The sequence below is a fragment of the Dasypus novemcinctus genome, chromosome 1, assembly GCF_030445035.2.
Source record: "Dasypus novemcinctus isolate mDasNov1 chromosome 1, mDasNov1.1.hap2, whole genome shotgun sequence".
In the NCBI taxonomy this organism is placed as follows: Eukaryota; Metazoa; Chordata; class Mammalia; order Cingulata; family Dasypodidae; genus Dasypus; species Dasypus novemcinctus.
In genome coordinates, this window is record NC_080673.1 from 153,699,267 (window position 1) to 153,771,355 (window position 72,089).

Consider the following 72,089-nt stretch of genomic DNA (forward strand, 5'->3'; position numbering starts at 1 on the left):
AGAGATGTTCTAGCTATAAACCACAGTTACTAAATATTCACGAGCATATTTTGTAAGGAACAGGTCAATTCATGAATCCTGGCTTATTTTTTCTTGGTTTAGAACTTCCTACCTTCTTTTCTGTCTGGGGAAAAAAAAATCCAAGATAAAATGCTTCTCTGCAACTTCTCCCACCCTGATTAAAGGCTGTTTGCTGTACTCTGACCATAATTTGAATTTTATATCATACTGCATTTTGTCAAAATTTGTAGGAAGCAACTGAAGTATTGCTTAGAGGAAAATTTATAGCATTAAAACCTTAAATTAGGAAGAAATAGCATGTTAAATAAGTGACCTAAGCTTCTATCTTAAGAAACTAGAGAAAGGACAAATTAAACCTAAAGTAAGCAGAAAGACAGAAATAATAAAGTAGAAGTCAATGAAATAGAAATGACAAAGAGAGAAAATCAATGAAATGAAAAGCAGATTTTTTGAAACAATCACTAAAATTGATAAACCTCTAATGAATGTGATGAAGAAAAAAAGAGGGAACACATCACAAATTATCAGTATCATGAAATAGAGGACAATATTACAGATCCTAAAGACATTAAAGAAAAATAAGAGAATTTTATCTACAAATTTATTCTAAAAAATTCAACTTAAATGAAACAAATTCCTTGAAAAACAAACTACTCAAGGAAAAAATAGGGCTACTCAGTTTTATATACATACATATATATATCAAATATGAGTATGTATGAATATAAGGCTATTTGATTTCATATATATGAAAGTGAACTCATAATTTATAATCTTCCAACAAAGAAATCTCCAGGCCCAGATGGCTTCACTGCTGAAATATATCAAACATTTAAGGAAGAAATAAAACCAATTCTAAACAAATTCTTCCAGAAAATAGAAAAGAAAGAAATACTTTCCAACTCTTTCTATGAGGCAGTTTTACCCTGATACCAAAGCAAGGCAAAGCCATGACCAGGAAAGAATATTCAGGCTAATATCACTCAGAAACTTAAATTCAAAAATCCTTAACAAAATGTTAGCAAACTGAATCCAACTACATATGGGAGGAGGAGGGGGAGAATATGTATATAATTTAATCCATGACCAAGTGAATTTTATCCCAGGAATGCAAGATTAGTTTAATATTTGAAATTCAGTCAGTGCAATTCACTGTATTAACAGACCAAAAAAAGGAAAATTACATGTTACTCTCAATAGATGCAGAAAAAAGCTTTCCACAAAATCAAATATCCATCTTAGATAAAAATGCAGCAAACTAGGGACAGAAGAAAACTTCCTTGACCTGGTGAAGGGTTTCTGTGAAAAACATACAGTTAAAAATTCTACTTAATGATGAAAGACTGAGTACTTTCCCCGTTATATGAGGAACAAAGCAATGATGCCCATTCTCACCACTTCTATTCAGCTGTGTACTGACTATCTTAGCCAGGCCAATAAGGCAGGTAAAAGAAATAAAAGACATTCAGATAGGAAAGGAAGAAGTGAAACAGTCTTTGTTTGCAGACATCATCATCTGTGTAAAAACTTCTAAGGGTTTTAAAACTTCTAAGGTCACCAACTGTACAGTCAAGTGCATTTCTATATATTAGCATCTATTGAAAAATTTAAATACCATTTAAAATAGCAAAAAAAAAGGATGAAATATTTAGAAATAAACTTAACAAAATACATGTAAGACCTGTACACTGAAAACTGAGAGCATTACCAAGATGAAATAAGACCAAGGTAAATAGAGTAACCATAAACTCTTCATGAGAAGTTTCCCCCACTGGGACTTGCTGAGGAGGAAGAGCCTACAATGGTAAAGAGATGACTATAGTCCACTTCTTCTCTGTTTCCCCCAATTAGAGCTTTTTTATTCCTGGCTTGCTCACTGTGTTGCCTCTGACCCCTCCAGAGTTAAGGGGGTTATCATTTGAGAAAGCAGAAGCCAAGAGAAATTTAACTTGACTAGTAGTGCTGTAAGTCAGTGTTGAGAACTCTGAAGAGTCTGACCTTTTAAACTATTTAAACTAATAAGTCAGCCTGTCACAATTCCAAGACTGCTGGCAGAAGACAAGAGACTCCTGGTTCAGAAACAAAGGGCTTTACTCATAGTACAGCAAACAGCCTGAGCTTTTGCTCCTGTTCCCCTGTCCCCCAAGTCCTACGGGGAATTGTAAAATAGCATAGATAGATGTTACACACACAGTGGGGTTGATATCACAACTGGGGGTCCCCTAGGTTAGGAACCCCCTTTTATGCTGGGCTTCAAGCAAACCTGACCAAACTTTGTCCCAGAGGGAGACATTATCTATATCATACTGGGCATCAAAGAAATTTGCCTTCTTCTCTGGAGGGAAACTCTATATCTTCCATGAAAGGAGGCATAGTGTCTGTTGTTAATTGCTGAGTCCCAAGGCCTAGAACAGTGCCTAGCTCAGTAACATTGATCAATAGAGATATGAAAGTTTGGATAGATAGATGCCAAGTCAGCCATAGAAGTGTCTGGAATCAAAGCAAGGACTGGGATTGCAGGAAGCAGGGCCACCAAGTCTGACTAACCCAGCCCTAGCTCTCCATTCTCAAATGCTCCATCAGCCCTTTCTTTCCTCTGGTTGCAGAAAAGCATTAACTTTATCCGAAGTCTCCAGGAATTCATACTCTATGTTCTACCCTTTGGCTTTTTATTACTCCCAAATAAGGACTGTGCTCTCCACCTACCACAATTTTCTGCTCTGCACTGCTCTGCTCTGTGAGGTAATATTCCCCTCAGGTAATTAACTCGTTGAAATTAACTCTACCAGCTGCCTCCTTAGGCTTAGGCATCTTGGAGATCAAGTGAACAAAGAGGAGGCTGTTCTCTAATAAATATTTGCTGAAAGAATTAATTTTAAAATCATTTTCTGTGGCCAGATCATTGCATCGTGGTCTCACGTATTTTCTTCCAGCCTTTCTAGGCAGAGAGAAAGGATGTCTAAGAATCTCAGGCTCATGAAAGGAGTATCCATTCTGGAAGTGTCTTTAGTTACTCTACATATTACTGGCAACCTTGTGGAGTAGCAAGCCGAATGAAATGAGAAATGCACTGGAGTACTCAGGACAGAGAAGAAAAAGGTTTTCTTCATTTCAAACAGTTACTTAATTCCTAATCAAGTCTAAAAGTTTGACTCACCAGCCTATCTGCTGCTCAAATACCATATAGAATATTGGAACTGACTCTGTTCAGAGCAGTCAGCGTGAAATGTAATGAAATTCAAAATAGACAGGATACACATGCTCCAGAGGGAAGTCATTAATACCCATGAATAATGATAAAGCAAAATACCATCTGCCAGAATAATGTGGCAAATCTTTTTAAAATTCCAATTAGCCTATAAACTAAAAACAGGGAACAAATACGCTTGCCTTGCCATGTTGAGATCATGTGTCCTTGATATCTCCATCGCATTATATGTAAACTAAAATATGGGTGATGGAAACGTTATCCATGCATGAATATATTTTGGAGAATGCATTTATTATTCTTTAGGACATGGGTGCTATTTTGTGTAACTGCATAGAACAGAATGTTACAGTCTTCTAATTAAGACCACACGTGTATTTTCACATATAGTCTAATTGTGGGGTGAAAAAATTGTGTGTTATAAACATAGTGTATTAATTTTGCTGTAACAATGTGGTTGGATTTAATCCTTCTATGTATTTGGAGTTAGAAATAATGAAGCATTTCTATTACCCTGTTATTCCAGGTAAAATTGCTTAGTTTATGATGGATTCAGATAGTCTAAGTCATTTTTCTGAGCTGTATTTTATGAAGCACATAGCTATTAAAATCATAATACCCATTATTAGAACTGTTTTATTAAAGCCTGAAAAGAAATTGTTCTTATAACAAATGCATGAAATAGTTCTATAGGCCAAATAGTCCATCATGTCTTTTGAAATATCTTAAGAAGCAAACGACCTATTTCTGAATACTGGTATTTTCCAATATCTCTTGCTTTTCCCGTGATTTAATGTCATGTAAATAGCACCGGAATGGGTATATTTGGAGTTTTTAATCCTAGTGCTATCATGCTACCCAGTTGCATGATCTTGGAAAGTCATTTGAGTCTTTCGGTGCCTTGGTTTCCTCATGTCTAAAATGTCTTCCCTGTAAAAATCAGAAGCAGTAAATATTGAAAGGATCTTTGAAAAAGTACATATCCAGAACACTTGAATCATGAAAGTCATTTTTATTATCATGAGATGAAAAAAATTAGGCAGAGTTGTCAAAATTTTATGAAGAGGTAGAATTATATATTTTAAAACATGAATGAAAAGATCTCACCAGACAAGCTTAGAACATTAATGCTACAATGAGTAGCTGTTGTTTAGTCAGCAGAATTATTGTTCTGATATTCATCTCCTTAATGGGGCTGGAACAGAGGAGAGACTCATAATAGACCTTGTAGCTGACCTCCTTCCAGATTTAAATCCAAGGAGGTCTGCGTTGAGTTTCCAGGTCATTTGAATTTGTGTAACAAATTTGTAGAATAGCGTGCTGTATTCTGATTATTAATAACATCGATCAATTTCATTATCCATGAGTTCAAAATGAGATGGGTTGTATGCATACATATATATATTTTTTAATTCCTTCCTCATTTGATTCATGCTTCACAACCCCTCCATACCCACACATGTCAGATTATATCTCCATCTGGTCCTATTTTTAAGACTCTGATTCACGAGCAATGTGGGGCAGAGAAAATCCTACAAAACTGCAGATAATCTGAAAAGCAGGTAATTCACATGCAGACATTCAAGAATTTACTTTGACACTTGTATCTGAAATCTTGGCACCAAAATTGATTTATTTATACTCTCTGGCCTAGCAATTTTATTTCTAGGGATTCATCCTAACAAAACACTATTACACATGCATAAGGTCGGATGTGCAAGGATGCTCATGAAGTCATTTTAATAGCAAAGAATTGGGAACAAACCACAGGTAGGAATGTGACCGCATCAGTTATGATACATTGATATAATGGGATGCTATGCAGTTGTTTAAAATTAGGGAGATCTATCTATATATACTTCTCACAGAGATCTCTAGAGCACAGCATTAAAAGAGCATATTGTAAAACATTCCATAAAGTATAATCCCATTTAGGTAAAATACAAAGAAAAAAAATATACATATATATACAGATGCATAGAAAGGAGACTTAAAGACATCCTGGGAGAGAGATGACGATTGGCCCTCGTGGGTCACGGACCTCCCCCAATTAGCCTAGAGTTATGTGTACACAGGATACCAGTAATTCCTAGAAATAAAAATGAGGTGCTGCTCCAGAGAAAGGGAGAATGGGCACTGGGAAGTCCCCCAAACCTTGATGCCTGATCCTTGGGTGCCTGGAGTTGGGTGATCAGTGGCTCCAAGGGTCTCCTATGAACTCATGTGCATGTACGTGGTGCACAAAGGTGTGCAAGAAAGGCCTGGATCATCCCTTTCATCTTTTTTGAGATCCCCACACACTGAATTAAAAGTTGAAGGAGTGCCCAAACAAATTCATAAGTCATGGTATATTTTAAGTGTGCGCACAAAAAAGAGAAAATATTGTAACAGACACACACACAAAAGATGAAGAAAAGAGAAAAGGTTGCGAAGCATTCCCTAAAACACATCCCAAGTAGGTAAAACACAAAACAAATAGAAACAAGAATAGAGATGTGCATGCATGTACACATGCAGTGGCATAGAAAGGGCACTGAAAGGGAACTGAAAGAATACACACCAAATGATACATTCTGCCTCTGAAAAATGGGACAGGGACAATGAGAGGAACAAAGACATGGTGAAAACAGACATTAACATTTTATTTTACCCATTTCTATATTGTTTGAACATTGTACAAAGTAAAAACAGTCACGCGTTCCTTATGTAGGAGAGAAAAACACCATGCAATAAAGACAAACAAAGATAGGATCAAAGGTAAGTCAACTGCCAGTCATCTTTAAGTCAAAGGCTATGTCTGAGAACTGACTAGCTCAAAGAATGCCTTAAATCTTAAATTTCCTATTGGTTTCATCAGAACCATAAAACAGGGTCCTTTTGAAATATTGCTAAGAAAGTAAGTCAAATAGAATTGCTTTAATTTATATGATTAAACTCATAACAAAAATACAGGAACCTTAACATAACTTTAAATTATATATATATATATCATTTATTGAAATATAAAGATCTTCATTTACACACTTAAAAATGAAAACACGAACAGGGGCATTTGTTATATATTTTGTACCATGGACCGTCCCGCTCAAGTTAGTTCTCACACATTCACCACACCATTGTTTGGGGAACACGTAAGTATTTTTCTCTTTATTATTTCTAAAATATAATTTTTGGACATTCAAAAGTGCAACAGTTAATGTGCCTGTGGGGAATATCACAGTTTAAAAAATATAAACAAAGGCAGTGATACAGCTTGTCATAAATGTTTTGGCAGTATTCTCCAAGTCTATATAGAAATACATATATACATATTGATGTATAACATCATTTCATCTTATGTCCCTCTTCACAAAAATAGGACCATTTTGTACAGATTGGCAGACCACATTTTAAGGACATCCTTGATCATTTAAAAACTCACAAATTGTGTTTCTCAGGCCAGCTTTGATTGTCATCATAAAATAAAAGTGGGAAGGACTGGCAGATTTTCTTGGGGGACTTTTCAGGAGGCCAAAAAGAAAGAAATCTGTGATATACTGAAAACACTGTTAAAAAAAATAAAATGCAGTCACACATATATGCAGGTGGAACATTTGTGAGGACTGCAAACTGCTAGTATGAGAATGTTCATCCAGCCTCATGATGTCATGCAAGACTCAAAGTAACATCAAAACGCAAAGCACCAACAAAAGAAAGCTATGTAGGTGAAAGTGAGTGATAAACAGAATGCTTGAGCTATGATTCTAGAAACACGAATATATTTCAAGTCTAATTGGCTTTACAGAATCTTGTCAGGTTTTCTTTTTTAATTGGCCAATCTGGCTTAGTCTTCACACTTGCAATGAAAAAGGTAGATTAGAAAGTTGGGGCTTGCATTGAGATGACACCAGTAGGTAGTCAAGTATCTTGTTATTGCTTCTACAGCTTCCAAAGCATCACCTGCTGGCAGCACATACAGTGATTGCAGTAATCACAGCCCATGTTTCATTCATATGATGTCAGCAATTAGGTGGTATTGCTAAGAATGCCAATGAACCCACACCAAATAGTTTAACAATTTGGATGAATTTGATGATTCATCCTCCTATCTAACTCCAAAAAACCAGTAAAACTTTTACATTTTTTTCACCAAAATATTGAGGTCATTATACAGATATTTGGCATGCTAAACTGCATCATTTTTGTATATGCCTCCTGTGGAAATGAAAAAACAAAACAAAACAAAAAACAAGATCAATTCCCCATGCAGTGGGAAGCAGTGTCTCTATTTCTTAAATATCTGCCAATCCAAGATTTAGCTTTCTTAGTCTCAGCTAAGACTGGAAAACTAAATTAAGGGTAGAAATTACTAGATATATAGCATTAAATGGGACTGACCTGAAACCAAGGATTTAAATAGTAGGGTTATTACATGGCTGACTTCTAGCCTGGTTCCAAATTTCAAATTATTTTTTTGCCCAGGGCAACTTCCTGTAACTTAAGGTGCTGTTCCCCAAACCTGGCTGATCAGAACAGACAAGGAGTTTATAAAATACAGGTTCATGCTCCCCCCAGGCTTAATAAATCAGAATTTCTGGGATGGGGTCCCAAAATCTTAGGATTCTGGTTATCAACCTCATTTGGGACCCAAAGATACAGGCCAATGCACACACAGCCTTCTCAAAAAATGCCATATGATCTCAGAGTTTCAAAATATTTCTCTTTGGGGCAAGAAATGAGGGAATGGGGTGGATGTTGAGAGTATCCTTCTGACCCTTTGGAGGTTCACAGAATAAAAAATATCTATGTTGAGATCCACCAAAATTTCACTAATTATTATTACGCATGGAAAAAAATCTCTGCAAATCCAATCTTTCTTGCTATTTTTCCACTGGGCAATAATGAGAAATCTTACTTATACCTTTATATTAAGAACATTTCGAGGAGGGGGTTTAAATCTCATTACTTCAGAGGGCAATTAACGGTTTTTAGTACAATTGATTAGGGAACCTATTCAGTACAATTAAAAACTCTGACTTCCTGGAAGACACTACTTTTACATTGTTCTCTATGTTCAACTAAATTTAATCCACTAAAGCTATTACCATATCTTAGAGAAGCATGTTATTTAATAAAAATGCCAAAAATGGGTAAAACTTGTCACCTACTTAGTAAGGGCTTTTTTTAACTTGTGCTTTCTCTGTAGGGAAAACTTGTTACATATTACACATTTAGCATTGCTCATAACAGTAGTGTTATTATAAATGTAGATTACAATATGCAAATGAGTTTTGGGGTTTCTAAACAACCCAAATCTATTAAACAAGGTTGGTTAATCAATATCCTTTATCTCTCTAACACTAAAAAAAGGTAAAATGCTAAAGTACCAGTACCTTTTAAGGTTCAAAAGTGGTTTTGCATGTACTTCATAAGAGAGTTCAACAGCAGCTGACATCAGGTTTCAAGAGGAAAGTACATGAATGGATTGAGTGGTCTCTTCAAAAGTCCAGAAAAGGTATTTAATACAAATCTAAAGACATCCTTGGTTAGAGTTATTTACATAATTACAACGCTGGAGTTTTGTCGCAGTAAAAATTGTGCACGTCAGAATCTCACCAATGCCCTTGAAACACAGTATGTCTTCCGTGGCCTGTTGTTCCTTCGTCCATCTACCTCCAAACTGCATACACCACTGAGATGCTACTGAAGCATTGCAAGAGGCAATGCTGAAAAAGTTCATTCCAAATTATCCCATTCATTCATATTTAGAAGGCTTCCCGAGGCCCTTGGCTGGGAACTTCTCTTTACACATCATCCAAGTTCTCCTCTCAACATTTGCACCGCAATAAAGTGGTTTTCTTGAAGATATCCAGAGGTGGTCCCAGGAGCGAAAGGTACCTCCTGAATCCACCAGTTACAGGAAACTGTCCTCCACCAGGTCTGAGGAGTCTATGCCAATGTCATCCATCATGTCGATGTCCTCAATGGTCTCATCCTCTCTCTTGATGAAGGTAGAACTGCTGGATCCTGTCTCAATAGCACTCTCTTCAGAGGTCTGTGAGCTGGAAGACAGAGAATAGAAAGGCTTTAGACCCACATACCAATAGACTATGGTTGCATTTCTAGGATGACCCCTGCCAAGGCAGAAGTTCTCTTCCTGCAGGATGCTTTGGCAGTCGGACTCAGTCTGCTCTCGTCTGGCAAGGTTCTGCCATGGAGCCTATAGCTAATCATCATCCATCACACTGCAGTAGGTCAAATGGACAAGCAAGGTCCACAGTAATCTTAAACTTGCTTTGACTCTTCAGCTTTGCTTCTCTTCTGCTACATTTTTAATCAAAGTTGCTAACAAGCTGCAATGATTTCTACTTTGCCTACTCAATTCTAGTGGAAGACAAAATAAGCAATGCATGATCAAAAAGCATGGGGAAGGAAAATCAAATGGATTAAATCATCTACAAATTGCAGGCTTGTTCTTCCCAAGCATCTATACATTGTTCTCAGGATTTCATCCCATTCCCCTGGAATACCTTCTCTCCTCCACTTCCTCTTTCCATCTAATCCTCCCCCCCTCCTTTACCCACCAAGTCTTGAAGGTCTAGGTGAAGGCTCTAGACTTACTAAAGCTGTGGTTAAGAGGGAAAGTTCCATAGTCAAAAGACCTTGAATGAGAATGGTTCTGCCACTTCCTTGCTATGTGATGTCACTCAAGTTACTGAACCCCCCTGAGTTCTGTGCTCTTACTTGCAAATTGGGATGTCAATAGTGCACAACACCACCTGTTTTTTAGGAGAATTAAGTAAAATAACCATAAAGTACTGAGCACAATCCCTAGAACATAATAAGATCTGGATTAATGTCATTTTTATCATTCAAACTCTGATTAGGGTCTGGATATTAAATGATATTAGGGAATGAGTGCTAATATTCTTACATGTGATAATGATATCATGGTTAACAAGGAGACTGTTCTTATTTATAGGAGATGTATGTTGGAGTCCTGAAGATGAAGTGTCTTAGTTTTGCACGTAGTTTTCAAATGGTTCCAAAAAAAAAAAAGAATGGGTGTGTATGTGTGTGAGATTACACACATATAGCTAGATAAAGCAAATGTGGCAAAAATGTTAATTGTTAATTTAAGAGGTGTATGGTTATATGGGTATTCGTTATATTATTCTCTCAATTTTTATGTAGCTTTTAAATTTTTTTCATTAAATTTTTTTGGAAAACAATCTTGCCTAAAGCCTCCAAGTTATCATGCTTTACCATCTTCCTCCCTTCTCTAGAATTCATAACTCTTATCATCTTATCATTATCTTGCCTTGTATTGCTATCAAAATTTTTATATGTCTCTTTTACTCCAAACAGATCCTCACCTGCTGGAAGGCAGGATCATGGTTTAGCATCCTGGTTGTGTGGCTATATATAGTGCCACACTATAGTCATAACTCAAAAACAGTAAATATTGGTTGGCCGACCAAAGATGAAGGATCTCTCTCTCTCTCTCTCTCTCTCTCTCTCTCTCTCTCTCTCTCTCTCTCTCTCTCTCTCTCTCTCTCTCTCTCTCTCTCTCTCATACACACACACACCAAACGGGGGATCTCAACCCATTTAGCTAATTCCTGCCTACCTGATTCCTCAGGCTCTCCCTCCACCTCTCCGTATCAGTGCTGGAACAGAGAACCAAGCCTGGTCAAAAAGCTCCCCTGCCTACAGGAAATACTCTGCTGCCATCCACCCAAGTCCCTTGTGACCTGTGAGCACTAGAACCTATGGGGCTACTGAGCTGCGGAGTTCCTAAATACCCCTACAAATGGGTCCTCCTCTATGACTGGGCTTTCGCCCCCATTCCTACTTTGCACTCTACCCCCATCCAATTAACACCCTAGTCCTGGAGCCTCATTCTGAACCCAGTCCACTTGACTGACCTTGATACTCATCCAAAAACCCTTGGATATTGATCCAACCCTCCTAGGGCCCGCAATTATGATGCTTCCTTGGACCCTGTGATTTGGACTGCTGGCCCCCTCCTGGGCACTCAGCAGAGTCGTTGGCTAAGTCATTACCCCGGCACTGGCTCTCTTGGCCTGGCACTGTCCTCTCTGCTGGAGAGAGAGAAGAGCTGGGTGTGGGCACAGAGGAAGCAAACTTCCATTGAGACTCAGCACCAGGTCATCTCCCTGCTGATCTCCAGGCTTCAAAGTAGGCCCTAGAGCTGACAGCTGGGCTTATTCCTGGTTCTCAAGCCACAGTGCCCACCCTATAGCCCAGGCCCGGCTCCCAACGGACCTGGGCACTCCCAAAACCCGCTATGGCATGGCCCTCTCTTCCTCATGCCCTCTCCCCTCTGAGAGCCCAGCGTCTTCAGTCCTGGCTGTGCAGTAAGCATCCCCTTGGTAATAAATGAATGGATCTAGACAATAATCACCAATGGCTACTAGCATCACAAAAAAGGGAAAAGGTCCCTCAGGACTGCCATGCTGACTCCTGCCTGGTCCAGAGCACCCCAGCTCTGAGACTCCATTCACTATGCTCAGGCACTTGTCAGGGATACAGATTTGCCTCCATACCAGTCTGACCTGACCTCATGTAGTTACTAAGGATGTTCTTTGTGCAATTCTAAGGAGATGACATGCATCGCACTTGCAGAGTTCTCATTATCTAATACAACAACTAGGATTTTTCTCTTTGTGGAAAATATGTGTCAAATTCTGCAGCCCAGACTGGTGTATGCCTAGAAAACCTCTGGCCACCATTTTTATGGGATTTATCCCAATATGATTTTCTAACTTTAATTTAGAAGCAGAAGCCTTTTTACAATTGAATTATTCCTAGTCACTAAATACAAAAAACTGAATCAGCTCTGGATGAAACTGCAGTGGAGGGTCAGAGACCCCCTACTCAGCCTTCCCCTGACCCCCTGAATTTCCACCAGAGACCTCCAGCACTTGAAGGAGCAGTTTGCTGAAGAATTATAAACACATATAAAAATTGACCCAAGCAAAGCAGGATTATAAAAGCAAGTCAACTTTGCCACATCTCCAAATCCCATAAAAATGGTAAAACCCCATTCCAAAAAATTCCACCCAAAACTGTACTTTTAATTTTTTTCTGATGCCTTGCAGATAAGCAAGAGCTCTCTACACCTTTTGGTTAAGAGAGATTGTGGTCAGAAGCCTCCAAAATAATGCTAAGGACTTCTGCCTAAAAAATGGTACATAGTGAATGACTGAATGACTGAGGAAGAAGGGAAAAATAATGTCTCAAACAGAGAGGAAGAAAAAAAGGCACATAAGCAACTTAGACCTTGAACCAGGGCCACCATCATCACCTTCCCCTGCTTGTGTTCAAGGGATATTCAAAGAGAATGGGGACGAGGCGCATGTGTTAGCATCGCTTGGGAAGGGAATTAGTGGAAAGGGATAATAATCAGCAGTAGCTGCTAATATCACAAAACGAGGGGACAAAGGACAGCAGGGACCTCCTGATGGGAATACACTGCACCATTTTTGAAGTACACTGGCCAAAAGTGTAACCTGAGCCAGAGCAAGTCTCTAGACTAACTACCCATTTACAACCAGTCAAGGAGACAGAAGCACATGTTAAAGACAGTATAGGGATGTGAGCAGGGAAAACATGGGAATTCTACCAGCAAATGGTGTGGTTACTTTACAAATAATATGCAAGGGGGCAAAAAAGATAGGGGAACCCACAGAGATGCTATCGACCAAATGCAATGTGTGGCTTTTATTTGGATTTCAATTTGAATAAATAAATGTAAAATAATATTTGTGAGACTATCAGGGAAGTTTGAACATGGAGTGGATGCTTTTAATGATTTATTGTCTACTTTTGGAATGGTTCTGTAGTATGTTTTTTTTAATTGAGCCTTACCATTTAGAGATATATACTGGAATATTTATGGATGAACTGGTATGAGTTCCAGGATTTGCTTCAAAATAATCCAGAGAGGGGGCAGAGGAGGAGTAGACAGAGCTGTATAAGAAATGAGGTCAGCCATGGGCTCATCAATATTGAAGGTGGGTGATGGATACGTGATGGTACACTATACTACTTTAATTGTGTATATGTTAGAAACGTTTCATAATACAAAGTTAAAAATTAAGAAAAAAAAAAAAGCCTCGCCAGGGAGCTGGGACCACACCCATGTATACCAAGTATTTTTAAAATCTCTCCCAGGGATTCCAAATTGTAGCTAAGGTTAAGAACCACTGATGCAAAGTCAAATGGCTCAGTCCAGCCCCTCATTCACCTTTCTCATCAGTTAGGTGGCTAATTGAGAACACAGCAGGGAGGCTTATATTATCTCAATAATCGGGTTGCTGTATTAATTGGATCAAATCACTTGAGGACGTAGGTTAAAGGTTCTCCTCCAGGGAGAACGCCCCTTCCTGTCCTACACCCCCACCCACCCCACTCCCGGGGGACATATTAGAATCATCTGGGAAGTGTTTTCAAACGAAACAGACCCCTCGGGGATTCTGCAGCTCCCTTCCCTGGTAGGATTCTCTACCCAGGAGAACCATGTTGTCAGTGACTGCCGGTTGTCTCCTTCAGGGTTGGTGGGGAGGGGAGGATGAAAACCCAGCTGGAAGCTGAGGTTGCCGCGCACCTACCTGTGTCTGTTCCTTTTGCCCAGGTCTTCGTCCTCCGGAACAGGGTCGATGTCAGGCAGGGGAATGATGTAGCCACTGTCGGCGCTCAGTCTCTGCTCATCGAGGCCACCCTCCCAGCCCTTGAGCTTGTCGTCCTCGTTTTTGTAGGTGACGCCAATGTACGCGTTGTCAGAGTCCACACGCATGCGTGCCACGGCGGGGTGGTCACTCTTCAGGAAGTCCAGGTGGATTTTCTCATAACTCTATAAATGGTCATTTAACACATTTCATCATGAGTTATTGACTGAAGTGCAAAAATGAGAGCAGATGCTCAGAACTTAGCATTATTTAACCACCTGTATTTCTAAGCTACCTCACAGATATGGATTGAGACCACTGAAAGGGAGTCACGGTCAACCATCCCCAGAGATGTCTGAAGAGAAAAGACCACAACATCAGAGAGCTCCTGCTGGAAAGTTTCAAGGTGCCAAGAGTCCCTCTCCAAGTTGGCAGCTGTGACAATGCCCCCACCCCTCTCTGGGACTGAGTGCCATCAGATGCTCTTTCCAGGGCTTGGAGGGTCCCCATGGGAGATGGTAAGGACTTCAAAATATATTTTCCCTCTATCTTCCACTTCTTTTTTGATTTTGACTCTAAGCATATAGAAGGCCTACCTTCCCTACTGAAGCTCAGTGTATATGCACCTAAGGTTAAAGAAACACTTTTAAAATTGGAATAAACAATTTATCATGTGGTTTAAAGAACCTGTGCTTTGAGTATAAAATTTACTAAGTTTAAATCCCAAGTGTGCCAATTTCTCTAGTGAGAAACTTAATTTGTCCTTATCTGCTAAATGGGGGTAAGAGGACGTGTCTCTTAGAATAGTGGTAAGGATTATATGAGAGGTGGTATAAATGAGATCTAAAGTCTTCCTGATCCTAAACTTTCAGGAAATCTACCTCAAAACTTAGGGGTCTTTGACCTATAAAGACCCCATTTTCGGCAACAGTTTCAATCTCTTCCCACCAACATATCTTCAACAGTCAGCCTTTGACTGACCTACAGTCAGCTTCCCTCTGCCTCCTGGACTGCCTCGCTTATGGGAGCTTAACAGCCGGTGAAATAATCAACACTGAACTTCCGGTCCAAATGGAGCTCCTTGCAAAGAAGGAAGAGAAGCAGCGGGTATGAAAGACCTACCTAGTGACTCACTGAGTCTCAGAAATTGAGTTTACTATACAAGCATGTGTGGGTTTCCTTCCCCACAGTTCTGCAGAAAGTCATTCCATTCATTCTCATATCCTGCTTGGTCCCAGAAACTACATGTGTTCATTTGAACAATGCTTTCTATCCCACAAAAAAAAACAGCTGGAGACACAGATAACAACAGCTGGCGGTGCTCCTTCCAGAATGCCTGTAAAAGCCAATTTTATATGGATTTAAGTGACTAGCGATTTGATGGCTGTGGTGGCCCTGATACTTCAAACTGTTCATACAGTAGCTTCAGAAACGCAAGCACCCGAAGAGCAAAGTACTTGCAGGTGCTGCATACTTCAGAAAGAAAATGAAAGCGGAGCCTTACGGGAAGGGGTAGGATTTTCACTCATCATTGCGCCCAGGGGCCTAGGCAGCACTCCACGAAGCCCACACCTCTGGATCACACAATCTAAAATGTTCCCAGAGCAGTGCTGCTCCATCACAGAACTGCTCGCCGTCCTCTTCTACCTGTCCCCATTCCTTTCCACCCATCTCAACAGGCCCAGACAGACCTTTTTATATTGCCCAGGCAACAGCGTCTCCACAATTTCACTCAGGTGGTAAAAGGAAGGTCTCTTCTCTGGCTCACTGTTCCAGCACTTCACCATGATTTCGTAGCTGGAGAGGCACAGAATGCAGAGTGGGCACAGGAGAAGGGTCAGAGGGCCCTCCCCCATTCCCCACCGACCCATCAGGCAGGCAGGCTCAGCCAGCAGGACCGCAAAGAGAGCTCACACTTCACTGGTGGCGTGGTCGGGCTTGGCCATCCGGTACCCACTCTTGATCTTATTGTAAAAAGTAGAATCCACCATCATGCCAGGGTAGGGTGTGCCACCTAAAAGCCAAAGAAGAAATCAACTGCTATTGGCAAACACAGGTATAGTCAACTGTTGATACGTGGGGTGATGCCATCTATAGAAAAAGTGGAGCTCCTAAAGCCTTGAAGGACGAGTTCTCTCAAGGAAATTCATTGTTACCACCTCCTTGACTTCCCAGCCCTGCTCAAATTTTAAATGTATAGATTTCTACATTGATCAAGGCCAAGCAGCCTGGGCAAGAAGGCTACATCTTTAGAAAAAGTGCTAAAGTGTTTTCCATGTTTCTGACTACTGGATTTACATACACGAAGTGAAATAGATGCATAAGGAGAAATTCCTTATCATTGAGGCCAAGAAAATCATTTTCACTGGAAATGGTAAAATAACTAGAGCAAAAGTCAAATTTGGGCTTATGGATAATTCTCTGCTTTTAATAGAGTTCAAGACTAGAATGCTGTAAGCCACAAACTGGGACAATCCATGGTGACTCTCCATGAAGGATAAACTAGAATGAAGATCAAGGAGGGAACACTCAGCTCACTATCACATGTGGATAACAGATATATCAATGAAACGGTTCACATTTTTATGGTCAACCCCCAATTAAATTCCGCGTCCTCTCTAAAGCATTCCAAAATCACTCCAGACCTCTCCGTTCTCCCTTCTCTGGAATCCTGTCTCAATTTGAAATCAGGACCACACAGGTAATCACTGAGCTGTGCCACCTGGATATCAGGGTCGTGACTCACCCTTCTCTTAGAGCCTCCTGTGGCAGCACATGGCACTTATGTCACTCATGTTTGGTGACTGACCAACAACTAGGACGCTTCTAGGTTCTGAATGAGGCCCTGGAAGGGGAGTCACACCCTTTTCCTCTTCACACTTTTCACCTGCACGGTCACCACCAGGAGAGGGGAGGGCAACTCTGCATTGGTGATCCCACTCAACTCAATGTCCAAAGTGAAAAGGTAGCCGGGGAGCGGGTGTCATCAGGAAGGCACGCTTCCAGAGGGAGAAAGTCACTCAGCATAGCCCAAAGGAGGCAGGGCGGGGGGTGGCAAAGCCAGGGGTGAGGAGACACTTCCCAAAGATCCCCATCTCAATCCTCATGGGCACATCTTAAATGCACAATGCGTGGTGGCAACTGGCGGTGGCTCGCTTGCCTCACACCAGGTATCTGAGCACTGTCTGCAGCCTGGAGCTTGGAATAACAGTTTCCCTCTCCGGGCTGCTCCAGAACAGCCCAAATAAGCAGCGAAGCAGGCCCGTACCAAGGGAAAAGATCTCCCAGAGCAGAATGCCGTAAGACCAGACGTCACTCAAGGTGGTGTAGAGGTTGTCGAAGATGCTCTCAGGAGCCATCCACTTCACAGGAAGAAAGGTCTGCCGGGAAGAAGGGAGGAAATTAAACCGGAGTCCCATCCCTGATGATCTGCAACAGCAGAATTGGAAAATTGTTCTCTCTGGGCTAACAAGAACTCGTACCAAAAGTCCTGCCCCACATTAGTGTCTCTTTTGGTGTGTTGCCCACTGCCCTACTCTCAGCACTTGGAAGGGGGTCTGGCACCTCGTGTGTGCTCAATAAATACCTGATGAAGGATGGAAGGAAGAACATCTAAAAATCCTGAATTTGCCCCCAAAAATGTGAGTTCTGAATGACCCGCACCCCATTGCCAAGGAACAAAATTAAGAACATATCCAGTGATCCATGAGCTTTCAAACTTTAAGAAATAAATAGCAATTTCCGACCGCTGCAGTCAGAAACATTACGATAAATTTCCCAGCCTTTTTTTTTGTGAGGCTGGGCCAACCTTCATGGTAATACTAAACTGAGGTAGATACATAAAGAAGCCAGATTAGCATCCTTAAGCCCTCAAAGAGAGCCTGTGGAGAGAGCAGAGAGTCATAACCTTATTTCAATAGGGTAAAAAAAATCAGCTTCACCAAAGTCCAGTGATTTGTTCAAGATGCCTAAAGTTGTAACATAAATTCTACAAGTCAAGGCCATGACCACATGAAGCACACAGAGCATGGTCACAGGCCAGTGTTTTTCTCTAAGTGGATACAGAATCCCTGTGGCTTGACTCACAAGCAGAGCAGCTGGGGTGATTTGGAATTGTACAGACAAGTGGCAGAGGTATCCCAAGGTATTTCCTCTGCTTCGAGGTGCAAGGAGGAGGGAGAAGGGTCCAAGTAGAAGACAGAATGGTTATCTTTAAGAAAATTGTGCCCCTAAGATGTATTAACTCAAATGGTCTTAACATTTTGCCGGTTACAGATGCCTTTTGGAAATTTAATAAAAGCTAGAGACACTCTCCCTGGAAATGCATACATGCACGCACACAATTTACATATTTCTAGCTAATACAGACTTATATGCTGGTCTCTGTCCTAAGCCCTATACATGAATTCATTAATTTAATCCCCACAGCAATCCAGGAGAAAGATATCATTGTCACCTTCATCCTTAGGGAAATCGAGGCACAGAATAGTCTAGTAACTTGCCTCAAATCCCACGCCTAGTCTGTGGTGGAGCTCAAATTCACTTCCAGGCAGTGTGGCAGCAGAGCCTGTGGGTTTTTTTCATGTGGACCCCCTGGAGCCCATTCACAAGTCTTAAAAGTATGGGCACCAAATGGCTAGAAGTAACATCCAATTTCAGAGATGAAAGTGAGGGAGGGTGAGCATGCAAAGTGAGGGGAAAGAGCAGAGAAAGCACGTACGCTGCCTTTTGACACGTAGTTGGAATCATGCATGATATCCCTGGCCAGGCCAAAGTCACAGATCTTCACGATTTTCCCTTGAGCCAGGAGGACGTTGCGAGCAGCCAGGTCCCGGTGGACGCACTGCGTGGAAAGGGGAGAAACGACTCAGGATCAGTCCAACCCAGAAAGACCAGTCATTGCGTGGTGGTGCTTGGAGCTTTCTGGCACATCTCAGGAAGGCTGCCCTGGCATAAAGAGATAACGATCCCCACTGAGCTCTCATCCCAACCACTCCCTAGAGAGAGAAAGCACTGGAGAAAGAGGACACTCTGATGATGTCGGAGTCCCTGCCCTGCTTAGGGGAAAAGGAACAGAGCTAGAGAAATGAGAAGTAGCTGTGCCACTGGCCTCTCTGAAATCTGTCTCCTAAGTTCCCCTTCCACGATCAGCCTCACTCTGAAATCCGTAACCTGGTTCTAAAGAGGTCTCTGTTCCTTAAACACACTTACATTTTTCGAAGCCAAAAACTCCATTCCTCGGGCAACTTGATAGGTGAAGCTTAACAAATCCAACAAAGTAAGGCCTTCTGAGTTATTGTCCGAAAGGAGGTTCTTGACTTCGGAGTCTGCAGAAAATTAATTAAGTGTGTTGGTGCATGGATGCACAGCAGGAAATGGATCACCGGGTGACACTCCCTCTGGGCTGGGCTGCTTGTCAGGAGAAGGGTTGCAGAGGGTTGCCCAAGGATCATATCCAAAATTATTTTCTTACAGTTTCTAGACCTCACAGGGTGGGTGTCTAAACTATGCAAAGACTTTCTTAAAAAAGAAAAAAAGGGTGAGCAGATCTGGCTCAAGCAGTTGGGCGCCCGCCTCCCACATGGGAGGTCCCGGGTTCAGTTTCCAGTGCCTCCTAAAGAAGATGAGCAGATGCAACGAGCTGATGCAATGAGATAACACAACAAGCTGATGCATGAGCAGACACAACAAGCAGGGAGCAGATGTGGCTCAAGCAGTGAGGCCCCTGCCTCCCACATGAGAGATCCTAGGTTTGGTTCCTGGTGCCTCCTAAAGAAGACGAACAGACAAAACAAGCAGATACAAATGAGCAGACAACAAGCCACCGTGGGGGCGGGGGCAGGAATATATTGGAGAAAAATGTATCTAGTCAATATATGTAAATACATGTTACGTGTATATACAGAAAAAGAGTGCTATACAAGGGCCAGTCTAAACCGATCTAATGGGTTCTCATATATGTTTTCTGTTTGCCACTCAAATTTCTTCTTTCACCCTGAGTTAGCAAAACACCTCAGCCACCTTTAAAACACACATGTACCCACACATCTTCCATGCTAAATATACGTTAGAATATTCTGAAAAAGGAGCTTCTAGGAATTGCTGGGTTTTTTCTTTTTAAAGCCACTTGGTTTATTTTGAGAAAAGAAAAAAAAGCCAAACACCAGTCAGATGAGGCAGCAATGTGAAAGACCAGTGCCAGTGGCTTTGTGTTTAGTTCCCTTTGTTTGTAACTCATCCACTTTCCCTAGTTAGTCCCATCTGGAAGGGTCCCAGGGTTTTCTAGGAAGGAAACAATCCAGGCCAGCAGTTCTCAGTTCTTTCTGAAATATTTCAAGCCAGTGAAGAGTAGCTCCAGCCATTCACATTTTTTTCAGCCAGCTACAGGAGGGCCAGAGCAGTGGTCTGTCTGCCAAGAGGGCCCAGACCCAAGCACGACTCAGGCTCTCCTGACATCTGGAGCCAAGCCTACCAGCTCACCCTGGGAAGCGATGTAAACTATTTTTAACAATACGAGAGGGGAGAGGAAGCACTGGTTCCGATCATTCTCATTGGCTAATTTTTAAAAAGGGCTTGGATGTTCACCCAGTTGGCAATGGCAAGCGAATAGAACTTGGAACCACAGAAATGGAAAATATTACCACGCACTGAGCTATGCAAAATAAGCACATTCTTTTTTTTTTAAAATGGATGGTACCTTTCACGTTAGAACCCTGAAAGCATTCAGAGCACATGAGTGATTTTCGAAACAATTTCCAGAGCTGCTCAACACTCTTTGCATTGACTAATAGGAGGGCTCAGACCCAATAAGACAAGATCACAGGACAAGGCAAAGTCAGACCCATCTAGCAGTCACCCTCCTCTCCCCACTCCAAGCCTGTGATTAGACTAGAACCCTGGAGGGGCCACGCCCGAGCAGGTGTGGAGTTGTCCATCTCGTATGAGCATCTCCAAGGTTCTCCAGAGTTTACAAATCAATTCAAATCTGCCACCTGCTCAAATGGAATGGCTCTTCCTACAAACAGCATTTAAGAGACACACTCAACACCTTGTCAGAAAATATAATCTCAAATTGTCTACTCTCCACTTTCCATCACAACTTGGATGTTAGGAAAGCTAAAAGCAAGGGTTACTGATGCATAGATTGCATAGACTTCTAAAAAACAAAAAGTATTAGGAACTAACACAGGGTTGCCAACTTCTAATTTTGCCAAATAAGGGTACAGGGAAAAAAGTCAATTACCACAATGCTTTCATTTATACACACACACACACACACACACATATATATATATACAGGTTAACACCAAAAATGAAAGTCATTACACAAGACTTTATTCTTTCTCTTTTCAATTCATAAGTGACAAACCTATGAAAACATGTCACAGGACTGCATTTAGGGACCTCTTAGCCTGGGAGAGCTACTTACCATCCATCCCTACCTCCCTCCGAGTATTTTAAGTATCAAATTAAGCAACTGGAAGATCACAACACCCAAAGAGTGAACAAACACTTTTACCTAACATAGATTTCTTCTTATATGAGGCTGGGCGATCATACAGCGATCTCTGGATATCCGAATATTTGGAAACCTCTTTCCTTTCTAGCATGGGGACATATTGGGTGGTGTCAGCTTGCTTCATGTCCATGTAGTCACCATTGTTCTCAAAAGATAAAATAACATAACTGCAAAACAAAAACAAAAACAGAAAGAGAGACTTTAGCCAGGTTTCCCCCAGGAGTGGCCATTCGACATTTAATAGATGACTGGGTGCCACACTGTGCCAGGCTGTGTGGCTCCAGGGGTGAACAAAACCAAAACCAAGCTGTGCCCTTCCTGTGGGGCCGTCTAGTCAGGGAGATGAGCATTAGTCAAATGATCTCATAAATACACAGTCATCTCAACCTCAGCTGCGCTGTAAAGGAAAGAAGTTTATAGATAACAGCATGTAACTCCATCGCGGGCTCACTCCTAAGGATAAAAATGAAGCCCATTTACAAAAATGGGAAGCAGTAGGGGAGCATTTGGTAAGGTATCTGACATTGCTATTATTTACTCATTCATATTATTTGTTTTCAATGCCAATCCCCAAAATCTCTTCAGTAGGAACCCAGATATCCTGAACAGCCACATCTAAGACAGTAGGACTGCACTCCCATAGCCTTTACAATTTTTAAAAGTTTACTACATTTAAAGTTTGAAAAAGTCATTACATTATGTCTCAGACCTTGGAACCAAGTTCTACTTTTCAATTCACAGGACACAATGCCCAGCCATGTGGTCACATGGCCTGGGCAGCCAATCACTGATACTCAATAATATCGGGCCTCTGTTTGGTATCCATCGAGTAATTTAATATGAAGGGAATTCACTGTACCTTCTGATCTTTACAGAGCTTCATATCTACTGAGATATTTATAGCCGCCTGTTGGTTTCTGCCATGGGGAAGGCTACCAAGGGCTTGGTTTATAGGCCCAGGTTTGTCAAGGGCCAGTATCTTAAGCCAGGAGATTCTCAGATGGCTACTCTATAAGGTGCAAGAACTCCGGCATCACTGGCCAGAACCACATGTTATAGGTCCTAAATGGCACATATAACATGGCTCCCAAAGCTATCCCAACTCTCACTCTCATTCAAACCAGTGAGCAAGTGCAAAACACCTGCAGACGTCATGTATCCATCTCCACCATGCCACGGATGTCTGGGCAGGGAGATTGACTCTAAGTCTCACTACCTCCTGGCACTGAATCTGCAGATACAGAATCCATCAGGTCATGGGTTCTTTCATGGATGAAGCTTGGAAGACAATGATGCACACAGCCCCTCTCCTTGCACTCACCTCCGTGTGCTTTCATCAGTGGGGTTCAATCCAAAGATGTCCAGCTCTTTCTTTGGCTTCTCTGGATGGTGGCTCAGGAAGCTGTCCCTATTTTTATGCAAATAGTTGACCAAATCCCCATAGAAACAGTACTCGGTGATGATGTAAATGGGTCCTGCAGAGACCAAAACCAGTTAGGAGATGGGTATGAAAATGAAAAATAACAACAAAAAAAGCCACAAGGAGCCACATGTGGACTGGCAAGAGACATTGCTTGAGAACAAAAGCAAAAAGCAAAAATGAGCTTTCATCAACTCAGTGGAATCCAATCAATCATCCAAGGTACTTATATTCACTGGTATAACTGGGGATGGACAGTGGGAGATTAAAAACCTGGTTCAACAGTTTTCACAACTATAGGTGTTCTGTGAAAACATTCACTTCCAGATTCAAAAGTCTACCTGATTTGGTACAGGCTCCCAGCAAGTTTACAATGTTTAGATGTGGCCCCAGGTGAGTCATTATCTTTAGTTCAGACATCAGAGCTTGTTTTTCACTGGATCTGGCTGTGGCTGCCAAAGAGATAAATCACATAGCAGTTCAACTGAGCTATCTATTTCCAGTTCTCAGAAAACACCGAAATCATGCTTAATCCTGTAATTGGATATTGTTTTATATACCAAGAGTCTAAAAGAGAAGCAGAGAGTGACTAAGTTTAAACTCTAATAACTAATTCCTAGTCTTCAGGTAAAAAGGAGTCACTAAAAATAATAACTCTTGATTTTCCAATATATAGGCAACACGACCCATCTAAACAAACCTAATTAGCAAAATAGTCTCAATACACATAAAACCTAGAGTCAAAAAGAACCAAGTTCCAGTCTTAAATTTCCCATTTACTAGTTGTGTGATTTTGAACAATTCACTTAATAGCACCATGTTCCAAACAATCCCCTGGGAGAGGCACTTACGTTTTAGCATCTTCACTGCTACTTTCATGACAGGCTGGGACCGGCTTAATCCATAGGCAGTTCCTTCAACCACTTTCCCAAATGCACCAGATCCAAGGATACGACCTGTGGGCAACCAGAAGCATTACCACATGCTTTCCTTACCACAGCCAGCACGCCTGGGTGCTCTGCTGGGGTGTGTCTCTTTTCTATATTGAGTAAGCATAATTATTCCTCCAAGACATCATGTCAAAAACAGAGTTAAACCCACAGGAAGGAAAGGAGTGCATTTGCCTTTTTCAAATAACATTTGCCAGGGAAAGGAAAACACAGATGGAGAAAGTCGGGTGGGGCCCTCCCTGTGTACCAGCTCCCACACTGGGCCAAACCTTGGCTCCTTAGCATTTGCTTTCTGTGGCTCTTGCCCCAATCCCTACTAGGGGTTTGGACCCCAGTTCTCTATCCTTCTGTTTTCCACATGCAAATAGGGGCATATCTTTTTTTTTAATTTTAGGAGGTACCAGGGATTGAACCCTGGACCTCGTACATGGGAAGCAGGCGCTCAACCACTGAGCTACAGCTGCTCCCCAGGGCATATCTTTTGCATTGATAAATTCTTATCTCCTGGAAATACATCAGTATTAAAATAACAAGGATTCCAAAAAGTGATTAAGTAAAAACTTGACACTCTTGGTCAGGAAGGCTCAACATGCCCCTGGAGCGTGTTTGCTACAATTCAGGAGATGGGGGGAAAAGTACACCAAATAAGGAATATAGTTGATAGGAATATTTTGACAACACTCTTGCGTAGTTTGTAACAAATGTTTCACACCAATGCAAAGAGTTGGTGGAAGGATGATGTATGAGACCCCTGTGTGATGTTATGTATGTTTATTTTGTAAGTTCACAATCTTTACTATACACTTATTGTTTATGTGTATTCATGTATGAATAATATACTTCAATAAAAATTTTTAAAAAAGATATCGAGACTGCTGTCACCCCTCCTTAAAGAACTCACAGTCCAAGAGGGATGTTTCCCAGGGTGGTCAGACCCACAAGGGAGAACTCAGCCAGGGAAAGACTCAACTCAGAAAGGACCCTGGAGGGAGTTAACAGTGTCTCCCCAACACTCTTGTCCATTGGGAACCGGAGAATGTGACCTCATGTGGAAGTAAGTCTTTGCAGCTGTACTCCGTGCAAAGGATCTCAAGATGAAAACATCCTGGACTGAGGGTGAGCCCTAAATCCAATGACTGGTGCCCTTAAAAGAGAGGACACAGGGGAAGTAGATGAGGCTCAATCAGTTGAGCACCTGCCTACCACATAGGAAGGCCTGGGTTCAGGTCCTGGTGCCTCCTAAAAAGGACAAGCAGATACCACATCAAGCAGATGCCTAAACTAGCAGATGCTACAAGCCAGCAGTCGTTGCAGCCCACGGGGAGGAGATAGGGCTCAGGCCACTGGGCACTTGCCTCCCATGGGGGAGGTCCCAGGTTCAGTTCCCAGTGCCTCTTGGAGAAAGCAAGCAAACAATGAGTAGATGAGAGAACCATGGGGGGGGGGAATAAATAAAAAAATACAAGTAAAATAAAATAAATCTTTACTGAAAAGAGAGAGAATGAACATAGAAGGCCATGTGAAGACAGAGACAGAGATTGGAATTATGCTACCATAAGCCAAAGAATGCCATAAGCCACCAGAAGCTGAAAGAGGAAAGGCAGGCTTCTCCCCTGGACTTCTTGGGAGGCAGCACGGCCCTGTGACACCTTGACTTTGGATTTCTAGTCTCCAGAATTGTGAAACAATAAATTTATGCTATTTTAAGACACCGAGTATGTGGCCATTTGTTACGGCAGCTCTAGGAAGCTAATAGAGGCACCAAGAGCATGACATGGTTTCTTACTACATGTCTGCATTGCTGGAAATTTTACCTGGAAAGGTACTGCTTCACCTGAGACACTGGAGCAGAGAGTCACAGCAATGCCTTCTGAGATATTAGGGATCTTGCCCTTTTTCCCCACATATTATATGGCACTTTTTTTTAAGGAGGCAGAGGGATTGAACCCCAGACCTCGTACGTAGGAAGCAGGTACTCAACCACTGAGCTACATCCACTCCCCTATATTACTTTTTAACTTCCCTAAGCTTCTCCTTCCTTTTTTGCAAAACAGGAAAAATAATAATGAAGAAGGCTTAGTCCCCATGTATAAGTATTTGAAATTGGGAGCAACTAGAGTGCTTTCTTTAGTTTCAGTTTAAGTAACTCTCTAAGAAGACCTAAACTTGGCTCTATTTTGGAGTGAGTCAGGTAGATAATAAAATTGCATTTGGCATCCTTCAAAGCACATGCCATTAGAATATTCATGATGATACAACCACTAGTTCAACCTTCATTTGTCTTTGTCCTGTTTCCATTCACTCAGAATGCAATTTAAAATATATATATATTCCCTTAGAATAAAGTTTCACTCTTGGTCTCAGTCCAGGATTGAAGTATTTGTAAAGTTTGTGATAAGTTGGCTTGGCTATTTTTACATTCTTTGCTTTGCAATGTACCTATATTCTTATATTCTAAATTCTAAACATATTCTAAATAAGTATCAAATACATCCTCGGAATGTATTGGATCAAAATATTTTTTGTGACTGTCTTCATTTATCATCTGTTCCTTTTTAGTCACAGAAATTAATCTCATTTCTCTTTGTGCAATTTCCAAAGCTAAGCCATTTTGGTGGATATTTTTGCCAGGCCTTCTCATTTTATCTTCTCCCTTTGTGCAATTTTCTTTAACTAAAATTTGCTAAGGAGCCAGATAAAAAATTAGTGCAGTGATCCAAATAACTCATTTCAAAGGCTGAAAAATATTTCTGTAAACAAATTTCTATTATCTAGCTCTTACTAATAAGCACAAACTCAACTCCCTTATTTCTCCACATACCTGTAAATAGAGTACAAATCAAAAGGGAGCCTTGGCATCATGTTGAGTTCCATAAGTCAGACACAAAAGGACAAAAATTGTACAATCTCACTGATATGAAATAATTAGACCATGTAAATTCATAGAGTCAGAAACTAGAATGCAGGTTACCAGGGGCTCAGGGGAATAGGGAATGGGGAGTTAATGCTTAATTGGTACAGAGTTTCTGTTTGAGGTGGTAGAAAAATTTTGGTAATAAGTGGTGGTGATGGTGGCACAACATTGTGAAAGTTATTAACAGCACTGAATCACAGATTTGAATGTGTTTAAAGGGGAAATTTTAGATTGTACATATGTTACCGGAATAAAAATTGTTTAACACTGTGGAACCATACAACACAGTGAACCTAATGTAAACAATGGACTATACGTAATAGTATAATTATGACAATATTGTTTCATCAATTGTAACAAAAGTACCACAATAATGCACAGTGTTAATAAAAGGGAGCATTGTGTGTGTGTCTGGGGAGGCGGGGAATCTATGTACTTTCTGCATGATTTTACTGTAAATCTACGACTTCTCTAATTATAAAAAAGATCACCTCACTAGGAGCTTACCAAGCACTAGTCCATCTCTTGGAAACTCCCATCTCGAGTCATAAGGCAGCTGCATCGGGTCGACATAAATATATTCGTGTCCATCAGGGCTGATTGATTCAATGACCCTCCAGCGAATTTCATACCTTGGTTTCTATAAATGAACAGGACGGGTCACCGGTGAATCGCCAAAGTCTAAATGCACCAGAATATAACTGCAGCAGCAAAAGAACTGGATGCAGGAGGATTCAACGGCTAACCGTACCAAGCATTGACCTAGCTGCTTTTCTTGTTCTAACCGGCTCCAAAGACTTTGCATTTTTTGACAAAATATCTACCTGTTTCCAAATGACAACCAGGACAATAAGGGAGATGATCACGATCACCAACAGCACCAGGACGGCAGCGGCCACAGTGAGTTCAGAACGCAGAGCTGGAGGACGAGAGAGAGAGTCATGGTGGAGACTGTCCTCGTGAAGGCGCAGGAGGGCAGAAAGGGAGTGCGGTGGCGCCTGGACCAGCAGCCTCTCACTGGAAGTGTGAGGGCTGCTGGCCCATTTTATGGGCAGCCCACAGCCCCTCTCAAATGTCTACGTGTATTAAACCAGCTACTCCAACGCTTCCCTTAGAAAAGAAAATGACGAAAATCAACCAGGGGAACTCATCACTTTCTCAAAGGATGCTCCAAAATGAACCTTTGGGACAAAATCGGAATTGGAACAGCCAAGACTGAAAAATGAGATGGATAGCTAGTATAAGCTCAGAAACCTCTACTTTACAAGTGTTATTATCGAGAGATTACGCTTTGTTTATATTGCACACGGTTTCTCTGAATTTTTTTTTTCTTTTGAAGAATTGGACCTGTCTCAACTGCTGTAAGGAGCTACAGGTTGAAGATTTTCCTTTCCACCCTTCCTGCCCCTCCCCACTGATGCTCAGACTAAAGAGATCGGGCACCCACATAATCGGGCAAGAGAAATGCCGAGGGAGGCTCTGCAAGATACAGTTTTGGATCTGAATCTTGAAGAAAGGGCCCCCATGCAGATGCCCAGAGAAGTCCCTTCAGGAGCATTTACAGGTCAATTTCTGCCTTGGGACCTTCATTTCCTAAATGACCCCATCTGAGATTCAAAGTTCCACCTGAGGGAGACAGAGCTCAGTTGGTCACTTAGAGTTGTCCCGACTGTTGAGCAACTCACTGGGAGCCACCAGCTTCAGTTCCCGGTTCTCAGCCCCAAGAAGATTCTTGGTCAGGCACCGAACTGCAATGGTCTCTTCCACTTTCATGAAAGTCACTTGGCCCTCCATGGTATTCCTGTCTCGGGGGTGGATCTCTGTGAGGATGTTTGAGACGTTGTTGGCCAAAATTGTCCATGAAGTTTCATTATTACACCTGGAGAGAAAAAGGAGGTGAATGTAAGAGTCATTTATTAGAAGTGGAAGTAAGTGCAGCAGTGACGATAATCTAAAATGGCCAGCAATCGCCTACATTTGAGGGTATTGACTTTCTAATTTTATATGCATATTAGCATTAAAACTTGTATGCATTCTCTGGGAACATACCCAGAGAAGGAAAAACCTGCATGTGGATAATTGAAAATGAACTGTTTTCGAAGGAGAGGCAGAGATAAATAAGTTCAACAAGATACAACTACTGGTCTCAAGTCTTGAACCTATGACCAAACTAAATAGTTCTACTTCAGAGATGTTTAACTATCTCCACCCCCCCCCCCAACTTCCTACCCCTTCAAAAAGGCCTGATGTCCTCCCTCCTTGCCCAGGATGCTCTCCCTCACCACCTAGACTGTGGAGGGCCCTAAGGTGTCACTCGGGTTGGAACAGTCTTCTGGCTGAGTGATGAGACCTGGATTCCAGCTCCAGTCCTGGACCATTAAGCCCTAGGAGAAGGTAGGACCAGGGTCTCAGCCTTCCAGAAGAAGCAACGGAAGCTTCCAAACACAACCGCTTGATCTGGGTGGAGATGGGAACATGTAGCTCATTTGAGAAGGTTGAGGAGCAGGGGAGCAGTCACATGGGCCCTGTTTTTATTTATGCAAGTCTTAGGAGTATGTGCGGGAAAGTTGACCAAATAGGAAATATGAGGTGAAAAGTGAGCTGGAGTAGTAAAAATGCTTTGAGAAGAGTAGTTGCTAAAATTCATTTTCTTTTCAGATTAGAGATCCTGTGAAGATCTGATAAAAGCCAAAGATCTTCTGCCTAGAGCTCTTCATGCACACACACACACACACCCATACACACACATGCAGATACCCCGACACTGGGGTCTATGTTCGGAACTCCATATTATAGCTTATTTATTTGTCATAAATACCAAAAGGGCCAAGAAAATAAATAAAATGCATTTGAGGCCCTCTGTGTCAGGGAGAAACATTTTGACTACACAAAAAAGGAAGATCTGGTTTCCATACTTTTTAATATCCTTGCAGATCATCCACTCAATATCGGGAAGAGGAGTTCCTCCAGCTGTGCACCGCACAATCTGTGCCCCCGTGGGGCCGTGGTGGTCATCAGCCAAGTCCAGAATGGATGCGGGAACTGCAAGAGGGTGAAAGAAGTCAGAACTGAATGGGTCATGCCCCAGAACTTCTGGGAGCTGCAAATTAGAAGTATGATCTCAGAACCTGTCCCCAGAGCATCTGAAACTACAGACCACCCTGGGTGGTGAAAACAGTTGCATGTGTAATTACACGCCAGCCTGGACAGACCCACTTTAACCTGGTAATGAGCATTTTTGCAGTTTTGGAGTTTTGGGATTTGGATCCTGTGGTGTTTGAAATCTGGAGTGAGGTAAGCGAAAAGACCTTATAGTCATTTGGTTTGAAAGTCAGGCAGTTCTTAAAATTACATTAGAGTTTGGGATTCGAACTAATGGATTCTGAATACAATTCAAACCAGGATTTCCCTAAGAGCATCTGTGGGATGTTATTAGGTTTTAAAGAAATTTCTTAAAAGTCTATGGCCAAATTAGTTAGGAAAATGCTAATACCTATATCACAAATTCACTGTGAGAATCAAATAAACCCACTTTAGATGGTACCTGGAGGAGGCACTCAGTGAAGAGGGGCTAAGCCGGAATGTGAATAGACTTGGGCATTCCACTCTGGAAGGGCCCTCTGTATAATGAGGGAAACTAAATGAAAAGGCCCAAACTGTCCAGATTGATCCAAGGTCATACAGATCAAAAAACATCACTTCACTCTTCTCAGAATTAGAGGTGAAATACTGAGAAGAGAGTGCCAAGGAAGCAGTTGGAGCCCAGGACTTCCCAAGGAGACTGATCTAGCATAACCCAGAACCTCCCAGAGTAACCCAAATTTTGAAGTCCAACAATGATATCCCCAACATGTGATACATCCAGTCCCAACTTCTCCTCCTCAACCTGGGAGAAAAGTCCTGGCCTCTCTTTGTGAGGTACTCATTCCCTGAGCTGACATTAGCTTTATGTCTTCTTTACATACCTTGAGTTAATAATTCAAAAGTATACCTCTTCTCATCATCTTCATTTTTAACTACAATAGTATAATGGCCACTGTCTTCTTCCTTAGCACGGATCAACTTTAATTTGCTTCGATACCTTTTTTTTTAAAAAAAAAAAAAAAAGGACTTGTTTTAACAAGTAATAGCTAAATAAATCCCAATCATTAAAGCAATTATAGTCGTCAATCTAAAACCTTTGTAAAAAAAAGTCAAACTTCTCCTTTCTTTGGTCTGTATCATCTATTTTTCTGGGGTTTTCCATGCACTTTCCATATGATGAAGGTCCAAGACATAGACACTTAATTCTTACAACAGAAAACCAGACATTTTGAGATGAACAACAGCTTATGTATATGTATCTCCAGGAGCGATGAGCTCTGGTAGGGCTTGATTTCAGGAGGGCGCTAAACACACCCTACCGGCTGTTCTGTAGGGGGTTCTTTTTTTTTTTTTTTTTTGGACCCTTCATTTTTTACCTTTAAGAAAATATTTGTTTCCCCTAAATAGGCACCATTTAAGTGGTTCAGCCAAACAAGGGGAACCCTCAGAAGAAAGAATAAGGATATTTTCTGCATGTTGATATGGAGATTTACACCCTGACTTGATTGTATTTGCTTAAAGAAACCCGGGAAGGTTTCATAAGAACCTAATGAAATATTGAAAGCGTCCCTGTGCTAAGCGGGAAGGAGGGGAAGCGGGTCTATGGGGACAGGAGTGGAGTGAAACTTCGTACGTTATGTTGCTTTTGTCTGTTTTTAAACCATGGCCTTTTATCACCTATTCAAATAATACAGTAGAAAAAGATATTTCTTCATATCTTATTAAAGGGAAATTTCCCTCAAAAAGTTTTTTTTCATGCATTACAAATGACATTTGGTTGTGTGTGTGCATGCATAAATATAGCACTTGTGCATTTGATTGCCCTTCTTAATAAAAAATCACTGTAGAAAAACAACTGGAGCAGAAAACAAAGAGCACTGGTCATGAAGTGTTATTCAAATTCTCTGTGCCTCAGTTTCCTTATATTCAAAAAGGAAAAATTGTATGAATAGCACAGAGTCATTTTGAGGGTTAATTAAATGAGATTGTAAATGAGAAAGCATTTAGTAAGCTCGAAAGCACTCTGTAAATGTAAAACCTCTCAGCCTAAGATGTTGGGCACTAGAACCTGTGAAAAAAGCACGCTGGGCTGGATTTTCCTCTGCTGCACCATATGGACATACTTCAGGATAGGATTTCCTTCGAGTCCACACAGACACTCCTGGCTTCTGAATACCGAATGATCTGTCATTCATTTTCTACAAGTGTTCCACCAAGAAGGCCACGGGGTATACTGGCTTTAAGCTCCAGGAAACCAGAGACCCCATCCTTCCCTGGCACATAATTGGAACTTAAAAATACATATATACTCAAGGAATTCTTCAATATATCACTTCAACTGGCTGTTTTCCAAAACCACTTTTGGTGAGCTTGCCTGGTCATTCCTATTGATTATGGCTTGTAGATTGTGCTAGTACAAGTGTTTGAAATGTTAGCTTTGCCAGCAACATCCAATTCCTGTCCCACCTCACAGCCTGGTGGAAACCTCATTGGGAAACTTCACTTCAGGTCTTCAGAAACCCTTCCAGGTTCGGCACCCCACTTTCTTTTCCTTTTGGTTTTCAATTTGATTTTAATCAGAGAATAACAGTAAGACATTGTACATATTTAAGTTCAAACTACAAAGTCCCAATCTGTCACTTATCTGGTGGCATTCAACTAACACAGGCCTCACTCACAGGCCCTGGGACATGGAGTGCTGGGCTCACTTTGGCACAGAGGACACAGCCACTTGTGACTTCTTCAGCACAATGCCCTTTCTGCTAGCAGAGTTGCCAAGCTCTTTATAAGGGGCAGGACTTAAGGATGCTCTAGTGGTTTTTCATATTACGCATGATAAATTGTGGCACAATAAACATATAACCACTGACCAGCAAAAATAAAACAAACAAATGCATTTTACATCATTTGATTACCACACAAAAACAGGCACATCTATTTTTAACACAGTATTAAAAGTACCTAATGTTTTAAAAAATTATAAATTAATGAAATACTAATGAAGTTGAAATGAATTTTTGAGAGAAGAAAAGTATAAACAAATGCTCAAGCCAAAAAACAATAATGAATCTAAAACAATTTGTAATAAAAGAGCAGTTTAATGAAAAAGGGAGAAACATTATACTTTCAGTGGCAGGGAAAGCTCTTAAACTTTAAGGGGATTGGGGCTACTTTACAATCAAGGACTATAAAATGTTTAGTGAAAATAATGCTACTTTCATTAATTGAAAATGGTACTTAATTTCTAGGCAACAAGTTGGTAGAAACATTGGGTTTATCAAGAAGATGAATTTCCTAAGACATTTTAATAAAAATTCCTATCTCTTTTAATACAGAGACATTATCATATAATTTTTTAGTATTTTTTACCGTATTTTTTTAAGATACATAGATCACAAAAAAATATTAAATGAAAAAATATAAGAGGTTCCCACATACCCCACACCCACCCCACCCCACTCCTCCCACATTAACAGATACAACCGCAGATACTGGTGCTCCTGAGGGCTAGGAGACCCGCAGGTGCTACAGTCATGGCAGTTGGCTCTGGAGTTCAGTGCCTTGTCAGTGGGCCCCATTTTGGAATTTGAGTTCCTGAGTGTGGAGTTGGACTCAGGTGTGGCCTTTCTACACATGCCTCTTCTGTCACTTTTACTGAACCTGTGGTTGGCAGAGCCTACCCACTTCCTTTTCAATCACTTTTCTACAGAAGTCATGGAAAATTCCCTTTTCTCAATTGCTGCTCCTCAGTTACTCAGGGAATTTAGCTCAGAAAGAAGTAAACAAATTCTGAGTGAAGGGGAACTGATAAGAGAAGTTCTGGTCTCCTCTTCCCTGAGGGCCTGAGGAATAAGACAGACTTTTTGTCTCTGGGGGTGATTTCTGACAGAGGCATATCAGCCGAATCCTTCAAGATGTTCCCTTCTGACTTTTAGATTCTAGTCACAGCTTGAAACTGCAAGAGACTTCAACATATCATCCCATTTCTTGCTTTCAGGAACTTAAGTGTTACCATCCCTACTTTAGATAAGGAAACTGAAGGGATAAGAAGCAGTCTACCACAGAAGGTAGGGACCCAAACTATTCATTGTATGTCTCTCTCATAACCAAATTAGGCAGACTCTACTCCTATTTTCTGTGGAGGCTTTGACTGGGGGCAAATGTTTCAAGTTAAGCCAATGGTGTTTAGTTTCATGTAAGTTTATACGATAATTGCCTTTTAACTGGTGTTTCCACACATGTCAAGGAATATATTCAATCCAAGAAGGTTCAATTTTACTTTCTTTCCTCCACCCCTAACTGGAACCAGTAACCTGTCATTCACTGAGGGACAGAGCTTTTCATTTCTTCTTTCTTTTCATTTTATTGTTAAATACTTACCAACATACTATTAGCACTGTGCAATGTTATAACTAAAGATACTTGTTTTCAAGTATTTCTTAAGTTGGATTTCTATGTATTCTAGACAGACCTTTGGTTTGGACAGTAAGAAATGCATAAATCTATCTAGGGACGTATGATTAAAAAATTAAAAATAAATAAATAAATTTTAAAAGATGTAGTTGGGAAAGATCTTTCTTTACCTTATTTCCTGAGTCTTTTCTACGTCAGTCGTGATCTCAGTTAGATTTTCAATCAGAGTCAGATTGTCCTTCAGCCAGGATATCTTGGGAGGGGGGTAGGCCTGCACGTCCACCACAAAATGTTTGACTTCATGCAGGTTGACGGCTTCCAACTGGCTGAAGTTGGGTTTGATTTCAATGAACCCTTTCTCTGTACAGGGAAAAGTTTCCATTAAATAATAATTACCTATAGTGGATATCAAACAGCATGGACGAAGGGCACTTTAGAAAGCAAAATGTACCGTGGACAGCAATGGTGACTTTCTTCATTTCTTTGACCTCCCTGGTGGCCTGGCGGGCTGCACATTCGTAATCTCCACTGTCCTTGACCGTGGCCTCGGGGATCGTCAAGGTGTACAACAACTTAATGAGCGGAACTTTGATTTCATCGAGCATTGTGATGCCTTTGCCTCTCTACAGCAAAAGAGGAGGAAAACTGACGTGTAAAAAAAGTTAGCATCTTAGAAAATCATGGTTTAGAAGAACATTTAATGACATGGCAAGGTGCTTATACTTTACTGCTGACGGAAAAAGATATTTAAAGTATAATGCCTATTAAATATTAAACATGTATGTATGCATAAAAATATTTAAAGGATTTATTGCCTCAAAATATTAACAGTGATGCTCTTGGAAGTATCTTTTTTCTGTTTCTGTATGTTTCATAAAATTTCAACAATAAACCTGCATGACTTTATAATCAGAAAAAAATGTTTCAACAAACAATACTTTCAATATCTACTTTTGGGTCAAACAGCATGTACTTTGGCTTGAAATAAAAGGCCTTTCTCCAAAAAACAGGGGGAAAACATTTCTGTTTTAAGGATTAAAGGCAACAGAGTTTGAAGAGAAAAAGAGTTTCATATTTCAGGGAAGATGTACAGATATTGGATGGTGAATGCCCCTTTAACGAAGGAGCTTTACAAGGCAATATGCAAAATTGCCCAACTTCTCATCAGGTGCCCCAAAAAGAAAGGATGAGCAGCAGCAAAAGTCTGGGAGAGAAAAATGGAAAAAAGGAGAGAGTGCAAAAAGTAGAAAATTACAACTCAGGAATGAAGGGAAAAACATATATATCTGAGTTTTGTTCTTCATGAGGCATCTGATTCAAACACAGGTAGATACACAGGTAGTTAGTCATCATTTCCACCTTGGGCGTTCATGGCCTTGAACACACCGTTTACCACAATGTATTCAAATGAATGAAACACGCTATGTACCTCTCCAGTGATCTCGAGATAGCATGGTGACTCACATCCCCACTTCCACCTCCACCACCACCCTCCCAACCACCCCTTCCCTTCCTTCTGGGCAGGGATGGGTTTCTATCCCAGTGCTTGGAGTTTAGCAAGAATCATGAAATCTTTGCCGAATGATTAAAGCAGTAAGGGTCCCCTTAAGGTGAGCCACGCAAGGAAGGCCAGGTAGGTAGGAGGCAGAACAGGCAGGTATAAGAGCCCAGGAGGCCAAGGAAGCAGAAAAGGGAGGGGCTGGGAGCACTCAACTCCATCACGAGCCTCGAAACATAAGGAAATGAGAACTCAAGAAGGCGGCAGCATTTAGCAAAGTTTAAGTCCATTCGTATTTTTGTTTTCCTAAATTTTGGGTTGTTAGCTTGGAGCCCATGAATCCTCTTATTCTTTTTGACTTCTGAAAAAGAAGGTGCTGTGAACAATCTTGCTGCATTCCAAAGGTCCTGATCCAGCTACTGTTCATCCCCAACTTTCCCACTGATCCAATATTCTAACCGGTCCTTGGGACAACATATTCATTGTAGTAATGGGAACTGAGGTCAAGAGAGGCTCAGCGACGCACCCCAAAGAGAAGGCGTGGCTCCAGACAGGTGTTTTGCGCTCCACTTCACACTACCACCAGCCTGGAGGGTACCTACCACTTCGCCCGGATAAGTCCACTGAAGGTCAACCACCTCATTATTAAAGACTGCGCACGTGACCACAATCGTCTCCCCCGCCTTATATACAGTTTTTAGCGCTTCCATTTCTAGATCAAGTTTGGATGTTGCTAAAAAAGAGAGAGAAAATACAAGGACTTAAATATCCATAGCCTACTTAGACCTTATAAGTTTGTTTTCATTGCTTTTAAAGAAAACACTGAAAAATAATTTGTGCACTAGTTCATTCAAGACAAAATTTTGAAGATCTCAGAATCCTTGATTCTGAGTTCATATTCACGATTTGTCATGTAGTTATAGTATAGAAATACAAAATAATGATGATAACAATAATAATAAATTCCAGTTAAACACAGCACCATATTCCTGGGCATTTAGATTAATCATGGTTTTACTGCTTTACTGATGTATTTATGCATTCACTCAAGCACCCTTTACTGACTAGCTTTTCTAGGACTTGGCTTCTACCGCATCATTTAGTTTCCTCCTCTCTTCCACTCTGCTTCCCGGGAATTCTCAGCACTTCTCCAGAACCTAACACAGTGTCTGGCGTGAAATAAGCCCTTGATAACAGTTAAAATGGCATACCCAACATATAACACAGTAAGTGCTCACTAAGTATACCTTGACCTGAACTTGTATTCTACTTTCCTATTCACACTAACCACTCACATGAAAGGGATGAAGTCTGCAACTACCAGCTTTTCTCGAAATCAAAATCCCTTTCCTGAAATGACTAAAATCAGTCTAGGCGTCCAACCCCCACAGGTTTATGTTTGTTTTGGGGGCCTCTGTAATCAGGAATGTGAGAAAAACAGTAAGAGGCTTATGTAAGAAAAGAATTCCTTACCATGTTTTGAAGTCTGACAAGGGTAAGAAAGCGTTTGCCTTTAGTAATTTTAAGCTTAGCCCCAGAGGTCAGTGTAATAATGCACAGTAAAAGTCAGGTCTTAAAGCCCCAAATCATAATTCAAGATCTTCATCACCAGTGACCATGATAAAAAAAAAAAAAAAATCCTACATACATCTGATTACTTTGCCTGTTGCTCTTTCAAAGAAAGGGAGAGCATGTACCTTTTAAGGCATAGACATTGAAGGGTATGGTCTGGAACGTCCTCCCGTTGATGGTGGCCTCACAGACATAGGGCCCCACAGAGAAGGTTCCGTTAAAGCCCTGTCTGCTGTCATAGGAGGCGTGTACCACCCCATCGCTGTTGCGTAAGGTCACCGGAGTGTCAGGATCAGTCGTGCGGCAGGGTATGATAGCAGAATCATCATCCTCCACGATGACCAAATAATCCGTCATTCCTAGAGGCGCAAAGGCTACATCTGGGTCTGTGGTTTTAAAAAAAAAAAAAAACTTGTTAATTTTATCTTGACACATACATCCAGAAAAATCATCCCATGTGCATGTATCTCACCAGGTTAAATGTTTTGTCTTTACACATATATCCAGAAGAGTTACCTCACTAACATAAGTCATCATAGCGAAGTGATTTTAAAGTATGACTAATACCACATTGCCATCCCCTAATGAAAAATGTTGAGGATACATACAAATATTAGCCAGGAATTCCAATCCAAATTTGAGCAACAACTTAAAACAAGAATGGACAATAAAGTAATAGCATTCAACTCTGTTCAAAACAAGAGAAAAAAGTCATCATTTAAAAATTATGAATAAAAAAGGTGAAAAAAATAACAGAACTTTCAAAGAAATTCTTATCACCAATGAAAAGTAGTACAGAAATCCATTGATTAAAAAGTAATCACCGAGCTAATAAATAAAATGTCTAATTCCATAGCCTGAGAATTTTCTTTCCCAAAGAAAACTAGCCACTTAATCTACTATGGTAGGAAGTGCTGAAAGCCTCAAGCATCAATTTCAGAAAGGGCCTTCTACTCTCCAAAAGCGCAACTAAAAAGATCTCTGACAGTGCAGGGGCCACTTGGGTGGTGTTTGTGCTGGGAGGTGGGAGAGAACAAGAAGTTTTTTTACAGTCTTAAGCAGATTAAAACTAGAGGCCTCATCTACCTTTAACAAACCCACATTCCTGGTGTTCTCAGCAAGAAGGAACCCAAGTGTAGCATTTGTGTGTGAATGAAGCTGGAGTGACCAACTAAATACCCAACTCCTTGTGAAACAAAACTTTATATTAATTAGGAAGGAGGATACAGACAAGTAAATGTCATAAAAAGTGGGGGAGATGGTCCAGGATCCTTGGAGAGGCCCAAAGTTGTAGAGGGCAAGAAAAGGAGCCATATGAAAAAGCAAATCTCTGTTGCAAAAAGGATATGGAAAACTAGAGGAGTTCGGGTAGAAGCTGTCACCACTCTGGCTCACTCTAAGCCGTGGCCAGGAGTCGGAGCACAGAGGCAGCATATAACATAACTAATATGAGAGACCTTGCTGGGTCTGTGGACCTTGTGTGACCATGGGCAAGTTTACCTCTCTGGTCCTTAGACTCTCTCAATAAATGATGGAAGGCATTTACCTTCAAGAGCTATGAAAAAAAAAAAAAGGTAGGAAGATACACATCACAGGAATTATTTACTCAAAAGGCATACTATTCCAGGTAGAAACCTCCTTATTTTACTGCTGCCAAAACAACAAGGATGGCAACAGTTGTAAACAGTTTATGTTTGTAGGGTTTTGTTTTGTTTTTTGTAAACCCAGTACTTTCACTTATTCCCCTTAAATTCACCTCTACATACTAAAATTGCCATTACTTTAATTTGTTTGTATGAGTTCCAAATTCTTCAACTCTGTTAAGCAAAGATTTCAGCAAATACATCTGCAAGTGAATTTCAGGTTAAAATATACAGTTTGGTATCCATAACACATCTGCCTGGTCTTTCTCTAAAATGTAATTTTTCCCTACCCATCATGTACTATCCATGAAATGTCTGAACAACATCATGGTTTTTCTAACAGTTGGTAAAAATCAACACTAGGGCTACAACTACAACTAAAGATATAATCACAAAGGAGGACATGGAATGCTAGGTGGGTGGACCAAATACATCTCAAGCTCCTGTCTAAACCTAGTCCATCAGTGTAGCTGCAGTGAGAATAAACCACATTTCGCCGACTACAGAGAACATAGACCAAGGGTCACAGCTGTGAAATCCATCACTACCTTTACACAGAGCCCACGCCTCCCAGGGAGGCTTCCAGCCATGACCAAGCAGAGCTGGGGTCCTGAAGCAGCCCAGTTCCTAGCAGGGCCACGAGGTCTCTGCCAGCCAACTTCAGCCGAGGACACTGGGCTTGCCCAGCCTTCTTTAGAGGCACAGAGGTCTAGAATGCTTCCACCCCATCTTCCCTTCCCCTCTCCTTTACTCAGGCTCAGGGTGTGCCAGAGTCTGATAGCTCCCCTAGTCTCTGCTGGACCTCTCCCCATTTTCTCTCACAGGCTTTTCCCTGATAAGACCCTTGCATATTTAGCCCCATTTAACTCCAATGCTTATCAAAGGACATGGGATAACATCATTAATTTGGGATTTCTCTCTAACTTTTAATTAAATAGAAAAAAATCCCTTTCAATTCATCAAGAGTAAATATGTTTGACCTAAATCTGAAAATCGACATGGTTATTTGGACGCTAATATAATGAGCTATAAGTAATTCCAAGATAGGACCTACCTAATTAATCTTTGTGTCCCCAGCACTCAACACAATGCCTGACACACAGTAAATGCATAATAAATACTTGCTGAACTTGCTCGAACAAAATAGAAATGAATATATTTCAGATTCTTTGCATAATACTAATCCCAAAAGACACACCATGATAAAAATGATTTTCAATACATAACATATAGGGAATGGAAAGCTAAAGCTTGATAATAGCACAATACTGTGAATGTAATTAACACCACTATGGTTAAAGGGAGACATTTTAGGTCATATATGTTACTAAAGTAAATTTTTTTAAAAAGGTATATGGGGGATAAGTAGGAAATGTTTAACATGGACCGCATATTAGAGAATACTTGGAAATAACAGTAAATTTCTTAGGTGTGATTATGGTTCAGCAGTTAGATAAAAGAATGTTTTTCTTCTTAGGAGCTGAATATTTAGGGCTGATGTGTCATCATTATGTCTGCAACCAATTTCTATATGTTTTAGAAAATATATGCATGCATAGGTATATGAAGCAAAAAAAAAATCATATGTTCATTGCTGAATCTATAATATGTAAATAATTGTTGAAGCCATGCTAATAATTGTTGAGCCTAGGTGGTTGGTATACGGATGTTTATTGTATTAGGCTTTCAAGTATTTTGTATGTTTGAAGTTTTTCATTAAAATTTTTGGAGGCTGTACAGCACAAAGTGTAAACCACAATGTAAGCTACAGACTTTGGTTAATAGCAAAGCATCACTGCAGGTTCCTCAATTGTAGCAAATGTACCACACTAATCTAAGATGTTAATAATAGGGGAAACTATGTGTGTGGGTATGGGGGAAGGGTTATATGGGAATTCCCTCTACTTTGGGGTGTAATTTTTCTGCAAATCTAAAACTTCTCTAAAAAGAAAGTTTAATTATTAAAAAAAAAAAAAAATTGGGGAGGGGGAAAAAACATAACTCCAAAATGTCAACAATAAATATTTCTTAATAAGATGACAGATGATCTTTATTTAAGTTTGCGGGCTCTCTTGTGTTTTCCAAATAATAAATTTTTGTTATTTTTCTTCTGGAAAAACCTTATCACAGTTAGCCTGAGACAGCAGATACTGGCAAGCTGGCTTGGTGCAGGGTAGCCATCTACTCACCTGGCACATAGATATAAATGTGTCTGCCTTCGATCTCATTTTCTTCTGTCTGAGTGTGGTTGTAATAGCAAGTGTACAGTCCTGTGTGGGCCGCCGAGGCACTGACCACATCCAGCACGGTCACAAAAAGGCCACTGTTGTTTTCCTCACTTCTGATCTCTACATTGGGGTTCTCTTCTTCAGACAGGGGGTACTGCCAGCTCACTTCACTCTCCCCAAAGCATCTCAGAGAAAAGGATGAATTCAGCTGCACAACCTTTTCATTTTCATTTGGAAGGATCGAGGGTAATGAAAGCTGGCAGAGTATTAGGCCCGGTCCTGTAAAAGGAAACATGCTCTGAATAGGATGTGGCCAGAAGGGACGGTCTCACCCAGAGAACTGAGAGCAGCAACAGTAGCAGCTTATCTGAACAACGGCCATTTCTGTGCAGAAAATCCGTTTGCCTGGATCCCCATGAATAGCCCCCCATTATGACAGCCACTGCATCTGCTGAGAGCAGCAAATGGTTCCAAAGGCTCGATAACAGCACCGAGCCCCCGCCCCCTGGATTCTCCCCTCCAAACACTCAGCTGGATAGAGGGCGTCTGACTCCAATTCCATATTTTAGGCTCTTATGTGTGACCATAAACTATCCCAAGATGGCATAGGCTCAAGCCTATGGGGTTCTTTATTGTCCACATTCCCTGCAGAGGTTTCCCTTAGGGAAAAAAATGGGATGAGAATGGGGGCGGGCAGTCCGACCCAACAAAGCACAAAGCAGATTTGTACTCGGGCATTACACAGCTTCCACTTCTTACAAGATTTGGGCATGCCCCCTCTCCCTAGTGAGTTCCAGAAACCACAGCAGGGTGATGTGGACTTTAATGCAAAAATAAGAATAAATAAAGGCCAAGAGTGAAAACTCGAAATTCATCTTAGAACCTAAAATTTCACTCTAGCCTACCCTTCTTGTAAAACCGAAAGAAGAGATGTTATGGCTTAGTTAATTATCTAGTAATGGTCTCAGTCTTCCCCAGAGGCAGATGTGGGAATCACATCCTGCTTCAATATTTGACCACTGTGATTCCTGACGCTCGTTAGGTAGGAGCTGTAATGGCTTACTATCACCCTGTAGGTGGGGCATTGTCAGTGAACTTCAGAACCAACGAATCATTGACCTTTTTTAATTCCACCATATCCATATGGATATGGATAAGACCTAAGGACACTAACAAGCTCAACTAATTCCACAAACTAGAAAAGCATGGATTCCTGCTGAAAATCTGTGATGCAGACATACCTGGACCAGAGCTAAGAAATTCCAATAAATACTTTAACATTCAGCCCAAAGGCATTCTCCTGGCGAGGATGAATTAAAGAGATTCCCCAAGAGTCAGACATTCATCAGTCAGTTTCTAAGGGAAAGGGTAGCTCTGAGATTTCCAAGCAATTTAAGCATCCTGAAACAGGTATTGTTTAGGACAGGTATGACGGGCCAGGCTAGAATTTTCTATTATTTCTTTCCTTTGAGCATTTCTGAATTTATCTATCTGATCCATCTCTACTAGAAATCTTTGTCCCAGGAAAAGGAAGAGGAGGGTGGAAGAATTTGGACTATTACTAAGAACGACTGAATGCCAGGATTAAGCAAACACTAAAACTGCCACTGGATGGGCACTCTTGAAATGAGACTAGTGCAATGCAGCAAAAGGAACTGAAGGTCTGGGGTCATTCCAGATAACGCTCTACAGTTCTCCATTTCTCTTCATTCTTCTGGACTTGCAACACAGACTTCACTGCAGAGCATAGAACTTGGAAAGCAAGGCCTCCCCCAGGACGCTGCTCTCAGCAAAGAGCGGGATCCGTACCTGTGAGGAGGCAGCCTAGAAACAGGAATGCCCGGCGAGAAGGCCACATCGTTCTGGAAAACTGAAAAAGTCCAAAGTCAAACAGAAACAGCGTTAGTCAAGAGAAATCATCAGTGAGCTTAGTCATCTCTGTGCTTTGCACTGTGGAAAATGGTAACAGCATCATTATAGTCATAAAAAAAAAAAAAGAAGAAAAGTCCCAGTTTAAGATTTAAGATGCCCAGGAGAAGAAAATCAAATAGGCCAAGGGAGCCCCGTGGTCATGACAGAAGCCATGGGAAGCTGAGGGCTTTCCAATTGCATGCAAAAGTCCACATTTACTGTCTCGAAGGTATCTGAGAGTAGAGGATAACTGCTCCTTTTGGAGGTTAAAAGAAAGAATGTGGGAAAACGAAGAAGGAAACGTATGTATTTTCTCAACTTTCTCAGGAAAGGTTGTCACTTGCTTTGTGTTCAGCTGCACAGAGGTCACACTCTCTGTAACCACTGGAAAGGCTACTTAGGCAAACATGCTCATATTTAAGTGTCACTCCGATCTACAGTTTTTGAAACCCAACTCACTAACGTCCCTTAGAGCAGACCTTTGTGATACAGAGACAAGTACCCAGGCCCAGACCTGGGCGCTGAGCCTGGATTTTCCTAGGACCTGCTGCCCTCACAACTAGGCTAAACCAGGCATGGAAAACCAAGAACACTGGCGTGAAAGGAAGAGCAAAAAAATAATAATAATAAACAAAGGGAAGAAAACGGGAGAGAAATGTGTGACTAAACTCCTGTGTTTGGGGGCATTGCAGTAGACAATAGGATAAAACATGAAGCTTCCACAGAAACTGATCCTACTTTTTCTTGTTAAGTTTTCCACCCTCTGATATCCCACAACAAAATCTTAGGAGGAGTGGAGAGAGGAAGCGTGAAAGAGGTGAGTAGGAAGAAAGGAAGGGAATGGAAAAGAAAACAAAGGAAGAGAAGGAAATTAAGCTGGGATCCATGTTGCCCTGGGGGCAAACCACTGCAGGCTCTGTTCTGGCCCACTCTGAAAAGGCACCTTTTCTCTTTGCCTTTTCGTTTTCATTCACACTTTTGCACATCTTTATTTTACCTCCCCCTTCACTTCTCACAGGAAATCCTTGGAAATGATCAAGGAAAAGGAACAGAAAATGGGTTTGCAGATGGTGGGACCACTGAGCACCCAAGTTTGGATGGAAAAGGCCACACCAAGGGACCTTGGCAGGGGCACAGGCCTTAAGGTAACACAAAATCCCCACCTTGATCCAACCTATGCACCTGGCCCCTGTGGTCACTCAGAAAACCCCGTCAACCCCAATGGAATGACGTAATGCAATGGAATGACGTAATGCAATGGAATGACGTAATGCAATGGAATGACGTAATGCAATGGAATGACGTAATGGGACGTACCGGGTGCCATCACTGACTTTGGAAATTAAGACTATGGTGCATATTTCTGAGTAAATTGCACCCCCCCCCACCCCCAAAAAGGAGAAATTCGATGTTTGCCTATGTTTACATTTTGGTTCTTTTTTGCTTGGTTGATTGTTGTTTTTAGAGAGGCTCCTATAGCTAGCAGCCTAACGGTAGCTTTTGGTGGTGCTTGATCACACATTTTTGCTCAAAAGTGGCCTACTTGCAGAAATCAGAGGGAAGAAAGAGAGGCAATGAAAGATGGGATGCTGGTGGCATAGTGTGGGTAGGGAATGGGGAATGAATTTGGGGCAAAAAATAGAAGTAGTAATTCTGCTCTCTCCAAGAGAGAAAATGAGAAATCAATTTTTACTAAGCCAAAGTTTTCACATGTGTGTTCTGAGTTTGTTCTAATAATCCTGCGACATAGGGATTATTAGATTTTAAGAAGTGGCTGTTCAAAGGACTTGAATAGACATTTCTCCAAAGAAGATACACAAATGGCTAATAAGCACATGAAAAGGTGCTCATCATCAATAGCCATTAGGAAAATACAAATAAAAACCACAATAAGATACCACTTCACATGCACTAGGATGACTATTGTTTTAAAAAGTGGGGGTGGGTGCGGTTAAGGGAATAACGAGTGATAGCAAGGACATGGAGAAATTGGAACACTCCTGCATTGTTGGTGGGAATGTGGAATGTACAATGGCTGTGGAAAAGAGTTTAGTAGTTCCTCAGAAAATTAAGTATAAACAAAATGTGGTATATACATACAGTGGAATATTATTCAGTTATAAAAAGGGATGAGGTTCTGACACATGTGACAACATGGATTAATCCTGAAGATATCATGTTGAGGGAAATAAGCCAGACCCAAAAGGACGAATATTGTATGATCTCACTGATCTGAAATAATTAGAATAAGTAAATTCACAGAATCAGAAATTAGAATATAGTTTACCATGAGTGGGGACTGGAGGTTGGGGGTTGGGGGTGAGAGAATAGGGAGTTAATGCCTAATGGGTACAGTGTTTCTATTTGGGGCGGTGGGGGGGCAGAAAAGCTTTGGTAATGTATAGTAGAGATGGTAGCACAACACAGTGCAAGTAATTAACCCCACTAAATCGTATGCTTGAAAGTGGCTGCAATGGGAAATTTTAGGTTGAATGTGCTATCAGAATAAAAATAATTTTTTAAAACACCACAGAACAGTACAATACAAAGAGTGAATGCTAGTGTAAAATTATAACAAAAGTCCACACTAATACAAAATATCAATAAGGAAAATTTTGTGCATCAGGGCGTTAACATGGGAACTCAGTACTTTCTGCATGATTTTTCTATAAACCTACAACTGCTCTAATTAAAAATAAAATAAAGCAGCTATTGATGGTCAGAGAGGTTTAGCAAAAAAACTGAAGTCACACAGCTGGTAGCAGAAGCAGAATTCTAACACAAGGCCCATGTAATGTAAAAGCTATACTCTTTCGGAAAGCAGATGTGGCTCAACTGATAGAGCATCCATCTACCATATAGGAGGTCCAGGGTTCGGTACTTGTGATGAGCTGGCCCACATGCAGTGCTGCTGTGTGAAAGGAATGCCGTGCCACGCAGGGGTGTCCCCTGCATAAGGGACCCCACGCGCAAGGAGTGTGCCCCGCAAGGAGAGCCACCCCACGAAGAAAGCACAGCCTGCCCAGGCATGGTGCCGCACACACGGAGAGTTGATGCAGCAAGATGATGCAACAACAACAAAAAAACACGGATTTCCAGTGCCACCTGACAAGAATGCAAGCAGACACAGAAGAATACACAGCTAATGGACACAGAGAGCAGACAACAGGGGGAAGGGGGGAAAAATAAATAAAAATAAATCTTTTTAAAAAAAGGCCATCTCTTTCCACACCACCATATGGCCTCACTCATGGGAAGATCACCTCCCAACTATTTCCTAATGCAAACTGGGCCGATGTTTTCCTTCTCTGACTCACCACAGCAGGAAGCAGCACAACTGCAGTGCTGTGGACCCAAATGCAATGCCCACAATGCCGGCTGGCTGCTAGCTTCTGAGGGTCCTGGCATGAGTCCGGGGATGCAGGTTTCCACCCTGCAGCAGCCGCCAGCCCTGGCGGCCTCAGAGCTGGGCTGGCAAGCCTGATTTACTGCAATTAGCAGAAACAGGCCGTGTATACATAGAAATATCAGCCTTCTACTGATAATCCACTTAGCAAACTTCAAAGGAGTCCTCCAGAGCCAGCCTGATGTCTTGGGTTTTATCACATTTATATCCTGTATTTCTGTAGCAGGGCTTGCCAACCATACATTTTTAAAGCATTCCCAAACTTAAAAGAGGGGCTCGCTGCTCTTACAGCACAGCTCACGGGAGCATTTTGCCCTGACCAGGCCCCACCAGATTTCCTTCTGTGCACCCAGATATGGCAGGCCTTCTGCCAGTGAGGATTATTTACTGACACACAAAGTGGGCAGTGAAAACAGGGTGTCTGTGCAAGCAATGATGCAAATATGGAGAATCAACATGAGCTTGCCCAAGGTTTTAAGCTCCCTTTTCTGATAGCAGTTGTTCTCCGGCTAGAAATCCAGGCATAGTGCGACGTTTCATGCAATCTATAACTCAGACAATTTACTCATGAGTAATTGCAGCACATTTACCCCACAGGGTGGGGATGAAAAACAGCAGGAAAGAGGGAGACTTCCCTCTCCTTATTGGTCTCAAAGAAGGAATCTCTGGAAGTCAGTCCTGCTATTTCTGGAGTTTGTCTACTCTGGGAGTAAACGCTCATCCTTTATCGCTAACCCCTATCCTGGTGCTCATTCAAAAGTCAGATGGGCAAATTTTTTTTTTTAAGATGTATTTATTTATTTCTCTCCCCTTCCCTGGTTGTCTGTTCTCTGTGTCTATTTGCTGCGTCTTCCTCTTTGTCCGCTTCTGTTGTTGTCAGAGGCATGGGAATCTGTGTTTCTTTTTGTTGTGTCAGCTCTCCGTGTGGGCGGCCCCATTCTTGGGCAGGCTGCACTTTCTTTCGCGCTGGGCGGCTCTCCTTACGGGGCGCACTCCTTGCACATGGGGCTCCCCCATGCAGGGACACCCCTGCGTGGCAGGGTACTCCTTGCATGCATCAGCACTGTACATGGGCCAGCTCCACACGGGTCAAGGAGGCCTGGGGTTTGAACCGCGGACCTCCCATGTGGTAGGCGGATACCCTTACCCCAGATAGGCAAATTAAAGTAATTGATACAAATTCAGAGGAATAAGGCATTGTAAAAGTCAGTGAGAACTAATCATTTTTTGCAGGGAGGAACAATGGATTTCATCAGAATCGTTTCTTTTTTATCCTTATTATTTCTCTCATGCCAGCAACATGTTGGACTTTAGACGCAATCCTCTATAATCACTACTCGAGGCATATTTGCCACAAGTCAAAGAAACAAATGGGGAAGAGAGATCTGTCAGGTTCCCTCTCAGGCAGGTGACTTGTGTTCTACCCTCCCTCCACACCCATTCTCTTGTCCTTCTCTCAGAAGATTCTCTGGAAATTTCGTTGGATTAGATTCTGATCCCAGAAATGATGCTTAGTCCATCTCTCTGAACCTCAGTTTCTTCTGTAAATGAAGACTAATAAATACCTGACTTGTTTCCTTGCTCTACTGACTTATTGTAAGGATTAAACTACATAGCTATATATAATTCTATAACTGAAAGTGCTTTGTAAACATCAGCTAGGGATTTTAATACTGGGTCTGTTTTGTTTTGTTTCTCCCTGCAGCATCCTATGTTTTAGGTGACAGGGACATCTGAGGTGGCTAAACACTTTACTGAGAAAGTGAAGTCCCAGAGGCCACACAACTTGCCCTTCATCACCCACCTAGTGGAGAGCAGGATCTGAACTCTGATTCCTGACCCAGGCCAGTAGTTCCCTCCTATACTCTTGATACTGCAGCCTGGAAGGTGTATGGGGACTATTTTAAGGTGAACCAAAACATACAGTCATATATGCAGAGATACAACACTTTTTGTAGCTAGTATTCTTTCTCTTTAACTTGACCATCTTGTCCTCTGCAAATAGAAGTGAAGAACCATTGAGTGTGACTCTAGAACAAAAGACAACATGACCTCCTAGAGACTAAACAGAGAGCAAACAATGCAAGGGCCTTGTTTCCAGAAGGAGTAACAGCACAGCGTCCTCATAAAACCAGAAGGCCAGCTTCCTGATCACCAACTGCACATGCATCCCACTGCAGGGCCGTTGAATATTGAATTTCACCCCACCCTGGCATGATTAAAGGCCAGAGGAGACGCGCTCGCAGCCCCAAAAGCCACTGATGACTTCAAGATTCAGTTTTCCGAGGTTTGGTAATTTCGGCCCTCTTGAGTTAATTCTAACTGTGAAAATTACATAGCTAGCTTTTTCCCTGCTACAAATGTGCTGCCCTTTCTCATAGCTTCAGCCCAGCCCTCTAAGTTCAGATCTGCATTGGCCAGCGGCCCTACCTTCCTGTTTTCCACCAGGGGCTTGTTGACCAGGATCTCTGCTCAGGCAAGGACTGTTTTGTTGTTTTGGTCTTCCTGAGTTCCATTACACATTCCAAGGTTGGGTGGGGGCTGGGCTGTTTTCACATGGGCGCATTTTATGGGACAACAGAAGCTCAGAAACCTTTCTTCTCTCCCTGCATCAGATATTTAACCACAGGAGGCTAAGACACTTTCTTTTGATTGTCCCCCTACTGATGTGCCACCTAATGAATGGGACAACCTTGGGAAGGAAGAGTAGCTTGTAGCACACTTGAGCCCGAGGTCACCAGTCTCAGATCTGGGTCTGCTCACGATTAAACGGAAACACAAATACCAGCCTACCTTCCTCACAGGTCTCTCTGGCAATTAGATGTGTAGGACTTGGAGGGCTACATAGCTGCTAAGGATTAACAACTAAGGCAGAAAACTATACAAACGTCTATAAAACGAATGTTGACCGTGCAATGACTCTTGCAGCTTCATAAGAAAAGAAGACCAGTCATCATATTTTACTTGGGTCTACCCAGCGAAAAATGCCTCCTCCTGAGGCCACTGCTTGCTTAGAATCTGCACGAAGGGCATTTCCGCCGCGGGTCATGCAGTTCAGGAACGTGACCAGCAGGTGGCAGTGTTGGTCCAAGGACTTGGGGTTCGCGTAGTGGCCGGCGCAGCTGCTGGGAGTTTTGTGCTAAAACGCCCCAAATCTCAACTTCCAATCTCATCCTCTCTTAGACTGTGCTTTTAGGTTTCTCTGTGACCTCAATTCAAAACCCGTGGAATGGGAGCAGGAAACGGAAAACTGCTGCCAAAATGCGTAAATCTCCACGGGTCCCCAAAAGAATTTGGTGAGGGAACCGCCCCGGGCAGGCATCAGCATCTTTCTCCCCCCTCCAAGCGGGTCCGCCGAGGCCTCGGGGCCTCGGGGCCTCGGGAGCCGGGAATACAAAGCAGGAACAGCTGCCAACCCTGGTCGCAAGGGTTCCACGGTGAAAGCCACTCGAGAGGAGGCTGGATAGTCCAAGGTTTTGTTTAGCCAAAGCTCTCCCCACCTCGGAGATTCCGCACACCCATAGGAGGGAAGCCAGGCGCGCGCGCCCGTCCGTGGCCTCCCTCCCCGGAGAGGGGACCACCTGGGCCGCGCGAGCTGCGGGGGGCCACGCCGTCCCCCAGCCCCGCGCTGCCCAATCCGTTCGCACGCCTTTGTCAACCCTCATAAACCCGCCCGGCGGGGGACGCCACGCAGCCGGGGAACCTCGGGCTGATTGGAAATGACTGTTCCCGTTGCACAATAACGCAGGGTCGTAAAACAAACAAACAGCAACAGGCCTCCTGCGCGGCAGGGAAATTTGCGAGGGGTTTGCAAACAAAAGTCAACGACTCTTCCCCCAAGAGCGTCCGTGACTCATTTAATCCTCCACTTTCCTCAGCATCTTCCAAATTTAATTTTGACACCCCCATTTTCATCCCCGAACTCCGGGAACTCAGGTCCCTTCGCTCACGCAGCCCCTCCAGTGCTACACAGGGCTTGTCAGGCGTCTATTCGACGCCCCCTTGAAAGGATAAAGATGACCCAAGCTATTCGTCCAGGGAACCCCTTAGGTCCCAGCGGGGCGCTCGGACGCGACTGGCGCCGATCGCCTGGGGCTGGCCGAGAGCTGGACCGCGGGTCGGGATCCCGCTAGAGGGCGCGGCAGCCCCGCGAATCTTACCCGCTGGATCGCCTGCCTCTCGGGCTCCGCGTCCGGGGCAGCGCAACCCGTGCGGCGACTCGGAAACCCTCTGCAGGAGGCTCCGCGCTGGCACAGTCCGGCCCCCTGCCCCGCCACACCCACACGAATAGTATTTGCGATGCTCCCCCTCCTGTCACTTCCACGCCCTCCGCGGCTCTGCTGCTCCAAGGTTGGTGGCAACGCCCCGCACGTCCCGCGGGTCCGCGCCCCTGCTGGCTGTGCTCCCTGCCTCAGCGATGCAGAGGCCACCCGATCCCAAGCACGACGCTGGGCGTTTGCATTGTTTTCAGTTGAGCCCTGAGAGGGGGCCGGGCGGGGTGGAGGGAGAGAGGCCGAGGGGTTTAGAGTTACAGCCGCGCTCCAGCGCCTCCTGTGGGTCAGAAAGAGGCACGGCCGCGGGCTACAACTTGTCAGGAAGGCCGGGATGCGCCGAGGCTGTGACCCCCCAGCTTTTAGGAACCTGGGTGCTCACCTTGCCCCACGCTCCCTGTGCCACGGCTGCCCCGCGCACACGCGCATCCCCTCGAGCCTGCACCTCTCGCTCCTCTTTCGCTTGAGGTTGAGGTAAAGGAGTCAGGGAAGGAAGGAAGAGCCCCAAATTCAGGATCCCCTATATTCCACCCACACCCCAACCCCACTCCTACAGTCTACTTTTCCAAACAATTCCTGCGTCGGGGTTGTGTTTAAAAGAAACGCAAATGCCGCCGAGCCACTGCAGAAGAAGACAAGCACCCGCAGGGTCTGGACTAGAGCTCAGGCTGGAGAAGTAGTTTCTCTGGACCCCTGCACCCGGGACAAGCCGGACAGCTGGTACTGTGGGCAGACACCGCGAGGCCGGACCTGAGGGACACTGAGAGCCTCACCTTTTGGTCACCTTTTGGCCTTTAGATCTTTCCCCTGAATTGCTACTTCTCCACCAGTAACACGTAACCCTGTCGCAGCTGCCCGGAGGCCGGACCCGACCGCCAAAGTCTGCAGGAGGTCGCTGGCCACCACGTCTCCAGGACACGGCGCAGCGTGCCGCCCACGGCCGGTCCCCAGCAGGCGCACGGCAGGCCGGCCTCGGCGCCAGACGCGTTTGCAGCTGGAGAGCCCAGCTTGATGCCCCTCCCCCGCACCCCTCCCCACCCCGCGTCCCTTCGGGAAGCAGCCCTGGGGCGGACAGCTGGGAGTACCGGCTGTGCTTCAGGTCCCTCTCTGTCTAAAAGCTGGTGCAAGGACCCGGGTACAGGCGGTCGGTGGCGGGCGCATTCTCGGAGCCCCCACCACCACTCCCTCCCGCCGACCCACCCCCGAGCTCTCTGGACTTCAGTTTTGGAGTCCAGCTGCACTTGGATCAGACCAAAAGCAGGAGTGTGCAGGAGTCCCGAAGCAGGGACCAACCGCGGCCTCCAAGCAAGGCCGCTCGGGCCCCCGCCTGTCGGGGCACAGTGAGGACGGTGGAAAGCGGACGGTCGAGAGGCAGTGGGAAGACGAGGGAGGGGATACAGCGCAACCACGCCCGGGGCCTGCCAGTCGGAACGGGGGCGTGGGTGGGGCGTGTGTAAACAAGACCCTGGCTCTGCAGTGGGTGAGGCTGCAGTGGGTGAGGTGCGCACGCCCGGGGCTCAATTCTCTCCTGCGGCCCCTGGGACTCGGCCGGCTCTGAGGTGCTGCTCAAGTGAGCTGTGCGGCTGGGTACTGTGGTTCCCGGTTTGTCCTGGATGCCTTTCCCTGCTCCAAAAAACTGACTAGTTCTGGTCGGAGTGACCGCGGCGAGGCGAGCCAGTCCAAAACATTGAGCAATTCGGCCGCGGAGCCAAAAAGCCATTTCCCACACCGCCCGGCCCGGGGCTTTTCCAGGGAGTGAGGGCAGGCGTGGGGCGTTTCGAACCTGATAGGGGCCACACACTCCCCTCCTAAGCCCCGTTTGCCTCCCTCCCATCCTTGGAAACAGGAGTCCCGGCTGGCAAGTTCTGCCAGGCAGTCTTTCTGCAATCCGGAGATCTTAGCCGGGCCGGGGGAGCTAAGTGCGGGAAAGACCAGGACAGCCCAGCCCTTCCTTCCCGCCACCAGGCCACCCCGCAGCCCCGCACACCTGGCTGCGCGGCCGGGATTCCTGGCCTCCTCGCGCTGTCCGGCTCCAGTGGGGCCAAACTCCCTTTCGCTATGAACTGGCCGAGACCCTTGCGGAACAGAATCCCAGCCAAGTGGACGCCGCCCGCTCCCTTGGCGCTGCCTGGACAAGTTAATCTCACGTGTAAAAGCCGATTTCCATGGGGATAGGCAGCGGAGGAAGGAGGGGCTCCAGGAGACGGCTCACAAGGGGCCAGGGAGGCTGGCGCAGAGAGGGGAAGAGAGGAAGGAAGCGAGTAAAGAGGATGAAGCAGCGCAGGGCGAGCGCAAGCGATGAGTGCCACATATCCCTGCACGTAGGAGGGCAGAGGGCGGAGGGAGGTGGGGGAAGAGGACCCAGGACTCGTCCTGGAAGGAAGAAGGGAGACGGGAGGGCGCTTCGCCTCTCACCTTTCTGTCTTACCTGGAACCAAGTTCCTCTGTTCCAAGCCGCCCCTAATTTCCCCAAAGAAGTTCGGCACTTTTCCTGGCGACTTCCTCTCTTCTTCCTTGTGGCCGGGACTGGCCAGTAGCAGAGCCCCGGGGTTTGCAGCAGTGGTTCCACTGGATGCAGGGGGAGGGGCGCTCAGTGACGGGTGGGGGCTGGGGAGCCACCGCGCACAATGAGGACCCCTAAGAGTGCAGCTCGAAATTCCTCAAATCCCAGTTGCTGGAATGCGAGGCGACGGAGTTCTTCACTCCGGGCCAAATGTGTTTGTCATTACGCAGACCGCCCGTCCGCCTGCGCTGCCGCCGCCCCCGCGCCACGGCGCGCAACCCGAGAGCACCGCGGCCGGCGCCCGCGCTCACCTCCCTGACCAGGCAAACCGCTGGGAAGCACCCCAAACCCTCGCCCGAGCCCAGGTCTTGTCTGCTCGTCTGGCAGCCACCGCAGATGTGCTGAGTCTGGCCCCGGCTCGCACCGGGCGCTGCGCCGTCCAGTAATTACGCGCGCTCCGCCGGCGCCATGTGTACCCGTCAGGCTCCCGAGGTCCGGCTGCCTCCAGCCGACCCCTTCACGCCTCCCCCGCCCCGCAGCCCCGCAGCCCCTGCCCGCGCCCCTCTCGGCGCTCTTTGCTTTCCCGGGTCCCCCAGCCGCGCTCCACCCCGCGAGCTGCCGCTCGGTCCCACCAAACCACCGGCGAGGAATGAAAACATTCATTAAAAACCTGTCGCCTTCCAGGACCGGCTGCCAAGAAGAGGGCAACACACCTCTGCTCCCACCCCCCAGCATTACTTGGTACTCGTCCCAGTGTCCACGAATATCACCCACATCCCCAAAAGAAACCTCAAAAATGCCTTCAACAATTTCCTTGGGAGGCCAAAGGGTTGTTAGAAAAACACTACGTTTAAAAATAGGCCGAGAAAATGTGTTGTTGTTGTTTTTAAAATCCCCAGACTTTGTAACTCGGTATTATCTTCCTCCCTAGTGAAGTTTATTTGGAATAAATTATTCTCTGGGCATACAACAGGAATTCAGCTTCATTTTTTTTTTTTTTTCCTTATCGTCCAAAGTTTGAGTGAAGTTGCTTGCTTCTTCCAGCCCTAGAGCCCGATCAGGGACTTTCTTTGGAAACAAAAATCATTTTTTTTTCCCTCCCTTACCTTCTCCTCCTAGTCAATCAGCAATGAAAATCCTACACATTGAGCAAAAACTGTCCACGGCCTTCAGTCCTCTCCTGCGATCCCCTCCTCTGTTTCTCTCCCTCTTAGCTCCAACTGTAATGGGCTCAAAAACCGCGTTTTGTAATTGATTCAATGTTATAGTCCATCCTTCTAAAACTAATCATTTGCGCTAAGTAAATAGCTGTCAGGAAATGAAGCCCCCCCTTGGCCTCTTCAAAATAAAAGTTTCCTTCAAACTCCCGGCGCTCTGAACGTCCCAGCCTCGGGATTGCGCCTTCGCATTTCGCTCTTATGCAATCAGGGGGTCCAGCCCCAACCCCCAGATTTCAACAACTGGGGGGCGGGGAGAAACAGACCAGATGGGATGGGGGTGGTGGAAGGGGGAGGTGTTGGTGCTCTGCCGGGAAAGACATTTCGTGAAAATACAAACTGCCCATCATTTCCAGGAGTTTGCCTCCTCACTTGAGGGATATTTTCCGCCGCGCCGATATTGTTTTGTGTTCTCTTTAAAAAGAAGAAAAATAACATGTAAAATTGCTGTTAGTGCCCCCAGAAATGTCCCTTCTGGAAAAGCTCCTGGTCCAACTAGAAATGAGACCGTCAGGAGGGCTCCAAGTGGTTGCGTGGTTTGGAACTTTGGGTCTTTTAGGGAAAGTGCCCCGTAATTGTTAATCCTTTAATGGGATTAGGCAAACTGTTGAGTCCAATATGACAATGATGAGTTTGTGTGTGGTGGGGGGTAGACTGAGGTCTGAAAGGGAACACAAAGAATCCCGGGTCTGCGTAGGCTTGGAACGTACTCCTCCAGAACGACCTTTACTCCCAAGGAGCCACTTATCTTGTCGAGCCTTTGTTTTCGGGGTTATCGGGGTGAGGTTGCCCTGGCTGTCTCGCGGGGAGACTCAGGCTTGGGTGACTGAGGAAGGGTCCACCTCAAGCCCGCCACCTCTTCATCCTGGGGATGGGAGCATTTTGACGCCACCCGCGCTCCAAGCCGCCGCGTGGGTGGGATCCGACGAAGACCTGGGGGTTGAGAGCGGAGCCCCAAATCCAGTGTCCAAGGCAAGAGGCAAAGAGATGGTGTCGGGAGAGAACAATCCTGCCAGTAAGGGAAAGGGGGCGCTGACGCTCCAGGAACCAGACCCGGGTGGATTGGGGCGTCTGAGCAAGCGCGGGGGATGGGAGTTTTCACTTCCCGGCTTCCACCAATTTTGAATTCTCTAGCTGAGGACACGGGGGCATCCTTTATCTCCCCCCATCAACACACGCGCGCGCGCATCCACGCGTGCGCCCTCAGCATGGCCAAGGCAGCCAGGCTGAGACTGGCACGTCGGAAAGCCATCACTTTTTCCCTCCCCGGGTGGTGGACCCAGGGCCACGGGCGGGAGAGGCTCACAAAGAAGTAGTGCACCCTGCTGGGTGCCGAGGTTTAACCTGGGCGGGCTCCCGGAGTGCCAGGCTCGGGAAGAGGGTGCCCGGGGCTGGGCTTTGGGGCCCCACTCCCCTGGCCCTTCTGCGGCGCCCGCCTCTCGTGCGTCTTCAGCTCGGGTGACTGCACAGCCCGCTATTACTTCCACATGTTCCTTCAGGAAATCATTGAAGGCAAATATATGAACAGCCCCTTGTTCGGAATGCTAACAGGATACCGTAATGTTTGTAGATAATGAACGGGAACTAACACCCCGTCTCCTCCCCAAAATCAGAGCGCAGAACAAGGGTAAAAGTCGGGGGCGGCGGGGAGGCTTTCATGCTGTTATTAGACACAAGTTGAGGCCCGGGTTTTTAATATCAGGTGCCCAACAGGGCAGGAGGCGAGACAGAGAGCCTAGCTTGGAGGGCGTTGCTTTGCTGCCGGGGAAACTGCTAGAAGAGCGCACCAGGGTCTCCCGGCGAGCAGGGCCCCAGCGCTCCCCGCCCACAAATGGTAACTTCACAGTTCATTTCAGAGCCGCTGAAAGGGGCCCGAAAAGCAGGCTGGGAGGGGGCGACTTCGGGCCGAAACTCTAAAACGGGGAGAATGGATGAGCCAGCAAGCACCCAGTTGTCCTTCTGGTAGTGATTACCTGCCTAATTTGAATGATGCCTTTGTTATGACCATTAACAAACATTTGCTAAAGGTTTCCATGTGTGACATTCTCGAAGGTTTAACGGCCTGGGCAAGCTGACTCCCAGCACAGCGAGCCGGTGGGGGGTGATGCAGGGAAGCAAATGGCTCGGGAAAGATTTCGTGGAGTCTGGACACAGCAAAGATGGAGGGAGGGCAACATCTGCCTCCCCTGCAAAAGCAAAATAAACCCAGTGGTCAGGAGTAAGCTCGGGGCAGGAGGCCCACGAACCAAGGCGGTTGGCTCCTTGAACCGCGGCCTGCCCCGGCAGGCCCCCTCCTCTCAGGCGGGGTTTCCTCTCTTCCCGGAGGGTCAGTGGCCCTGGGAGAGGTCGGTGGGAGTCTGTCAGCCAGCCAGGGGTGTTGGGGGGAGGTGGGGCGAGCAGTGCCGCGTCTTGCCGTGGTGTTGTTCTAAGAGCTTCCCAGTCTGCTGCCCAGCCGTCCAGGGTCCTGGGTGGTCCTGGAGCCGGAGCCAGCAAGCAGCGCCGCCTGGCCCCAAGCGGGCTGCGGGGCTTTTCTCCCCTTCCTTGGCTTCTGGCCGGGGCACCGCGGAGGACCAGGCCGCCCAGTGTGCCCCGCGGAGTGACCTTCGCTGGCCGGGGCTGCTCTGCTAAGGTCCCAGCCCGTGGCCGGGCTTTGAACCTCCTGAGTTGTTTTTTGTTGTTTTTTTCCTTTTAAGAAAGCATCAAGGGGTTAAGAAATTGTGGTCTCGTCCGCAACAGAGTTGGGAAGGAGACCTAACTCCTAAATTGAGCCTGGCTGGGAAGTTTGGGGACACGGGTAGGGGGTGCGGCGTTGCGGGCACGGGCCCGCAGTCGACGTGAAATCCGGAACAGGTGGAGTAACCGAGCCAATCTTCAAAAAGAGAACCGGCCAACATTTTTCAAACAAATTAAAATGGCGACTGAAAATGAAAACAAAATTTCGTCCTGCCCTGCCCTGGCCCAACTCCGGGTACGGGGAGTTGCCGCGCAGCGTTCGCGCCTTGGGCTTTCGTGCGCAGTGCCCGCCGAGTTGGCTTTTTGTTTCTTCTCCGCAGCTTCTCAACTCGACCCCCCAATTCTGCCTTCCTGGGACAATTCAGAAGGTCCTTTTGCTGTAGAAGACTTGGGATGGTGGCAGTCATCACATTTAAACAAACGTGTGATCTTTTTTCAAATAGAGGCGACTGGGGGTGGGGACACATTTCTGGCTTCAGGGTTTGCAAAGGACAGGTTGGTGGCTTGCAAACACTGACCGCGCCATCTCCCCCCTTCAGCTCTCCACTGCAGCTGGCAGAGCCGCCTTCCTGGGCCCAGGGAGGGAAGCTGTGCTTGCAAAGACTCTGAGGAGCCTTGGGGATGGGGCCTCAGCGATGTGGGGGTCTCCGCTCGCAGAGGGGGACGGACTCCCCCCTTGCCGCGGGTCTACCTCTGCTGATTCTCGCAAGCTTCCTCTGAGCCTCCTTGCACATTCAGAATTCAGAGAGCCAAAACCTGGAAAAGGAGGAAGAAGAGGTCCCTTGGCTGGCCTGCCACCCTCTCTCCACCACCTGCTCCTCCCACACCTCTCCTTGGTGTCTTGCTAGCTGCATCTAAAAGGACAGCCTCTCTTCAGGGTGCCTTGTGGCTCTCCATCTTCCCCCCCTCAGTAGAGAAGTAGAAAGCAGTTTCCAGTGAATCATGACCTACTGTATCCTCTCCAAGGTGTTCCCACCACCCACAGCCTGGTTACTGGCCTAACTGAGCACCAGGACTGCAAACAGTGCTTTGGGATTCCTCCAGCTGAGCTGGGGGAAGTGTAGTAGGACTAACCTCTGCAAGGTCGAGATACCGTGATATCCTTTCTATGGGTGGGAGGGGCATCCTCAATCCGGGGTTTTTCTTACTTCCCTCTCCTCCTCTCTAGGTCTTACTTCTTAGTTACTTTTAATTTGAAAAACCATGTGAGGGAGGGAGAGGGAATGATGAGGTTGGGAGGTCTGCTCTCTATTAGGGGCCTCAGCTGTCCAGCTTTCCAACACACAGCTGTGGTGAGGGAGGGAACGGAGGGCTGGTCCTGCTGAGGTCAGCCTGACTGAAGAAAAGGCCTTTTCCACTGAGTATAGCAGGGTTCTGTGATTTAAGAAAGAAAAAAAAGTATTGAAGTAGAAAACCAGGTGAACCTGGGTTCTACCATTACTTTATATATTTTTAAGATTTATTTTATTTATTTCTCCCCGGTTGTATGCTCTCTGTGTGCATTCACTGTGTGTTCTTCCGTGTCCGCTTGTATTATCAAGCAGCATTGGGAAACGCCGTCTCTTTTTTTGCTGTATCAGCTCTCTGTGGGTGTTGCGCCTCTCCTGGCCAGGCTGCGCTTTTTTCATGCAGGACAGCTCTCCTTGTGGCGCGCACTCCTTACACATGGGGCTCCCCTATACGGGGGTGCCCCTGCATGGCATGGCACTCTTTGTGTGCAGCAGCACTGTGCGTGGGCCAGCTTACCACACAGGTCAGGAGGTCCTGGGTTTGAACCCTGGACCCTCCATGTGGTAGGCATTCTCTCTATCAGTTGAGCCACATCTGCTTCCCTACCATTACTTTAATTATAGTGCATATGTTTGAATATGAGCCACATTACTTATTAGTGAGATATAATTTAATCTTCAAGACAACACTGGAAGATAGGCTTGGTTAATCTCATTTAATGGATGCAGAAACAAAGTCAAAGGGGTTAAACAATCTGGCTGCAGCAGCACCAGGATTTGCTCCCAGATCTGTCTAATCACATCCCTCCTCAGTTCAAGTCCTGTGTGATCTGGTCAAGTCAGGTCTGACTGGAGTCTCAGTTCCCTCATCTGAATGCTTGGGCAAAATTCTACAGTATTTCTCTGGATTTTTGTAAAAAGTAAATAATATAATGTATATGATGGGGTCTGACCCAAACTAGGGACTAAATGAAATTTCTCTTTCTCTTTCCTTCTTCAAGCTTTTCCACAGGACCTGGAGATCTGGATAAAGGCCAGTCTGGTTTTATTTATCGTTGTTTGTTTGTTTTTGAGGTACCGGGGCCAGGGATTGAACCCAGAACCTCATATGTGGAAAGCTGGCACTTACCCACTGAGCCACATCATCTCCCCTAAATTGGTGCTTATGTTTTGCTTATTGTTTGTTTTGTGTATGTTTGTTTTTAGGAGATACCAGGAACTGAATCCAGGGCCTCCCACATGGGAAGCAAGCACTCAACTGCTTCAGTCACATCTGCTCCCCTGGTTTTCTATTTTATATTCCCAATTTAAAGTATGTGGCAGGAAAAGAAGGGAAAGGAAAAGTTCTGCTTCCCAGCTTTCTCTCTCTTTCTCAAAAAAAGGGGGTGGTGTGGGGGATCAAGGCAGGTATGCAGAAGGAGGAGCCAAGAAGGAGCAGAGAAGGCAACTGAAAATTAGAAGACAGGCCAGGCATTGCCAACCAGACGAGCTGTAATCTGGAAAGCTAACGTCAAGGGTCCAGGAACATGGAATAGGGTGGGTAAGAGAAGCCTTGGGTATCTTGTTTAGGCTGTCCAGTAGATGCTGAGACCTTGAAAAGATGCCCTTGGTAGAGCAAGGCTCCTCATGCATCATCTCTCACACACGGCCACCCTTCCCACTACCTTGGTTTTGAAAAAGTTTATTTTCCCATGTTTTAATTTACCACAAATATATGACAGGTACGTCAGAGTTTCTTCTCAGCTTTGGAGAGTTAATTCATTGACTAAAGAAATATTTACTGAGCATCCGCCTGCTATCTGGCTCTATGCTAGGCCTTGGGGATATGATGGTAAACAGAATGGACATGGTCCTTGCCTCCAGGGGACTTGCTAGTATAACTCTCATCTAGCTGTCAAGGTTGTCCCCATTGCAGCATCACTGCTGAATTGAGTGTTGAGAGAGCACCCATTGGTACAACACTCATTTCTTTGTGAGACTGTTTTAAAGAAGATACTGGGGAAGAAAGATCAGACAGTGTCTTGAATGATGGACCACTGAACCTCCCCAAACTATCCAGAGTGTGTACAGCTGGGAACAAAGTACTTACTGAGCCTAAAATGCTCAAGACTCTGTGCCAGGTGCCAGGGATATAGCCCTGTCTTCATAGTGTTTATAGACTAGTTGGACAAACTATCAGTTAAGCCTAGAATTGCAGTACAGTGAGATAAGCACCATGTTACATGTACAGAATTATATCAGAGAAAATAGGAGGTACCTAATCCCCACCTGACTGCTTAGAGGGAAGGGACACCTCTGAGAACCGAAGATGAGTAAAAACTAAGTGGGGAAGTAACCTGGTGTGCAGGAGGTCAGAGGTGAGAGGGCACAAGGTCATAAGAAGAAGCAAAAGAAGTTTGGAATGGCTGGAACTTGTGAAGTTCCATTTAAGGAGGAACAAGAACGAAGCCAGATTGTGGAGGCCTTAGAAGCCATGTTCGGATTCTGGACTCAATGCTGTGGAAGTACCAGAATTTCTTTAGGGAGGGGTGGGGCAGGAGCAGAGTTGAATTTTAGGGAAAATGAGCATGGATGCTCCTTGGTGTCTAGGTGGTCACTCCTACAATCTATCAAGAGAGGATGCTTCCCTGTCCAGGATGATGTCAGAGAGGGCTGGAGAAAGTGATAGGAGAGGGAGAAGGAGAATACACAGCACTTACTGGTTGGATCTGAGCTATGAGGAAGGGCAGGGAATAAGGATGGACAGAGGTCCCGGGATTAGGTCATAGCCGAGGCTGTTTGCTTGGGTGGTGACAGGAACAGGTTGGGGAAGGTAAAGGATGAGTCCACCCTAAAACATGATGCATTTGTAAAAGCTCACAGAGAGAATTAACATAAGAAGAAAATCTAGCATTTTCTGGTAGGCAGAGAAGGTGCTGGAAAGAACAGCCAGGACTCATTTTCTCCCAAATGTTTAAATGTTGCCTCTGAATCCATATAATGGGAATTGGTTGAACTGAAAGGCCTGTCTATATAATTTTTAAAATATTTATTATTATTTTTTTTATTTCTCTCCTCTTCCCCACCCTCCCCACCAGTTGTCTGCTCTCTGTGTCCATTTGCTGTGTGTTATTCTGTGACCACTTCTATCCTTATCAGCGGCACCAGGAATCTGTGTTTCTTTTTGCTGCGTCATCTTGCTGTGTCAGCTCTCTGTGTGTGCAGCGCCATTCCTGGGCAGGTTGCATTTTCTTTCGCACTGGGCGGCTCTCCTTACAGGGCACACTCCTTGCACGTGGGGCTCCCCTATGCGGGGACACCCCTGCATGGCACGGCACTCCTTGTGTGCATCAGCACTGCGCATGGGCCAGTTCACCACGGGTCGAGAAGACCCGGGGTTTGAACCACGGACCTCCTATGTGGTAGGCAGATACCCTATCTATTGGGCCAAGTATGCTTCCCCCTAAGTTCAATAGTATAAATTGTAGCCAAGACATATCTGGTGATTTTGTATTTAGGAGTGATTATGAAAATTCTATGAAAACATGAGAACCTTAGATATCAGATGATTGACAGAACTGGTGACACTAGCGTGTTTTTTCCTCCTCATTCATACTCTTAACCATACATTTGTATTCATGTTTGGGATTTCAGATCAACCAAGACCCAAAGTGAGTAAAAGCCAGATCTTTGTTCTAAGGACATGCAATAGTCGTTTCTTTGTCCTGCACTCTCGCCCTTCACTAAGTACTGGAGAGACTGAGGGACTGTGCATACTCAGAGTGAAAAATACATATGAAAAACAAGTATAGTTCCACTGACAAAGATTGCTTATTGACATGCAGTAATCACTTGCCCCTTCCTTCTCTGTACTAGAAACTCTGATGTTTTTGCTTCCAGGAAAAAAGTCTTTGTTTCAGTTTCTCCTCTTGCACCTAGATGTCATCCAGAAAAGTTCTAGCCAAAAGGATAGAAGCAGAGTTGTGGGTGCAACTTCCAAGAAGTGCCCTTACACAAACAGTGCACCCTAAATTAAACCATGGACTGTAGTTAACATTGCAATGATAAAAACATGCTATTATTATTTGTAACAAATGTTCCATACCCAATACAAGGTGTTCTTAATAGGCTTGTGTGTGAGAATCCTGATTGTTCTGCAAACACACAACTTCTCTAATAAAGGGGGAAAAAGTAAAGGGCATACTTTCTTAGTCAGGTTTTTTTTTGTTTTTGTTTTTGTTTCTGGATGGAAAGCAGATGTATGATTGGAGCTTCAGCAGCCAACTTAGACTATGAGGCAACCTTGAAAATGGAATTCATGCAGTACAGTGCAATAAAATACAAGGTCATCAAACAAACCCAGCTAAACTACCTTCTGTCTTCTTGAAAATGAGAGAAAAAAAAGTCTATCATTTTAAGCCAGTTATTTTTTCCTTTACTCACAGTCAAATTTGATCCTAACTTATTAAGTCAGAAAAGGTTTACTCATTCTAACAAATACAACCACACTCGCTCAAAAAATGAAAACGGTCTGGTTATAGAAGGGCTGAAAACACGTACACAGCTGCTTGACATCCCATTAAGCCTATTGAGACTAGATGTCTCCCTGCTGACATACTTACATTTACAATTTTCCTGTGGCATTTTAAGCATGTGTACGTGTTTTAAAACACTTGATTCAGACATACTGCTTGTTCAATTTAATTTGTCTTTGCATAGTCAGTGATACAAAAGGAAACCTGAGGGAGACAAAAGAAGATGTACGTTGGTTCTCTTTTCTGTATCCTTTTTCTTGGTCTCATAGTTTCATGCACTGAATTCTTACTCTTACCCTTCATTACATTCTTGGGGTCTGCACGCACTTCTGACCTTCTCTCTGCTGCCTCCAGAACCCCAAGGCATTATTTACATTATTGTTTGGTTTTTAGTGCTTCAAGCACTCTGCCTTCAGAAAAGTAAACTGTCCCCCCATACTTTGAGGTAGTAAAATGACCTTGAGTGTAAACAGCCCCACAGAGCTTAGACCAGCTTTCCCCCAGCCCTTGACAAAGAAATGCAGGCTCAGGAGATAAGGAAATGATGCAATGAGACATCTCTGGGTTTCACTCCTCTGGCAGCATTTATGTGGCTACAGATGTGCTTTGGCCATCTGGGTGCTAATTTCAGCACCCCAACCCAGCTGCCATTGATCTTCAATCATAATTCCAGTGACGGGTCCCCTCGCAGCGCTAATATTAGAACCGAATCAGCAAATGGTCTAGGTGCTGTGCTAGACTCCCGGATGCTGCGGTGGACAAACAAACAAGGCCTCTGTGTGTGGGGCTTAGCCTCTGGTGGGAGAGACAGTCAGACAACAAACCAGGCCCTGATGAAGTGGCAGGGGTGCTAAGTGCTTTGCAGACACCCGGGGCTGTGGAGGCTATCAAGGGAAGCGCAGCCGGAAGGCTTCCTCGAGGAAATCTTCCCTAAGGAGGTGATATGTAAAGCTGCGTGCAATTCTGAGGGAAGAAGGCTCATTCAGCTATTATTCTGAAATCATTCAGCAGGATAGGTCACACACAAAAATTGTGTTTCTTTGGCAGAACCCAAGATAGCAAAGCACACCCTCCTGTTTGCGGGGATAACAGTTTTTACTGTTCAGTGTACAGACCAAAGGAACTGAAAGTATCTGATCTCAAATCACAAAATGATTGAACATACTTACCTAAGGAATCGGCTTCGTTCAAAAGAGACAGTTCGCTTTCCCTGGGATTGGCTATCATGAAATTCGAATGTTACTGAGACTCCTGACACCCCCAGATCTGGCGCTTCTGTCATCCCGGGACTGCACTTATCTCAGGGAGATATGAGGAACATGCGCTGTTGTCCTGCTCCCTGAGCTAATGTTTCACAGGCTGACAATGACAGAGTGATTGCCTTTGATTAACGCACATTTTCAATGATCCATAGCCTTTTAGGGTTTGCACTGAAAAATAAAGAACCAAAGTCCTTTAAGGACTTAGATGTTTCGAGTTCCTTATAGTGTGTGCACTTGGTTACTTATTTTACTGCTCCATAAGCATATTTGCGGATTGACCTCAATAACTGGTAGATGCCTAAAAGTTAGTATCAATTCCTCCTTGGAGAAAAGTTGAGTTCTGGCTCTGCAAGGCTGCCACTTTGTACCACTAGAGGGCTCTAGAGGCCAGCTCAGAATTGAAGTCTAGCCTGTGCCAGTGCACAATTGGTGCCTGAAACAAAGCCAAGCACTATATTCCCAAATGCCCTGTAGAAGAGCCAAGTCAGGACCTCTCCCATCCCTAACCCTTCCCAGTCACCCTTAGAAACTGGTTCAAGTCCAGTCTACCCTTCAACAGGCTTGAGGTTCCACTTGAAGGAGCAACCTGGTCATCCTCAAAACACTGAGGTTTCTGTTTATGTGCAATGAGGGAAGAAAAAGGGAGCATGAGACAATTCCAACCACAGTCAGCTAGATGGACATAAAAAGGTCATGCATAAGCATAAGTCATGAACTTAAAGTCCTGAAAGCACAAAATCAGGGCACTTTATCCAATCTAGAATGACCAGGGAAAGCTTCCTGGGGTGGCATCTGAGGAGTGAGTTGAAATGAGCAGGGAAGAAAGGTGAAGAGATATGTTCCTAGTAGAAAAAGTGGCCTGAGCAAAGGCATATAGGCAGGAGTGGGAAGAGGGGACCCCCATCCATCATCCTGCCACCCCTTCCCTACCCCCTTCTGTACTCTAGAGCAAATTTGAAATCCTGTATCATCTCAGGCCCCCAGGGGCTTAAAAGAGATAACTCAGGACTTGAATTTAAGTTCAACTCAAATTAAATTGTCCAAAATTGGCTCTTGTAACATATATTATTGCCTAATGTCTGCATAAATTGCTAGAATTACCAAACATTAAAACAAAAATCTCAAGTGCTGCTAATGAATATCATAAATGTCATATAAATCTTGCATTGGTTATCACAAAAACAGTATTTTTGATAGACTGTCCAGTATTGAGGAAAGATTTAACTTTCTGTGGCTATTCCATGTAAACATTCTACAATCGGCAGGTATTATGGAAATATTTCTTTCAAAATGGTTTTCCTTGGCAGCTCTCTGAGAAACTTGATATTATTTTTGTGGTATAGTCCCTTTTGGTCCACTAGCAACGTAAAGGCCAAGTGAACCAAAGTAACTTATTCAACTAAAAGATTTGTGGTTGAGTCATGTTTCTGGTATACCAGTAACACTTGACAGACATATACCATACATCTTTAAGAAGAATCCTGATATTTCAGATCCAACATTACTGAATTCAGGCATGAGTGTGATGATTTCCAATCTCCACATTTAGTTCTCCAACACCATCCCATCTTTTACAAAATAAAGGTGCAATGGCAAAATTTTATTTGTAAATACACAGGAACGTAAATTTGCTTTAAGATGCACGTCAATACTCTTTGAGATAATTAGAGATATACAAGACTACCACATACACACAAAGTAGGGAGTGACTAATATAAATTCTATCAAAGATTCCTGCAGCTCAACTAAATATTCCACCAGTGGAATCTGGATTAAATTTGACAACTCTGGCATATGTAATTATCTTTTCTGTTTCCTGATATTTAACAAAAATTTTTTTAATAATAGCAGTTTCATATGGCTTAATGTGATATCTAGCCCACTATCTATTATTGTTAGAGATTCACATTATATATTAATTCTGCAAATTTAATAAGTGAGCTGTCTGTCGCTCCGTGTTTAGATACTTAAGTTGTATGCTCAGCATTCAAATAAGGGTGAATGAATGTATTTCTAAATAAAAGGCAGTTTAAAACATGAGGCTCCCATTTCAAAGAGTGGTTATCTTATCTGCCTGTCTGAGTGCTGTTTGCTTTCCCTAAAGGCCACCATTAAAGCCTGAGAAAGTGGAATTGGCCTCCCCTGGATGGTAGAGGTAGCGTTTGTCTAATGGTGCTGCTGAACACCTTTTGAGCATGGTGAGGTACCAAGATGAGTGGTTTAAATGCTGTAGAGACTTTGCCAAAACAATATTATTCCTTTGATTTATAGTGGTGGAAATGGAAATTTCTAGTAAACCTTTCTATTTCATTTTCTACTTAGTGAACTAATGTGGGACAAACTCGAATCCCTCCAATCTAGACTACCTTAAACCCTCAATATCTTCTTGCCTACCTCTCCACCTCTTTCTTGTGGCATTGCATAGTCCCAGAGGCCTATCAATCCAAATGATCTTTACTTTAGGAAGTAGTTATCAAGAAAAGACTAGTTCTTAGTCTTTCATGCCTATTGGTAGTATACATTAAGAAATGTGATTTTTTTTTCTTTTTGTAACCACTGTATTGACAAATGTCAGTGGTAAAATCAGACCGATGAAAAGACCAGACAAGACAGCACCTAAGGCAGACAGTGTATACATGTGGTATGTATATGTATTTACAAGCACAAAGGAAAAAATTGTATTTGTAGCATGAGCAAAACTAATGATACTTATAATCTACCAAGCACCTTAGAACAGGTATAAAGTTTCTATAGAAAAGCACATAGCCCTGTTGAGTTTAATATTAACCAGGCCTTTTATTTCTCTTTCTTTGTAAAGAAAATGTATGATGTTGTGTAATGCTTCACCCATTCCCTCTTATTACCACTGTGAAACTTAAGAGGCAAGAGGCACAATGCGTATCTTGAATGTTAACCAGCGCAGAAAACCGGAAAAGTTCTCCAAACCTTTTCCTAAGGATGTCAAGTGTATGATTAATTTTCTTTGTTTTAAACCTGTATAAAAACTGTAAGAAAACCCCTTAACAGGGAGGCAGATTTGAGATTCATTAGCTCTCCTGTCCTCTGTAGGCTAATAAAGCCCCTCTTCTCCTTCCCAGCCTAGTTCAGTGTGTTGTCTATTCTGCCTCATTAAGCGACCGGCTTGGTCTCCTTCAATTTGGCACCCCAGATAGGACCGGCGTGCTGCTTGGTGGATTCCTGGACCCTTGAGGTAAGATGTCCATGACCTCCGGCTCTGCAGCCTCCAGAACGTTTTACTCTGAGAGGTGGAATGGCAGCAGGCTGAGAAGGAAAGCAGGTTCTGTTCTGTGTATTGTAGGTGAGAATCATCTTGTTCTTCTCAGCAGCACGATAACTCCTGCCAAAGCTGTAAGCAGCAATGTTGCACTTGGTTCTTGGCTTCAACTGGGAAAGAAAGCAGTCCCAGGTGTGAGGAGGTGCTGCTGAGATTGGCTGCCTAGCCCTTGGTTTCTTGGTACTTGTTTTGATTAAAGTTTAACTAGAGGGAAGTGGATTTGGCTCAACGGGTAGAGCATCCGCCTACCACATGGGAGGTCCAGGGTTCAAACCCAGGGCCTCCTGACCCATGTGGTGAGCTGGCCCGCGCACAGTGCTGATGCATGCAAGGAGTGTCCTGCCACACAGGGGTGTCCCCCGTGTAGGGAAGCCCCACACACAAGGAGTGCACCCGTAAGGAGAGCTGCCCAGGGCGAAAAAAGTTAAGCCTCCCCAGGAATGGTGCCACACACACAGAGAGCTGATGCAGCAAGATGACGCAACAAAAAAAAAGAGTCACAGATTCCCGGTGCCACTGACAAGAATACAAGCAGACACAGAATAACACACCATGAATGGACACAGAGAGCAGACAACTTGGGGGGAGGGAGATAAATAAATAAAAAATAAATCTTAAAAAAAATTTTTTTTTTTAACTGAAATGGAAATAACTAGAATTCAGACGTAAATGGAAATAACAACTTCCTAGGTTGTATTATTAAGCTCTGGGAATAATTTGGGTATAAACCTATGACTAAAAAGAGAATGGTACATCTTTGTAAGGAAGCCTGGCCTCAGTATGCTTTAGAGGATGAGCAAAAATGGCCAGCCCAAAAGTTCTTAGAATATAATGCTATTCTACAATTAGACTTCTTCTATAGGAGATTAAGTAAATGGGATGAAATTCCTTTTATTTGATGTTTTACACACTAGCCCAAAATGAAAGTCGTTAAAGGGAATATTCTGGGCACAGTATTTGCCAGTTAGTCAGGCCCCAACTCCCAATGTTCAAAAGCCAGAGAAGATAAGGGCTCACTGTATCACCAGCTAAGGAATTGCTTAATCAACTCTCCACCTCAAAGCAAGAGTTTAATAATTATAAAAGTGAGGGAAGCAAAAATCAGAAAAGTCCTCTTCCTGATTCTAACCCCATTGATGCTGATGAAATTTTAGATATCATCATTGTTTCAAATACTTCTAGGCTTGGAATTGCCACAGCCCCAGTACCTCCTCTACGCCATATTAGTGGGGATGGAAGCAAACCTGAATTGCCATTAGATCTTCCAGAAATGGTCTCTCCATCTCATACCTGAAGTGGTACAACTTTCAGCCAGGGTGCCTCTGCTTCAGGAGGGCAAGGCCAGGGCAAATTTCTCCTCCAAGTACCTGTAGGAATAGATGAGCAGGGCCAATCAAGGGGCTACCTATATGTGTATTCTGCATTTTCAACATCATATCTATATAACTGGAAAGATTGGGTCCCTGGCTACAGAGAGAACCCCAGAAGGATGAAAAATCTTTTCAAATCTATATTTGGAACTCACAACCCTAACTGGACAGACATTCAGTCTTTACTGAATACAGTTTTAACCTCAGAGGAAAAGCAGATTGTACTAGAATCTGATGCTGATTTTCTAGCCAATAGTATCCCTAATAACCCCATTCATGTCGTGGGAAGCTAAGCAGTACCAGTCGGAACCCTAGTGAGCAAGGGAACTGAACTAACCTAGATTATTACAAAGTTTGCATAATTGTAGGACTCAGGAGTAGAGTCCCTAATAAGAAAAATTTAAGTAAAATTGAGGAAATTGTCCAGAAACCGGGTGAAAATCTGTCTGTATTCCTTGAGAGGCTCCTCGAGTCTTATCACTAGTTCACTGATTTTAGACCCAGAAGAATCTGTTAACTGGGGCAATGTGAACCAGTCATTTAGCTGCTAAAGTGCTCTTGACATCTGTCACAAATGACCAAAAGTAGAGGGAGGGCTAGGACTGCCACTTTTGGCTCTAGTAGAAATTGCTTTCAAGGTACATTACAATTGGAAAGCAACCCAATAAAAGCATTATTAGAAAATAATGGTGGGATGCAGATGCAGCTCAAGTGGTTGAGCACCTGCTTCATATATATGAGGTCCCGGGTTCAATCCCTGGTACCTCCTAAAAACAAAACAACTACACTAACAAAAGACATATTAGGAGAACTTAAATGCTAACCTTTCAGGAGCAGTTCTGAGGAAAACTCTCCAGCAGCAGAGAGAACCAATCAAAGGTAATACTTCCTGGGCGCCTAGAAAACCCTAGGGCCCCGAGCAATGTGCTTGTGGCAAAGAAGGACATTGGAAGCAAGAGTGTCCCAGGCTTGCAAAACAGGAGCGCTAAAGCCTCCTGACCTCTCAACCCAAAGCCCAGAGCTTACAGGAAATGAGGACAGTGATATGGAATGATGGAGCCCAGGGGCGCTTTCCGCCAGTCGGGAAACAGTCCCAATCACCCACAAGGAACTGTGGGTCTCTCTCCAAGCGGGTAAGAAATTAGCACATTTTCTGGTGGATACAGGAGCAATGTTTTCCATTTTAAATTTTTAAAACTCACTAATATTACAGATGAATCTATCCCAATTATTGGAGTTTCAAGAATTACTGATGACTGATTTTATCTACAACCCCTCCAGTATCAGTCCAGAGACACCCAATCAATGCCCAAGTTCCTCAATACGCCTGAATGTCCTAGCCCTCTCCTTGTCGGGACTTGCTTTCAAAACTACAAGTCTCACTCTCCTTCTCGCCCAAAAACATCAACATACAGGCTCCAGAAGCGCATGCCTGAGCTCTCCAAGCAGCCGTGCTAAGTCTAGCAGAGAGCACCAAGAAGTTGGAGTATCCAAAGAAATAAAACAACAGGCACCAGCTGAAGTACAGGCCATGGAGGAACCTCTGGGAAGAGCCAGGGATGCACAAGAAGTGAAGGGAAGGCTGTGGCAGAGCAGTGCTTCTCCACACTTAATATCTACTCAAAGGTGAAGCAAAATAGGCACTGCACACCTGATTAAAAAGTTCCTCAATTAGGGCCAACTCAGACCCTATCAGTCAGACTTCAACACACCCATCTTACCAGTCCTAAAACCTGGCACACAAGAATACCAATTTGTACAAGATTTAAGAGCGGTCGATCAAGTAGTAGAAGACATCCATCCAATAATGCCAAGCCCACAGAGTCTCCTTATCAGCATTTCAGATGCTTACGCTTGGTTCTCTGTTTTAGACTTAAAAATGCTTTTTATTGCATACCCCTGGAAAGGAAATCACAAAAACTGTTTGCTTTTGAAAGGGAAAATCCTGATACAGGAACAAAACAACAATATTGTTGGACTGTGTTGCCACAAGGATTAAAAAATGCCCCTCCTCTTTTGGGTAAGCACTGTCCAAGAACTTAAGTACAACTCCAAGAAGGACTTTTCCTTCAATATGTTGATATATTCATAGCCAGTAAAATCCAAGAAGCCTCAAATCAAAACACCATAACAATGCTAAAAACATTAGCAGAAAAGGATATAAAAAATCTGAAACGAAAGCCCAAATAATGCAAACCCATATTAAATATCTTGAGTTCTAACTGCCAGAAGGACAATGGGCCTTACTGCCCAGCAGGAAGGAAACTTTATTGGTAGATTCAGAATCTAGAAACAGAAAAGAACTTAGAAGATTTCTAGGCCTGGCTGGCTATTGCAGTCTTTTAATACCAAATTTTGGACATATTGCAAAACCTCTATATGAAGCCTTAGAGGGGGAAGAAAAGATCGTTTAGAATGTTCTCTAGTATTTCAGAAACTTAAAATGAACTTCTCTTGGCCCCAGCCCTTGTACTCCCTGACCTAATGAAAGAATTTGAACTATTTGTACATGAACAGCAAGGCATTGCACTAGGAATCTTCTGGCCAGTTTACATACTTATCAAAACAACTTGACTTGGTCACCAGAGGCTCACCAGCTGTCACCTGTGATCTTCAGGAAGCAAAAAGTTCACACTGGGCTCTCCCACCCAAGTCCTCACCCCGCGTTATGTTCTTACCATACTAGAACAAAAAGGGAGTCAATGGTTAACTATGGGTCGTCTGAAGCCATCTTACTAAACAACCCAAATGTCACATTAAAAGCTATAGATAAGCTCAACCCAGCTACCATACTGCCTGGATTTAACGAATGACCAGAATGGAAAACTCCCAGGCATGACTGTGTACAATGCCTTGATGTGGTGTACTCCAGCCATCCAGGACTAACAGACACCCCATTACCAGCCCAGACCTACAATTATTTTCAGATGGAAGCAGCTACATAGACCATGGAAAATGCAGAGCAGGCTACTCAGTAGTCACTCTCACTGAAATATTAGAAGCAAAACCTTGCCCAGAGGAACTTCAGCACAAAGAGCCAAACGAATTGTTCTCCGAAGGGCCCTGCAACTGAGTACAGGGCAAAAGGCAAACATAAATACAGACTCTAGATAGGCTTTTTCCATTCTACATGCACATGGAGCCATTCGGAAAGAACGCAGTTTACTAACCACTGCCGATAAAGGTATTAAACATGTAGACCTGATCTTATAGTTGTTTGATGCAGTTTTACAAC

At 43.9% G+C, this 72,089-nt stretch overlaps 1 protein-coding gene across 5 annotated transcripts; it reads right to left on the reverse strand.

Annotated features, from left to right (window-relative positions):
• Window positions 1–6,192: 6,192 nt before the first annotated feature.
• PDGFRA (platelet derived growth factor receptor alpha) lies at window positions 6,193–54,660 on the reverse strand. 5 transcript variants are annotated; one of them, XM_058298511.2, is made up of 24 exons: window positions 54,341–54,660; window positions 53,160–53,299; window positions 42,953–43,013; window positions 41,105–41,422; window positions 37,398–37,658; window positions 36,303–36,433; window positions 34,654–34,825; window positions 34,373–34,562; window positions 30,671–30,786; window positions 29,621–29,747; window positions 28,391–28,584; window positions 27,530–27,624; window positions 27,213–27,345; window positions 23,693–23,797; window positions 23,183–23,293; window positions 22,743–22,896; window positions 21,422–21,588; window positions 19,114–19,229; window positions 18,623–18,745; window positions 17,171–17,282; window positions 15,817–15,916; window positions 15,594–15,699; window positions 13,846–14,087; window positions 6,193–9,270 (listed from the first exon to the last, which is right to left on the reverse strand). In XM_058298511.2, the coding sequence occupies exons 3-24, from the start codon at window positions 42,999–43,001 to the stop codon at window positions 9,123–9,125; spliced, it is 3,270 nt and encodes a 1,089-aa protein (XP_058154494.1). In that variant the 5' UTR covers window positions 43,002–43,013; window positions 53,160–53,299; window positions 54,341–54,660; the 3' UTR covers window positions 6,193–9,122. The 5 variants fall into 5 exon arrangements, with proteins under 5 accessions (XP_058154494.1, XP_058154492.1, XP_058154503.1 ...); XM_058298509.2 differs by lacking the exon at window positions 53,160–53,299; XM_058298520.1 differs by lacking the exons at window positions 53,160–53,299; window positions 54,341–54,660 and adding an exon at window positions 52,719–53,015.
• Between the last annotated feature and the right edge of the window lie 17,429 nt (window positions 54,661–72,089).

What these genes read in the sequence shown, in the direction of transcription:
- PDGFRA (XM_058298509.2), bottom strand. Translation starts at nt 43,001, where the DNA reads ATGTGGCCTTCTCGCCGGGCATTCCTGTTTCTAGGCTGCCTCCTCACA. An exon ending in TAAGAAGAAATCTATGTTAG is followed by an intron (nt 19,230 to 21,421) that starts GTAAAAGTGTTT and finishes AATTTTCTGCAG; the next exon opens with ACTCCGAAGTCAAGAACCTC. An exon ending in GACCACGCCACCAGTGAAGT is followed by an intron (nt 15,700 to 15,816) that starts GTGAGCTCTCTT and finishes GTGCCTCTCCAG; the next exon opens with CTACGAAATCATGGTGAAGT.